The sequence below is a fragment of the Acartia tonsa genome, chromosome 3, assembly GCF_053477335.1.
Source record: "Acartia tonsa isolate MP-2025a chromosome 3, ASM5347733v1, whole genome shotgun sequence".
Lineage (NCBI taxonomy): Eukaryota > Metazoa > Arthropoda > Copepoda > Calanoida > Acartiidae > Acartia > Acartia tonsa.
In genome coordinates, this window is record NC_137262.1 from 787,798 (window position 1) to 848,745 (window position 60,948).

The 60,948-nt window shown below is 32.7% G+C and overlaps 2 protein-coding genes and 1 long non-coding RNA gene across 3 annotated transcripts; all 3 read right to left on the reverse strand.

Moving 5' to 3' along the window:
• Positions 1 to 22,813: 22,813 nt before the first annotated feature.
• Positions 22,814 to 24,574, reverse strand: LOC145312988 (uncharacterized). The gene is made up of 2 exons (XM_080152206.1): positions 24,471 to 24,574; positions 22,814 to 23,839 (listed from the first exon to the last, which is right to left on the reverse strand). The coding sequence occupies exon 2, from the start codon at positions 23,836 to 23,838 to the stop codon at positions 23,050 to 23,052; it is 789 nt and encodes a 262-aa protein (XP_080008332.1). The 5' UTR covers position 23,839; positions 24,471 to 24,574; the 3' UTR covers positions 22,814 to 23,049.
• Positions 24,575 to 26,768: 2,194 nt separating this feature from the next.
• On the reverse strand, positions 26,769 to 31,239 carry LOC145312989 (uncharacterized). Its single transcript, XR_013877187.1, has 5 exons — positions 31,189 to 31,239; positions 29,871 to 29,952; positions 29,019 to 29,066; positions 28,253 to 28,362; positions 26,769 to 26,873 (listed from the first exon to the last, which is right to left on the reverse strand). It is a non-coding gene; the product is annotated as an uncharacterized LOC145312989 (long non-coding RNA).
• A 3,946-nt stretch (positions 31,240 to 35,185) lies between these two features.
• LOC145312990 (uncharacterized) lies at positions 35,186 to 60,602 on the reverse strand. The gene is made up of 6 exons (XM_080152208.1): positions 60,252 to 60,602; positions 59,845 to 60,105; positions 59,207 to 59,407; positions 58,608 to 58,826; positions 40,486 to 40,566; positions 35,186 to 40,160 (listed from the first exon to the last, which is right to left on the reverse strand). The coding sequence occupies exons 2-6, from the start codon at positions 59,917 to 59,919 to the stop codon at positions 37,773 to 37,775; spliced, it is 2,964 nt and encodes a 987-aa protein (XP_080008334.1). The 5' UTR covers positions 59,920 to 60,105; positions 60,252 to 60,602; the 3' UTR covers positions 35,186 to 37,772.
• Between the last annotated feature and the right edge of the window lie 346 nt (positions 60,603 to 60,948).

Below are 60,948 nucleotides of genomic sequence, written 5' to 3' on the forward strand. Positions count from 1 at the left end.
TAAACTTGTTCCATTCACTTCACTTGTATCATGTAGGATAATGTTTCTTGCTTGAGCACCCTGGAATGCCTCTATGTTTGTTACCAATATTCCTTCAGATTTTTCCATGTATGATTTGAAATCTCTGACAACTGATGTAGTTGAGGAAAAGTGTTTGTGTAATAATTCAAATAATCCAGTAAAAAAGAATGCATCCTGTAATATAACAACAGTTTCTTTAGGATTATGTATGAAATAGTTGTTTACAGCAGCAACAGCTAATAAACTAGGATTTATGTCATAAATATTTCTGTAGTAAAAATTATGGGTACCCATGACATTAGTATCAGGAGACATTTGTTGAGTAGAATTCTGATATATATCTTTAGCTAGATTGATTATTTGTTGAGAATTTCTCATATTTTTGGTGAGACTAACATGTACAGAATTATATTTCACTTTCAAAGTTTCTAACCTAAATGCTTTATTCTTGTCAGCTTCTACTTTTAAGTTAACACAAATTGTCTCTTTCTCCATAATATCAAAACATCCTGCAAGTAGCATTTCATCGATGAATAAATGATCACAGTGGTTATCTCTCAAAAAACTGTTTAATGCATAGATTATTTCAAGTTCTCCAGTTTCAATCGGGTTTCTACTATTACGCAAAAATTCCTTTTCATTAGGAATTTCTAAATCTTTCAAAGTAATAACTCTGATATTAGGATAAGAGTCAAAATCTTTTGTAGCTATAATGTGCATAAAAGATTCAGCTTCTTTGATATATCCATTCATTGTTTGTGAAATTGCTGTTAGATCAATGTAAAATATTTGATTTTTACTATTATCTATTGCACATTTTTTAGCTCTTTCCTTTAGTACATATGTTTTACCAGTACCATAGTAACCATCTATGATAAGGAATTTAGCTGTTGAGTGTACTGCTTGCAGCTGTTCATTATTAAGCATGTATACAGGAACATTACTATCTCCTGATATTCCATTATTCTTTTTTGTTAATGCTTTCTCAGTTTCTCTGCTAAGTGTCAATGGATCTGATATTAATTTATCAAATCTGCTTGACTTTTTAATTGAAATATGATATATGAGTTCAGCAACAAGATTTTCATATACTGTCTGATCATGATTATCAGAAGTAACAAGCTTGTGTTCAGATATCTCTTTCAACCAAGGTGTTACATTATCAACATCTTGTAGAATGAAATGCTGACAGTTGACACAGGGAACTGTGGTTTCTTCATCAATAGTCAAATGTGGAACACAAGCAGCCCTAACAAACACCCAATCTTTGGAAAGCATTCCTCCAAACAATTTCTGCATGAAAGAAGAGTGTTGTTTTGTTTGGTCTGAAGCATTTTTTAGTAACTCAAGTTTATCTCCTTTTTCTTTAGGTCCTAGTTTTACCTCTATATTTATAATAGCACTGTGTTTTGGAATAATTATTAGAGTATCCCATTCTGTTTTTGTTTCTTGAAGTCTGTAGATAAAGTATTGATAGGTATAAAATTTCTTTAGATTGCTAGTAGGAAACTTATACAAGAATGTGTTTTCAATTTTGTTTGTCTTATTGCCCATTTGCTGTTTAAGTACCTGTAATATTAAATGTTTTACAATAATAAAAAGAATATCAAAACTATAGATATTTATGAAAAGGTAAATAATATTAATCTCCAACTTTAGATCTATTGATTTATCTATAAAACATTCCTTTTTAAACAGCCAGCTTGTTGAATCTTTTAATTCAAGCTTGTTTTCTTTCCATTTTAAATGTTCCTCTATGCATAAATCTAGTTTTTCCTTGGGAATATCTTCAATGTCCAACAATGCCTTTATTCTAATTTCATGCTCATTAAAATCTGCAATTTGTTCTTTTCCTCTGGTGTCTTTTCCCTTATTGACTAGTTGTTGAATGCAATCACCAGATTGAAATCCATTCATCACAAAATATTCAGTCTTTGATTGTCTGGCAGCATTAACAATGTGATCATGTAAGAGTTCCTCACAATGTTTATCCAAAATTTGATCATCTTGCTGTTGCTTGCCCTCTTTTCCTAACACAGTTGGCTTCTTGGGTGTTACAAAATGATTTGGAATAGCTATAACCTTACACTCTTGATCATAATAATATTCAGCTACTTTTTTCTTTATCTCATTAATCTTTTCTTTAGCTGAAATTCTTTCAATGTTTCCTGCAGGGCCATGAAAGTTTATACTCATTTTACCAAATTCTTCAGCTAAATTTGATGATTGAGAATCTTTTGATGATAAAGGGAAAACTCCAAATCGAAATCCACAAGTACACTTGGTAGAATGAATTGTAGAATCCATCTCAACTTCATTCTAAATATATTCTGTATTTAATCCTTAACATTTCAAAATCTTAAAATCTCATGGGAAGGGGAAGTGGAGAGAATGGGTGTTTCGTTTTCTTTCAAGAATTCCTGACTATAATACAATCATGTCCACTTAAACCCTTAATTTAGCAATCTTAAATTTTATGTCTTTTTTTTCTGAAAGCCAATAACTAACAAATTTTTAATAACTGGTTTAAAATATATTTAGGTAAAATTTAATTCATTATTTTCTATCTAGATATTAATAGAGTGGTTAATGTAATTAGCCAGCAAGCAGCAGAAAAATGGCATTAGATTTTTACTAGATTTAAATGTCACTGAATTAAGTGGGTAAAAAGATTTGATTGATACTTATATGAAATATTCTTTTAGCCTATTTTTAATATGTTGTTAAAGTCATAAGATATATTTGTATAATTTTCATGACTAAACACAGAATACATACCTTTTTAGTATCACTACCAGGACCTGCACAACCTGTGTTTTCATCCATTTCAGTTCCACCGCCTAATTCCTCCATATCTAAATAAAAATTTTAAGATCATATAACTAAATGCAAAAGTAATTTAGGAGCTCTTTTAACAAATTTTTATTGGAATAAAATTTAAATTCTAATTAACACAATTACATCAATGACCATTTTTAACTGTATTTTTTTCTTTCATCCCTCAGCTCTGTTAAATTTGTATTAACAATGATTGTCTTGGCCTATATATTGTCCAATACTGTTGTTTTGCTTCCCCTGTCTCAAAGTAGATAAAAATCTTATCAAGAGGTAATTGCAGTTGTCAATGAGATCTCTTGCTACAGTGAGATTAAGTTAATTTCTCCAAGTGAATTTAAGTTTTAACCCTTTTTGGCAAGACTTACCAATAGACATACCATATCTAGATTATGCTTCTGACCCGATTTTTCATCAAATCTTAAAAGGAACATCATTAGCAGATGATAGTATTGTTTACTTTCGACTCAAGCGGATTCTTAAAGTGGATTCTTTAAAAAAATAGACTCGCTTCTCGATGGTGAGGCAAAATTATTTTGGTGAAAAATCATCCAAAAGCTTATTAAAAATCTACAAAAGTTAAACAAAATCATATGTTAACCCATTAATGACAATAGGGTCTTAAACGACGCACAAATTCAAACCTATGCTATCACTCTATTTTTTTATGCTGTCCTTTTTAAATGTTTGTAAATAACTGAATAGAGCTTCAAGTTTTGTCCTCTACATTGCTTGAGCTCTCACTTAATTCGATGACCAGATGAAATCATATTTTCATGGCAGAAGTGGAAAAAATAGGAAAAAATTTCCACACCAGGCCTAACTTTTTTCTTTTAAAGAATTAAAACATACTTATTTATAATTAGTTATAGCATTTGTTATATATTTTTAGTTTCTGCTAAGTTTTCTTTAATTTTAGTTAGTTTACATACTTTTTTTGATAAATTGTTGTGCGTCGTATTCGACGCATTCGGACTAATCATTTTATCCATTGCGTCCTTTTTGACCTTATAGGACTAATCATTTTAGGATTTTACTGTATAATCTCCTATAATCCGCTAGTTGCTACGCCCCTAACCTCTAGGACGTGTGGGGGATGTCAGGAAAATAGCTTAAAACCATCCCAAGGTATTTATAAAGCTTCCCTGATAAGTAAAACCAATTCAGACATTCAATTTCTGTAATCTTTGGCTTGAGACAAAAAACCTTACTACTTTATAGTATGGAATACAATACAAGCAGCGGCTACGCCCCTAGAGGCATCTAGGGGCCCTTAGGTTGCGGGGGGAGTCAAATCCCCTCTTTCAATTACAATTTTTTAAAGGGATTCATGAAAATAGCGCAGATACTCTACAATTATGGTCTGTCTATTAAAACGTCCGTCTGTATATACACAATTGCATCCAATAAATTAACAACTACACTACAACTAAGAAATGTATTTGTTAGGGATCTAAAGTAATAAGTCAATGGCCGATAAATTGATGTACTTACTCAGGGCTATTATACCATAAAATCTTTCTGTAGATTACATTTAGTGGTTGAAACATTTGGACACTTAACTTAATAAACCAACCAAAATACAAAATACAAATACAATTCCGCAAAGTTTTCAAGACAACAAATAAGAAAAAGTTATTATAAAACTTTGGGGACTAACAGGGGCTGGGAGGGGGGGCGAGGGTTTGTCATGTATTGGGTTGTTCAATATAATTGTCGACAAAATCATATTTCTTAGCTAAAGCATTGTAATAGAGTGAAAGGATATCTCTCTCTGTATCTGCTTAACTGATATGCTTCTTTTTTTACTTTGTAGCTTTTCATAGGTCCTGGGAAGGTTTATAACTAACTATTTTTTGGGAGGTTACCTCCACCCTCCAAAGAGAAATCGCCCCTTAAAAAAAACCCAACACAAGAAAAAATAGAATAAACTACATGAAATTAATTTTTTTAAAATCTAAAATAAAAAAAACATTGTTGTTGAATTCAATGACCTCTCCCCATCTTAAGTGCCCCTAAAGGCCTCTAGAGGCGTAGCCACTGGTACCAAATAATTATATTCTGAATTGTTTTATACAGACGAATGGACGTACAGACAGACACTGATTGTAGAGTATCTGTGTGATGTATCCTTTTAATAAAGTAACAGGATATACATTCTACATGTGTCTGTGTGTACTAAGGGATCTCACTAACCACTTAACCGATATGGTTCTCCTTTACATGGTAGCTTCTCATAGAACCTGGTAAGGTTTATAATTATTTTGTGGGAGAGTACCACCACCCTCCAAAGAGAAAACGCCCCTTAAAAAAGACCCCCCAAAGGGAAATTTCCAACACACAAAAAATAGAATTAACTTAATTAAATTAATTCTTTTTAAATCTAAAACAAAAATATTGTTGTTGAATTCAATGACCTCTCCCCATCTTAAGTGCCCCTAAAGGCCTCTAGGGGCGTAGTTACTAGTACCAAATAATTATATTCTGAATTGTTTTATACAGACGAATGGACGTACAGACAGACACTGATTGTAAAGTATCTGTGTTATGTACATCCTTATAATAAAGTAACAGGATATACATTCTATATATATGTGTCTGTGTGTACAAAGGGATCTCACTAACCACTGAACCGATATGGTTCTCCTTTACATGGTAGCTTCTCATAGAACCTGGTAAGGTTTATAATTATTTTGGGGGAGAGTATCACCACCCTCCAAAGAGAAATCGCCTCTTTAAAAAAAAACCCAAAGAGAAATCGCCAACACAAATAAATAGAATTAACTTGATTAAATTAATTCTTTTTAAATCTAAAACAAAAACATTGTTGTTGAATTCAATGACCTCTCCCCATCTCAAGTGCCCCTAAAGGCCTCTAGGGGCGTAGCTACTAGTACCAAATAATTATATTCTGAATTGTTTTATACAGACGAATGGACGTACAGACAGACACTGATTGTAAAGTATCTGTGTTATGTACATCCTTTTAATAAAGTAACAGGATATACATTCTATATATATGTGTCTGTGTGTACAAAGGGATCTCACTAACCACTGAACCGATATTGTTCTCCTTTACATGGTAGCTTCTCATAGGACCTGGTAAGGTTTATAACTATTTTGGGGGAGAGTACCACAATCGCCCCAGGAGAAATCACCCCATGAAAATAATAAACCCCTCTCAAAATTTTTTATCAATTTTTCTCTAAAAACTGTAATTAAAAGAGGGTGTTTGACTCCCCCCCAACCCAAGGGTCCCTTAATGCCTCTAGGGGCGTAACCGCTGCTAGTATAGTGTTCCATACTATAAAGTAGTAAGGTTTTTGTCTGAAGCTAAAGATTATAGAAATTTCGGGTCTGAATTGGTTTTACAGATCAGGAAAGCTTTATAAATATCTTGGGATGGCTTTATGCTATTTTTCTGACATTCCCCACCCACCCTAGAGGTTAGGGACGAATCAACTAATAGATTATACAGTAAAAGCCTAAGATGATTAGTCCGATATGGTACATAATAGACGCATGGGAAAAATGATTAGACCGAATGCGTCGGAAACGACGCAAAAAAACAACTTCTTTGGTATGCCACAAATCAAAAAATCTAAAAATACAAATGTCTTACAATCCCTTAAGGAAGCTGTGTTTAAAATTTGAAGCGATTCTGACGACAGGGGGGAAGTTCGGCACTAATGGGTTAATAACCATATTTAATTTTGTAGATTTTTTATGAGATTTTTGAGGATTTTTCACAAAAATAATTTTGCCTCACCAGCGAGTAGTGAGCCTAATTTTTTTTAGGAATCCACCTCTGTTTGAAGCTTTCTCATTTATGACGAAATTTTGAGCAAGTAAGTTTGATTCAGAAAAGCTTTGTACCAAGAAATGATATTGTTTACAGCTGACTTTTATCTATGTATAAAAAGAAAAAAGAACATGCGTTTGTAATGAAATGTGTACACAATTTCAACCAATGAGATTTAATGTTGGTTCCGATGGGATTCTCCTATTGGCTCAATCAGACATTACCTATCTTGTCTTACTACCTTTATTGACTTACCTTTACCCAGTATACAGCTATCTCATTGCAAAGAAGTTTGTTTTTTTGCAGCAGAAGAAACAGCACTCCCAGCTGTTGTTAAAGCAACTACTTCTAGTTTCTATATTTGCAACACTGTCACCAGTTTAGTCAACACCACTCTCTATTCAACAGAACTGCCTAAAATAGAGGAAGGTTTAGAAAAAAATAAGTCAACACAAAATTCAGTTATACGTCTTTTTGGAAATCCTATGGTTGAGTGCATCACCTGCTTCATACTAAATGATGATAGTGAAGCTACAGTTTTATTAAAATTTACTTCAATTACTACAATAATTTCATCCAATTATGTAAAGTAGTTGTCTTTGATAGTTATTTTTGTGTTATTTATTGATCAGGTTTATATTTTATTATAAAGATAAAACAAATTAGAAAATATTTAATTGTTAGGAGCAAAGCTACACATTACTTCCAAATAAAAGCAGAAAATATACATTCATTTTGACAGGAGAGATCTAATAGGAAAAAACAATAACCGATAAATTGATGCACATCCTCAATGATGATACACAAATTATCCTTTCTGTTGTAGAAGTAAAAGGATATCTGTGTGTCTGTCTGTCTCTTGCAAAGGAATTTGCTACCCGCTGAAAAAAATATGGGTTTTCCTCACATCTAAGCTTCTTATAGGTCCAGGCAAAGTTTAAAACTATTTTGGAATAGGGTACCTCAGTTAATTTTTCCAATTAAAATTGCCTTTAGAAAAAATTATCCCCAAAATTTTATCTAAAATTAACAGAGGAGGGTATCCTTCCCTCAAGTGTCCCTAGAGGCCTCATGGGGCATGGCCGCACGTATGAAGAGAAAGAGAAACGGATAACGATTAGTTGTGCTACTAAAATTTTTTTTACCTCTTACTTAACTTATATATGTGTGTCCCTAACATTAGACCTTTAGGCTAAAGTTTCTCTTGGTCCTACTGAGGTTTTAAGCTGTTTTCTTAGGTACTGGAATATCCCCAACGCCCCTACCCCCCCCCCCCCAAAAAAAAAAAAGAGAAAGAGCTATTTGTATGAGCGGACAGACATAACCTGGTTGTTGAGTAGCTTTGCTGTTTATGAAAATGTTATCCCTTACATAACTACGGATGATAACACCAATGCCACAGCTATTCTTTGGGAGCAAAGCTTCTCTAAAACTAAAATAAATATATGCAATAGAGCAATAGTTCTTCCATATTTTTAAAAGCGAAGCTTTTCTATAATTAAGGTTGGTCCGTCCGTCCGTATGTCAGGTACTGTTAGCTCTTTTCATTAATTTAAGCTCTCATTAATTAATTTAAGATCTCAGTAACAACTGAACCGATTGGGCTCTACTCTTCAGGGAAAATACATACTGGTCCTGTGATGGTTTTAAGCTACTTTCTTGGGAGGTGGGACACCCCTAACCCTCCCATAAAATGAAAAATATTCCCCCCCCAAAAAAAAAAATTTTTCATTTTAAAACTAAAATTAAAAAAGATGGGTCGACTATTCCCCCCCCAAAAAAATATTTTTTTTACTTTTTCTTTTTAAATCTAATATAAGAAAAATTTGGTGGATCGAACCTCTTGAGGCAAAGCCCCTAGAGGCTAGGGGCGAAGCCACTAGTACATAAATAAAAAGTAACAGCGCTAAAGAAAGAGAAAAAAATGTAATTCAGAGGAAAGGACAGACATGGTGAATGAGTAATGTATGATCTAAACACAAAGATAAGCCGAGTCGTTGAAAGCAAAACTTCTCTACAACTAAATTAATAAAGTTTATGTTATATACATATGTAAATGTGTATGTAATTTATGTATTTGCTATTAGTTAGCACCAATGAAGCACAAAATCTCAAAAACGGTATTTAGGAGAAATATTGATAATCCAACAAGGATGACAACATCCATAAGTAGCGAAGCACAAAAAATAAAATCATAGATGATATTACGTACAAGTTGATTTAAAGTGTATTTATTAATTGATTTATTGGAGAAAATAAACACAAAACCCTGTTTTATTTTGTATAATGATGACAATCAAAGTAAATAACATAAAAGATGCTCATAACAACGGGAAAAATTATTTTGATACTGATATCACAAAAAAGTTTTAAAATTGGACCAAAAACACCAAAGATATGATGAAATATGTAAAACATATAAGATTAGCAAAAACCTGCTAAAAAGCAGTCTATCCGCCATGCTTGTTTTCTTAAAACGACAGGAAATTTAATTTTTAGATCCTTAACTTTAAAAAATTTGGAAAATTGGACTATATACATCAAAGATATGGAAAAATTTATAAATAGCCAAAAACCTGCAAAAAAGAAGCCTGACCGTCATGGTTGTTTTCCTTAAACAACAGGAAATTTAATTTTGATATGTATAACTGAAAAAAATTTCAAAATCGTACCATAAACACCAAAGATATGTAGAAAAATGTGAAAAATAAAAAAATAGCCTAAAACCTGCTAAAAGACAATCTGACCGTCATAGTTGTTTTCTTAAAAGGACAGGAAATTTAATTTTGATATCTATAACTAAAAAAATTTTGGAAATCGGACCATAAACACCAAAGATATGGAGAAAAATGTGAAAAATACAAAAATAGCCTAAAACCTGCTTAAAGGCAGTCTGACCGTCATAGTTGGTATCTTTAAAGGACTGAAAATTTAATTTAATCATAAACACAGATGACGGACGGACGGACTGATGGACGGACGGACAAAGTGAATTATAGAGTAGCTTCGCTACTTAAAAGATATGCAAATAAAAAAAACAATGGAGATATAGATAGATTGTTTTAGCTGCGCTACTTATTACTGTATTTCAGCTAATGTTCTTTTTGAAAAAAAATAAAGGTTATTATTTTGTCCAGGTCTGATTTAGCTTTAGAGGTAGGAGGTACCTTCCACCAAAAGCAAAGCGACATCCTGTTACTTTTAAGATAAGGATAGGTTTTTATTGCTGCGCTGCTTAGAAATAAAATTGTTATTTTGTTTTGTAGATTATACTTGAAATCAAGAACGTCAAAGGGGCCGGGGGGGAGTAACAGGGTGATTACCCCCCCCCCCCCCGTAGGCTTCGCGCGCATTTTTACTACTACATATTTCATTATTAGGTAGGTACCTTATTAATTACCCCCCCCCCCCTTAAAATTTTACCACGGGGTTAAATTTTCGGGGGGTAAATAAGATTTTTTTCTGCCAACAGATTTCATGGAGGGTAATTACTCCCCCCCCCCCCCAAAGCAATTTTTTTTGGTGGGGGGTAAAAAAATGTGCCCCTCCCCCCCCCCCAAACGCAAATTACATCACCTTAAAAAAAAATTTTACCCCCCCCTCCCCCAAATAAAAAAGCTTGGACGCCCCTGCTTGAAATAGGCACATATATATATAGGCGGAAAATATGGGTTAAGGCTCCCCCTCCTCGTTCTCCCCCCGATTTGTCAGCGGGGGGTTATAAATGTTAACAGGATAATGTAAAATTTGAACAATCACTATTTTATGAATGTGGTAATCTATAATACAAAGTAGAACGATGTCTGTCCGTCTTTCTGTCCGTCTGTCCGTCTGTCTGTCCGTCTGAAGCTTAAGATCTCAGTAACCACTGAACCGATTGGGCTCTACTCTTCAGGGAATATACCTACTGGTCCTGTGATGGTTTTAAGCTATTTTCTTGGGGGGTGGGACACCCCCAACCCCCCCAAAAAAATGAAAATACCCCCCCCCAAACAAAATTTTTTTTTTTACGTTTTCTTTTTAAATCTAAAATACGAAAAATTAAGTTGATCAAACCTAGCAAAGCCCCTAGAGGCTAGGGGCGAAGCCGCTAGTCTATAATACAAAGTAGAACGATTTCTGTCTGTCTGTTTGTTTGTAGCGAAGGATTTCCCTATCTGCTGAACTGATCAGGATCTCGTTTTCAGGGTAGCTTCTCAAAGGTCCCAGGAAGGTTTATAACTATTTTCTTGGGGGGTGGGACACCCCCAACATTCCCAAAAAATGAAAAATCCCTCCCCCAAATTTTTTTTTTCTTTTTAAAACTAAAATTAAAATAGTGGGGTCGACAACCCCCCCCCCCCCTCCAAAGAAATTTTTTATTTTTTCATTTCCTTTTAAATCTAAAATACGAAAAATAGGTTTGATCAAACCTCTTGGGGCAAAGCCCCCAGAGGCTAGGGGCGAAGCTTCTAGAACTTAATATATTCTTAATTATTTTCAAACTTATGTAAACATTTTAATATCTACCTTTTAAAACAAAACAAAAAATAAACTATAGATTATCACGCCGCCAATAAAGAAACAACTAAAATATGTATATTATAATCCTTCCTTATCTTTCAGTTCAATATTTTAACAGGACGTGGCAGATGCCAGGGATCTAAAGGAATAAGACAATGACCCAAACATTGATGTTCATCCCCAATGCTGATACACAAAATTACCCCTACTGTAGATTACATTTAGAGGTTGAAACGTTTGGACTATCAACTTGATTAATGGACCAACCAATCAAAATACAATGAAGGTCCCCAGTGTTGTTAATCATACGAATTATTAAACTTTATTATGAAACTTTGTGGACTAGTGTAATAAACAGCCCAATGTTTTCTACCTCCTTGGGCAGATTCAGCCGCATGGCAACGGAAGCGTACAAGAAAAACTAAGCCGCTCATTGTCTCTGTGCCAGAAAAAGGTGACAGCCGTTGGCATCTACATCTGATATGGGTTAAGATCAACAAAAAGAGAAAATGAAAAGAGAGAAAAAGATATAGCAAGTGAGAGAGAGAGAGATAACCCTGCGCAACTATGTAACCTAACCTAACCTGCCTTAAAGTAAGAAAGCACCAATATTATCGTTCCCCAACTAGCCAAAACTGTATATCTCATAGGAACCGGTTCTCATCCATACGAAAAAACTATGTCCAGCATCGTATTATATCCAACTTCGGCAGCTCGGGGCTAAAAAAACGGGTTTTAATCTTATAATTGTACATTCTATATCCGCGGAAAGCTGTTTATAATACGATGCGAGAAATTATTCTTTTACTTTTAACCCTCCTTGTTGGTTATTTTATAAACAACATCCATAAAAGCAAAGCTCTGAAACGTAGGATAGACAAGCCTTAACACTTGTCTGAATAGGCAGAGAATAAATTTATAAGTCTAAACAAAAGTGTAAGTAAATTTGTAGCAAAACTAATCTTTTTAGGACATTTCTATAACTTTATCATAAAGATGCTTCGCTTATAACATTCTACTTTGTTGTCCTAGGAATCATTTTTCAAAAAGTTAAATGAATAGGATAATCATATCATACAAAAAGGAATTGTAAAAATAGTAAAATCTAATTCTGGTAATGATTATAGAGTTACTAAATCATACCTACCTACTACAGGAGTCACAATGTTTAAGTTTAAAATTCATAGGACAATTTTATTATGCCTAAATTACCGATAGGAGCTATCCGGACGGACAGGCAGACTGACCCTACTTATAGAAAAGTTTCTCTTTTAAAAATGTACTCTCCATTTACATGTACATATCCAATAGAGATTTATTATATATCTATCCATCTATCTATCCATCTATTTATCCATCTTTTTATCTATCTATCTATCCATCTATCTATACTTCTAACTATCTCTCTATCTATCCATCTCTCTATCTATTCATCTATCAATCCATCTATCTCTCCATCCATCCATTTATCTAGAATATGGTGAGGTACAAAAATTCTACAGTGGAGGGGAAGGGTAGTGTGGTATTCAACCCCGACGACATAAGACCCCGACGCAAGAAGAAGAATAATAAGAAGGCTATAGCTGAAGAGGAGCTGTGATCTATTATAATAGATATATTATTACTTAGATGTTACATCAGATTTATTATATTGGATATATATTATTACTTGTATGTTACACCAGATTTTCATATACGAAATAACAATACTTCCACCCCCATTGCCTTATCCCCTCTTCTCCTGCTGGATGACCGAAAAATGAGTTCCATGTTAGCTACCTAAAATTTTTATATCAATTTTCAAAAGCAGAATTAAACAATAAGGTTTTTAATCTTAATCTTGTTTTACTACTCAAACATAATAATTACTTATCGCATCGTATCATAGACAGCTTTCCGCGGATATTAAAAGGAAAAAAATAAGTTTTGCTAGCTTTGAGGAGCCGAACGCCCGGTCTAACAAAACTGGTATTAATCCTAAAATTTTTATTTTAATATTCGTGGAAAATTGTCTGTAATATATTGTTACACATGATTTTTCAGTATGGCTGACAAACGGTTTTAAGCCAAAGGATATTAATCGGTTTCGAAGCCATACTGAAATATCTATTCTCCTGTGATATATGTATTTTTATTATTTACATAGATAGTAACTTTTTATCGCTGATTATCTTGAATTTTAAAAAGTAAATTATCTGCTATGAAACTATCCTGTATATAATTCATCCTAAATAATGTGTTATTTTAAGTATATGATACCACCTTAAAAAAGCTATTGAATAGATATTTTATTGTTTACCAGCGGCTACGCCCCTACCGCCCCTTCCACTTACAATTCAGTTTTAAAAGGAAAATGAAAAAATATGGCTCTGCAGCCATGCGTCAGTCTCATATAAGCAATAGGTAAATCCACCTTTAAAGATCCCGCTTTAAACATAATCAAAGCAGGTTTAAATCATATGCGGCCGATCACTGAAAAAAAACTCCACAAATGATTTTTACCGCAGTTTACATTCCAACACAAAGATAGTTTTATTTGTAATGAGTCTTCTATATCATTATTACCGAGATCTTAAGCTGCAAACAGTCATTGAGATTGACACTTAGATTTGAAGGATTCTGGCCTGTTTTTTTTTAACTTATTAGGCGATTTCTAAACTTGGGGTTAGGGCAGTTATGGCTTTAAGTTGCGGCCAATTTCTTGAGTCCCCGAAGCTCCCCTTGTTTATATTTTTGAGGGAAAAAAGACTAATTACACCACCACTTTACCTTTACATACCCAAAACTTAGCCTAGAATAAGCATAAAAATACAGTTTATTCGTATCAATTGCAGTTTACGGTAAAATATAATATTCCTGGTAAGCATTATTTCCGAAAATCTATGAATTTTAAAGGCTGCTAGCTGCCAAACGGCTGAACGAAAAAGATCATGTCCGCACACTGTTTTAGGCGGCATAAGAAGGCCTACAAATAATCTGGAATATCCATAAATCAATAATGCATAATTATCTCGCAGTGCAGAGAAATGCGCAAAAAAGGCCTATTTTACGCGATATGCTTTGCCCCAAGAGGTGATCCAAAAAAATTAAGGTGAAATTCGTAAAAGGACCAAGGAAATCTTCTGCAAAAAAAAATAAAGGGGGGATTTTTTTGTTTTTTTTTTGGGGGGGGGGGTGTCCCACCCCCCAAGAAAAAAGCCTAAAACCACCATAGGACAAGTAGGTATATACCCTGAAGAGTAGAATCCAATCGGTTAAGTGGTTACCGAGATCTTAAGCTTCAGACGGATGGACAGACGGACAGACATCATTCTACTTTGTATTATAGATATAACCAAAGTTTTTTTAACATCGCTCTAATTTCCTAGAAAAAAATATAAGCATATAATATTAGAAAAACTTTTTTATCAAGCAAAATGTTTTCTATAAGGCTTAGAATTCCTTGCCTTTTTGTAACACATGTTGCATATTCAAATGTTTCATGAGTAAATTTTAAGTTCCAACATATTAATTTTAGCAACAAAAGTGCATATTAGAATGGATGTATAGTATATGTGTTGATATTATGACAGGGGAAAGATTGTCGTAAATTTAACTTGCTAAAATGAAACTAAGTTTTGGTCAGTATGTTCATCCAGTAGGAGGTGAAGGGATAAGGTAAATGGGGTAGAAGGGGGGTGTCGTTATTTTATCCCGCTTCGAGTTCACTTTAATAGAAAACATGCAAATTTGGTGTAATATCCAAGTTATAATTTATCCATTTATATTACCAATATTTTGGTAACTTGATGTTAAAGGTTTACAACCTTTCAAACTGTAAAATAAGTCTTTTCTGTCAGTAATTCATTACATATTGAATTTAGCAGCGATGTTTGTACCCTATCAAAACAGTAATTCCAAGGATCTATACTCTATACTGACTTAAACTTAAAGTGGTCGTAGCTGACATTATGTCGTCTTGTTATTTGTTAGGATTCGCTTTGTGGTGTGGATGTAGTCATAATTCCTTCCTTTTCATATTTGCATGTAATATATGCAAAAGTTCTAATCTTTATTTATTTATTCTGCATATTTTGGTAATTGAAAGGTTTTTTAATAAACAATTCATAAGCAAGATCTATTTAATTCTATATTTTTAAAAGCGAAGCTTTCCTATAATTAGGGTCGGTCTGTACGTCCGTCCGTCTGGAACAGGTAGGTTTTAGGCATGTTAGAATTGTCCTAAAGATTTCAAACTTTGCAAGGTGATTCCTGTAGTAGTAAGGTACGATTTAGAAAGCGTAGCAACTCTATAATCGTTACCAGAATGTCCATACGTTTTAAACTTGATTTTAAACTATTTTAACAACTAATTTTTATGTAATAAAATAATCCGATTGACCTGATTTTTTGGAATACTGATTCTTAGGATAACAAAGTACAATGTTATAAGCAATGCATCTCTATAATCTATTCCCATTAGTCATCTAAGCGCGCATTTATCCACAAATCCGTGCATTCGTTTCTTTTTTTGTAATTCAGACTATTTATTAGTACATATTCTTTAATTCAAAATGTCCTTCTGTCGTAAGTCTATCAGTTATGCTCTGAAATACATTGCTATTTAGAGGTATTTTTTTCAGGTGTTATTAAAAATAGTCTGCTATAATTTTGTTTAAAGATTCGTATGAACTCTTTATAAGTCATTGCATTTAACTGTCTGTATCTGTTATGCTTAGTTTCTTTGGCATGTTGGTATTGTTTGTATATTTTAGAGCTTCACTTCTTTTGGATGTTATCATCCTTTCTTTACTGAGCACGTTGAATTTGGACACCTACATTTGTACAACACAATACTTATTAAGAATAAAAAAATAAAAATTGCATATAAAATATTTTTAAAAGCTAAGCTTTTCTTTAATTAGGGTCGGTCCGTCGTACGTCTGGAACGGATAGCTTTTTTCGTTAATTTAGGCATGTTAGAACTGTACTATCGATTTCAAACTTTGCATGGTGATTCCTATAGTAGTTAGGTACGATTTAGAAAGCGTACTAACTCTATATCGTTACCAGAATGTCCGTACGTCCATTTTAAACCTGTTGATTTTTAACTTTTTTAACAACAAATTTGTATGTGATAAAATTATCCGATTGATTTGATTTTGGAATACTGATTCCTAGGACAACAAAGTACAATGTTATAAGCGAAGCATCTCTATAATCGAGTCTAAAAAACGTAAGTATGTCCTTAAACATTCACCTGTATTTAAGCAGTTTTTCAAAAAATCTGATTAAAATTTTGATTCGACATTTATACATTTATGTTCTGAATTTTCAGTTCTGACACACTACAAGTATTAATGTTCCTTTGTCCTACCATTTCAGAGATTCGCTTTTATAGATGTTGTCATCCTTGTTATTTAGTAAATGGATCTTAAGTGCAGCTCACTGTTTTGTTCCAATGTATTTCGATCTTATAAAAATCAGTAAGTATTTAATTTCAAATTAAACACAGAATTTAGTGAATTAAAATTAAAAGCACAGATAGTTTTAGGTATCTATATATAGGTAAATAAATATTTACATCTTAAAAGAAGTTAATCTATACATTTAAAATATTAAAAGACTTTCTCGTATTCATTCGAATCCGGTGGATAAGAACCGGTTCTCATCCCTCGGGTCTAAAAAACTGGTTTTAATCGTATAATTGTACATTCTATATCCGCGGAAAGCTGTTTATAATACGTTGCGAGAAATAACTATTAAACAGTTTTTGAAGCATTTTTAAAGGAGTATCAAAAATACACTCTAACACAAAACACTCTAAAAGCTGAAAAATTTATCCAAAAAGGAAAGATGCATAAAAATGTAGCCAAATGTACCCATGAATATAATAAACCAAAATCTAAAACCCTAACAAGGATGACAACGTCCATAAAAGTGAAGCTCTGAAACGCTAGGACAAACAAACATAAACACTTGTATAGTGTCAGAACAGAATAATAAAAATTGAACGAAACAAAATTTTAAATAAATATGATGAAAAACTACTTAAATACAGGATATTGATTAAGGACATACTTACATTTTTAGGACTTGATTATAGAGATGATTCGCTTATAACAATGTACTTCGTTGTCCTAAGAATCAGTATTCCAAAAATCAGACCAATCGGATAATTTTATCACATAAAAATTTGATGTTAAAAAAGTTAAAAATCAACATGTTTAAAATGGACGTACGGACTTTCTGGTAACGATTATAGAGTTGCTTAGCTTTTTAACTAGTTCCTAACTCCTATAGGATTTATCATGCAAAGTTTGAATTCAATAGGACAATTCTAACAGAACCTAGTAATAGTGTCTGACTGATTATGACGTAAGAAAAAAAATTAGCCAATGAGAGGTCATTATTGACTAATGGTAAAATTTATAGTGGCCTCTAATTGGCTAATTTTTTTTCTTACGTCATAATCAGTCAGACACTATTACGAGGTTCATTCTAACATGCCTATAAATTAACAAAAAGAGCTATCCGTTACGTATGGACGGATGTAAGGACCGACCCTAATTATAGAAAAGCTTTGCTTTTAATAAATAAAAATTTAAAATCCTAATAAAATTAATGTGGATTACTTTTCTTATTTTTAACTATGTGCAGTATGAGTATAATTTTGATACCCCTTACAAAAAGGGTTAAAAAGCAGTTTAATCAAAAAACCACGTACATCTTAATTTTGATACATTTATTTTCTCTTAAAAGCATAGAATAGTTAATATTATAGGTTTTTTTGTACTTATTTTTTGTGTAGAAATTTTATTGAGAGTTCTACTTCAAATATAAAAAAATCTTACAAAATTTGCCTGTTCAGGCGACTGTAGGTATGTTTTTTTTGCTGATGAATAAAAATCTACTTGCTAGGGTTGAAACCTCTATAGTAGTTGGTATTTGGTAGGCTAACTTCAAGAAGTTAAAATTAAATAGGCCACAGAAGTAGGTTGTTTATTCATTAGATGTTAAGTAAAACACTAGAGGGAGAAAGGATTAAATTACTGTATCTCCCCATTGCAACCGCCTTGTGCAACCTTTCTATTGGGTCATTGAAAATCAACCAATGGTGTCGCTTATATTAAGACAGCCAAGTAGCAAGAAACAATTAAGAAGCAGACAAAAGAGGTCTTTGAAAATGGAAAGGAGGTAGTTGTCTGTAAATATGTACAGTACATCTATGCTATAGATCTTTTATTGATTTACAATATCAAAGATTTGCTCTAATTATCCAAGAAAAGCTGAAATTTTGAAATTAAATTTCTTATATTTTTGGAGATAATCGATTCCAAGAACATTTTACTGTATTTTTCCAGACCCCAATATGCTTCCTTAAAAATCAAATTTAATAAAGTGAAACACGCAGCGGGCTAATTTAATGATTTCCCCTTCCACTCCCTTCACCGCAACCCCTACCTCATACTAAAAGGAAGGAACTAACCAAAAATGACAGCTGAAATAGCAACCTTTATGGAAGAAAATTTTTACCCTGTCATAATATCCACGTATATTCAACAAAATAACTTTAGAGATCTTTCATTTATTAAGACCTTTTTACTTTTTGTGTTTTTTTAAGACGACGACATTTAACTTAAACTTAAACTTAAACATAATTTCTCCAGTCTTATTTTACTTTTGAAATTTAATGTAGCTTAATTTTAATAGACATCAAACAACCAAAAATACTCCATACTATAAAAATTGGTGCCAGCTGCGAGGATTGCAAGTGCAACCGCCAACAGCTGCAAGAAGTCCGAACTGTCAGCAGATAACTGTTGGACGGATAAATTGGGAAGAAAATCGAACCAGGGCAGTGGCTTACTGCCAAATTGGAGCAACTGTCAAACCTGGGTTGCTGGCCGCAGCGGATGTATGTCAAGGAACCGCAGCCGCAGTTGTGAAAGTTAATATAGTGAGAGGTTGCGTGATAACTGGATTTTATTTATGTATAATTTTTTTGAGATGTTGCTTCATAATTGAGATTATTTAACCGCATAGGCGGGCGCGGACCTCTTTTTAGGGACTCAACAACTGTGAATTAGCCCTAGGGTTACAGTGCTAATTCCTGACTAGAAGGCGAGGTGTTGAGATGATTATTCTACCACATTGGCGGGCACGGGTCCCTGTTTAGATATAACTAACTGCGTTGTGTGTGTGCCGCCCTGGGATTGTAGTGATTAACCCTGGTCCTAGCTGGCGGCGAAGGTCCACAACTGTTAATGCACTTTTGTCCTACCGTTTCAGAGCTTCACTTTTATGGATGTTGTCATCCTTGTTTATTATGTTAATATCTATTCATTTGAGTAAAGACTTAGATGAATTAATTTTTTACATACATTTTTTAATGTGCCCTTTGTAGAAAGGCATATAGTTTACTTTTTTAACCCAATTCAAAAAGGCATTAGTTTTCATAAAAACCAATCCTGTTTATGGTATTTTGAAGAAGTATACGTCAAAAGGTAAAAAGGAAAATTTGGTTGATACATTGGATAGACAAGAGCTGATTTGTTTGACATGTTTTATGGAAGTTTCACATAGGTCCTGGGATGGTTTTATGTCATTTTATGGTATTAGGCTATTTTTGTGTAACCTCCTGATTCATTTTAATACAGTGTACTTAGATGCTAGGGGTGCAACCGCAAGTATATTCATATTGAAAGATCTTGTGGAAAACTCCTACCTATAAAAAAATGTACATAAATGTGAATTAAGACTATTTAGCAGGGAGTAAGGGAGGGGACAATGGGCAATTAATTCAATTTAAATGTATTTGCTGAAAGACCTTTAAATCCAGATTAATCCAGAAAATATGGAGGATATTGTAAAGGGAGAGTTAATACAATACAGAAAACTATAAAATAAGAAATATAGCTTTTATTTTAAGAAAGACAAAGGGCAACGCCCACTAGAAGCCTCTAGGTGTTCTTAAGGTGGGAGGGGGATAAGTCAACCGCCCTTCTACTTTTTAATTTGAGTTTTAATAAGGAATATTAAAAAAAATTGGGGGGGGGGGAGGATTTTAAATTGGGAGGGTGGAGATACGCTCTCCCAAAATAGTTAAAAACCTTTCCTGTACCTAGAAAAAAGCTTAATCGCACTGGAAAACCAAAATTTATAAATTATAAAAACACCTATTCTACAAGAATTACGCAAAGAAAGGGGGAAGGAAAAAGAGAGGGGGAGAACAGGTTTTAAGAATTCCAAGATATTTAATAACTCCAACTTCTGTCATCGAATTTTCAATCAGAGTGAGAGGAAAGGATAAGAGTTTTTATATACCAGGTGAGAACACGAAAGTATTTCTGTGTATTGATGAGGTAATATAGATTTTAGAGGTCAATGTTTCTTAAATAAATGTACAGCCCAAACAACTATTGGATCCTGTGGTGGGGACCTTTATCGTTTGCTAGCCACACCCCACCCAAAGGCGTGTTAGGTTAGAAAAAAAAACCGCAGAAACGGTTTACACAGGATGTACTGGGACCTTATGGTGAGTTTAGAACATGCTTTCCCTAAATTAAGTTAGTACCTTCCCATAGTAGAAAATTTTAAAATTACTTTTGGTGATAAAATTTTACTTTTCTTTTTAGACTACCTTCACCTAACCTCCTTTATTAGCTTATTTTGATTTTCATGTTTATCATGCAAATACGCTCACATTACAGTTGAAATGACAGATATTGGAGCTTTCTAAAAAGGTCTCTAATGTAATGTGAGCGAATTTGCATGATAAACATGAAAGACAAAATAAGCTAATAAAGGAGGTTATGGCTGATTTTCAAAGACACAAATAAAAATAGGCAAAGGGTCCCCTCCCAGTGAACATACAGTTATTTAACCCCTGCCAACTCTATTTTTTTACTTTAATGTTTCTAAGTTATTTAACAAGCTGAAAACTTTTCATAGCTGTATAGAGAGAAACAAGGATGACATCATCCATAAGTAGCGAAGCTCAGAAATTATGAATGTATATTATGAATATATTTACAATATACCAGTGTCATCCTATATATTTGATGAAATAGGGAAATGACGAAAACTTCAAAATCACGCAACCTTTAAATCACGGAAAATTAAAAATCTAGGAATCGATCTAGCACCACAATATATAAACAAATCTTAATGAAACTTGATGGAAATATGTAGACTATTAGCATATTCAATCCCTGATAATTTCAGCTGTAAATTTTGAATAGGAATTGAGAAAACAATAGAAAACCGAAAAATCTAGGAATCGATCTAGCACCCCTATTAATAAAAAAATCATAATAAAACTTAAGGAAAATATGTAAAATGTAAATTTAAGCAATCCCTGAAAATTTCAGCTCATTATCTTAAAAAGGAGTTGAGAAAATCAGAAAAATATGAAAATGTAGGAATTGATCTAGCACCCCAAATGGCAGACGGTTGGACAAAACAATGTATAGATTAGATGGGCATATGTTATAAGAATCTTCACTAATTTCAGCTGTCTATCTTTTATAGGAGCCGAGAAAATCACGTTTCCCCCACTTTGTCTCAGACGGACGGACGGACATTTCGAATTATAGAGTAGCTTCGCTACTAAAAAGGAATATTTGTTTATAGAGTTAAAGAAAAGAAAGATTTTAATAAGCGCATTATAAGAAACCTTTTTCTAAAAGGCAGTGATCCATTCGTTTACCTTACCCTAATAAATATGGGAGGAGTTTAAGAGAGGACTTAATTATGCAAGGGTGGGGTGGCTGATAATCTCGCCTGACTGTCTAAATAGTCAGGGAGTAAGGGAGGGGACAATGGGCAATTAATTCAATTTAAGAGTATTTAAAAGACCTTTAAATCCAGATTAATCCAGAAAATATGGAGGATATTGTAAAGGGAGAGTTAATACAATACAGAAAACTATGAAATAAGAAGAAAGTTGTCTGTCTGTCCGTCCGTCCGTCTGAAGCTTAAGATCTTGGTAACCACTGAACCGATTGAATTCTACTTTTCAGGGAATATACCTACTGGTCCTGTGGTGGTTTTAGGCTATTTCCTTGGGGTATGGGCTCTTACCCTGCGGGGCCAATTGCCTAACCCTGTGGGGCAATCACCTAACCCAATATAACCTAACCTAACCTAAAATAACCTATCAAAAGCCATTTTAAAAATGCGACGAATCGCCCCTTAAGGGGCGTTGCCACGAAAGAGACTATTACATAAAAATTGTACCAGATTTAAAGATATTCCATTTATATTTAAATTTGTGACCTATCTTAATATGACGAGTTGCAGAATAAACTTTAATTTACCTTCAATTAACACATGGCGTTAATACGAATATAAGGGAAAATGCTTTGGCCTATAAACAGCTGCAACTCACAACACAGTTAGAATGGATGTATTTAGAATGTTGGAATTGATATATAATTATTTGGATGTTGCACCAGATTTCCATGTACTGTAATAAAGTGTTACTTCTAGTTGGCTAAAATAACGATAACCCAATCAACCTCCTTTAACCCATCCTTTCCTATCCAACTGGATGAACTAACTGACCAATAAATGAGGTCCATAATAGCAACCTAAATTGACAATAAATTTCCCCTGTCAATATATCCACATATTCTATTCGCACAGCCGCTAGTATTAAATAAAAAAATATCAAAATTAATTTATTTATTGGATATATACAATACACATAGATGAATTTATAAAGTTATAAACTTTTTAAATATAAGTAATAATGAAAAGTGAAAAAAATTAGGTTGATTTTAAATTTAAGATAAATTAAAGAGGATAAATATAGCAGTTTTTATATAGTTTAACATTATGAATCGTATAATAAATTTTCCTTTTTATAAAATATATAACTTTTTTATTTTTATTTTACATAACATTTAATTTTCTAATTCATCAATAGTTATGAAACCATCATTGTTGACATCAAGCTTGCCAAACTGCTCGTACAAATCCAGCTCTGGAAAGGTCCAGTAGAACTCATTCCTATCCACCATCCCATCCTCGTTGACATCAAGTTTGGCGCCATTTTCAATGGCTTCATTGACAACAGTGTCAATGACCTCATCAAGACGTTCCTCGCCGGAAAATTCAATAGCTCTGCCAATAAGATCGTTAACATTTCTGGCCTCAATAGCATCTTCAAGCAGAGCGTCAATTTCTTCAGGTTCAAAATGAGCATCTGATGCATCAATTTCAAGTTGTCTGGCGGCTTCATTGGCTTGTTCTACTTCTGTTTCATAAGCCTCCACAGCGTCATAATAGGCAGCTTGATCAGTTAAGGCACTTTCAACAAGGGCAGATCTTTCTTGCTCACTAAGTTCTTCAAGGTCAAGCTCCAGCTGTCTGCCAAGATTGCCTGACCGATCAAGCAAGCTTCCCAGGAGTCCAATTCCTAGAAGTGAGGAGAGCAGGGAGGTTGTAGTTGGACGGGGGCGTAGGACAGCAGTAGGCCGTCTGACAGCAATTGGCCGGGCATATGGTAACACAGCTGGGTGGTGGGGTGCATATAGGGGGCGACGATGGTAGCGACGTGGATAAAATGGGTAGGCTACAGGGAGTGCCGACCTTTCTTGATACTCAATTGGCTCGTTGGAGAAGAAATTTTGTGGTGCTGGCCCACAGAATACGGAGGATATTACAGCCAACACAAACACCAATTTCAACATTCTAGATAAGGATAAATATTTTTAGAAAAACAAGAATTGAAAATGATCAAAATAGTTTAGGAAGTACAAGCGACTGCGATCCTTGAATCCCATAGATAATCTTATACTCAAATAGCTCCAAACCATCCACGGACCTATGTAAAGCTTTTGTAAAATGTAGAATTCTACATATTAATGGTTATCACAGACAAAAACCTTTCTACTTTACATAATAATATATCTTGGTTATATTGTTTTGTCGAATTTAAGTTTAAATCACCAAGGATGACAACATCCATAAAAGCGAAGCACTGAAACGGTAGGACAAACGGAATAATCAGAATATAAAAGTATAAGAGTCGAAGCAAAATTGTAAGTAAATTTGTTGCAAACTGCTTGATACAGGATAAAGTTAATGGACATACTTACATTTTTAGGAATTGATTATAGAGTTGTTTCGTTTACAAAATTGTACTTTGTTATCCTAAGAATCAGTATACCAAAAATCAGATCAATCGGATAATAAGATCACATAAAAATTTGTTGTTATAAAAGTACAGAACTTCGGACATTTATAGTTTTGTAGAAGCTACGCTACTTACAATAAACATTGCAAGCGAAAAGTAATAATTTATTTTATAACAAAATATTACCTGATTATTAATGTAACTAAGACCTGAATTAACTAACAAACAAACTAAAAAAATGTTCATTTTATAGTCCAAGCAAAGAGGTAAAAGGGGCGTTTCAATTTATCAGTCTCCACCTACTAAATATGGTAGACGCTAACATTTTTATTGGGATTTTGGAAAATTGCCCTAGAATTTAACATGAAAGGATACTACAGTTTTTTAAAATTTATAACAAGATTTTTAAAAAAAGCAAATGAGCCATACGTATAAAAAATGGCGTTCATCTATATTACAAAGTAGCTTGATGTCTGTCCGTCCGTCCCTTAAGATTTTGGTAACCACTGAACCGATCGGATTCTACTCTTCAGGGTATATACCTATTGGTCCTGTGGTGGTTTTAAGCTATTTTCTTGGGGAGATGGGACACCCCCAACCCCCTCAAAGACAAAAAAAATCCCCCCCATTTTGGGGCGCATCCGCTAGTAGGCATATTATATATAGCTAGAGGCAATAAAAAGAGGGCAAGGTTGGCCTTTATGGGGTGTTAACGCAATTTTCTTGGAAACTAGAAAACGTTTCACGCCATACAAGCAATTTAAATATCTTAAGACAAATGGCGGTGGAGTCACATAAAAGTTATTCATACTTTTAACTAAAAGAGAGAGAGGTGTACCTATGCGTAAGATATGTTTACATAATACATTAGTTTAAGCTTTCACTTACAAAAGTTATTGTAACCAACATATGAAACATTCGATAGCCATTTTAGAAGTTTCATCTTTTAAAAACATTCCGTATTAAAATTTTATTTTAATCATAATTAATTGTTTGAACAAAAATATAAAGTTGTGTAGTGTCCTTTCATATAGTAGTAATAAGGAGGTAAATATTTTGTATAACTCGTAAAGTTAACTCGATATTACCATAATCCAGGTGAATTTAACAAGAAACAAGGATGACAATATCCATAAGTAGCGAAGCCCAGCAATATTCTATTATATATTAACAAAACAAACGGCACAACAAAGCAGTACATGAGTAGATGCTTATTTTTATATTGTCTTTAAGAATTTAAGAAGCAAATACCTTTCAGCAATAAACCTACCTGTACTTTTATATGCTGCGCCCCTAGCGTCTAGGGGCTCTGTATTTGAAAATTGAAAAAAAAACCTAAAACTATCACAAGACTAAATACAAAAAAATAGCCAAAAACTAACCCGAGACTTATGTGAAGCTTCTCTAGAATTGTGAACTCAACCGGTTCAGTAGTTATTGAATTCTTAAGATACAAACAAAAAATCTTAATACTTTATATTATAAGTAGATAGATTTTTGACATTTTTATACTTTCCTATGCTTTGCAACTTATGGATGTTGTCATCTTTGTTTTTCTTTTTTATATAAATCAAGAATCAGGGCTTACTCACATATCATAAATCTGAAATTGTGAAAGTCCCTAAGATTGCATTTAGTAAACGATTTTAAGATTTTGAAACTCCTCCCCAATTTAAAAAAAATCCTGTTAAATCCTTTCAGAAAATCTCCACCCATTTCTTATTAATTTTAGTGAACCATTTAGTAAATTCATAATTCATCGGAAATTTTAGTATAGAATGGTAAAATGTATGATATAAGTTATATGTATATGAAAACTTTTTTCCTGGTGGTTCATTTTTAGTCCTTCCAGGCAAAATATAAGACCGTCTCAGCGCTTAATGTACCAAACAAGGATGACACCACCCATAAAAGCGAAGCTCTGAAACGGTAGGACAAACAAACATTAACACTTGTAGAGTGTCAGAACTGAATAAACTGAATATTAATGCATATGTCTATACAAAATTGTAAGTAAATTTGTTACAAAACTGTTTAAATACATGTTACTGTTTAAAGACATACTGACGTTTTTAGGACTTGATTGTAGAGATGCTTCGCTTATAACGTTATACTTTGTTGTAATAGGAATCATTATTCAAAAAATCAGATGAATAGGATAATTTGAACATTCAAAAATTTGTTGTTAAAAAAGTAAAAAATCAGCTTGTTTTCAATGGACGTAGAGACTTTCTAGTAACAATTATAGAGTTGCTGCGCTTTCTAAGTCGTACCTTACTGTTATAGATATCAGCATGCAATGTTTGAAATCGATAGGTTCTGTTAAAATTAACGAAAAGAGCTAACTATAACGGACGTACGAAAAATAAATGCTGTAAAACCATTCGAAAGAGACTGCGTAGAGATAACTTTCATACGCAGACAGAAAGAACAACGGACAAACAATATTTAAAGAGTACTTGCGCAATAAAAAAACACATCATGTAAGCCAAAGAAATATATTTTTAAAAATTAAATATTAATGAAAATAATTTTAGAAGAATGTCTTCTTCCATTGATAAACTTCTTAACTCTAAGTTCACCAAATTCCTAAATGACAAAAATTAGCTTGTAAAAATGTAAAAAATGTTTTAAAAGTACATAATAGAATAGTTATTTCTCGTATCGTATTATAAACGGCTTTCCGCGGATATAGAATGTACAATTATAAAAAAAAACTAGTTTTAATCTTATGATTGTAAATTTTTATTTTCGTAAAAAGCTGGATATAGTACGATGCTAGACATGGTTTTTTCGTATGGATGAGAACCGGTTCCTATCCAACGGATTCGAATGAATACGAAAATAACCATTAATATACAACTTTTAAAAGTTGAATTAATAATAATTCTTTAAAATGTCTCTGTGCTTTGCAAATTTTAGTCAATAAATCTACTAACAAATATTTCTATAAAACCCTATATGAACTGTAAATTTGCCATTTGCTTAAAATTATTAAAGACGGATAGCTTTTTTCGCTAATTTAGGCATGTTAGAATTGTCCTATCGATTTCAAACTTTGCATGGTGATTTCTGTAGTAGTTAGGTACTATTTAAAAAGCTAAGCAACTCTATAATCATTACCAGAATGTCCGTACGTCCATTAAAAATATGTTGATTTTTCTACTTTTTTAACAACAAATTTTTATGTGAACTAATTATCCGATTTATCTGATTTTTGGTATATTGATTCCTGGGACAACAAAGTACAATATCATAAGCGAAGCAACTCTATAATCAAGTCCTAAAAATGTAAGTATGTCCATAAACATTATCCTGTATCACGCAGTTTTTCAACAAATTTACTTTTGCTTCGACTCTTTTACATTTATATTCTGATTATTCAGTTCTGACACTATACAAGTGTTAATGTCCGTTTGTGCTATTGTTTGCAGTGCTTCGCTTTTATGAATGTTGTCATCCTTGTATTAATTATAATTTAAAGCAACAATTAAACCTTTCAAATTTTTTTTACCACACCCTTTCTCTATCTTAAACCATTTTCTACTTTTTCATGTTCCAGATTTCAAATATTGGATAAATATTAAGACGTTTAAAATATCTAAAACAGCTAGATAATTTATTTAATTTTCAGTTACATTTCTTTTCGAAGTCGATTAATATTTGATGATCTAACAAAACTGGTTTTAATCTAATAATTTTCTTTTCTCGTATTCATTCGAATCCGGTGGATAGGAACCGGTTCTCATCCATACGAAAAAACTATGTTTAGCATCGTATTATATCCAGCTTTCTACAAATATAACAATATACCTCGGCACCTTGGGGCTAAAAAAACTGGTTTTAATCATATAATTGTACATTTTATATCCACGGAAAGATGTTTATAATACGATGCGATATATAGCTATTACTTTATCTAGATCTTGCTCCGCCATCAAAGAACAGTATATTCCTTGTGGACACACCTTTATCTGCCGAGGCCAGCAAAGAGACCGGCCAGAGGAAAGATTTGGTTACAAGGACGTGCAGTTCCACAGATGGTGCAGGTGGTTGTAGCGGCAAAGTTGGCAGCAGACTAGATAGATTGATAGATTAATGGATTTATAGATTGATAGATTAATAGAATGATAATAGATAGTTAAAAAAATTAATAGATAGATGAATTTGGTTACTAAGATATTCAGGTACATAGAAAGATATATAGATTGATAGATAGATTGATAAATAGATAGATAGATAGATTGATATACATATAGATAGATTGATATACATATAGATAGATTTAAAAATATATTGATAGATTAATAGTTAGGTCGATTGATAGATTGGCAGGTAGAAAGATAGTTAGATTATTAGTTAGATTTATTGATAGATTGATAGGTAGATTAATAAATTGATAGATTAATAGTTAGGTTGATTGATAGATAGAAAGATAGATTGTTAGATAGATTGATAGCCAAATTTATAGATTAATATTAATTTGATAATTGGAAAAACTAATAGAATGATAAAATGAAAAATGGATAGTTTTTAGATATATAAGAAACATTCCTGTGCTACGTATAGTTTATGAGCTACGTGGTAAAATGTTCCAGTTTACCTAAAACTTTCAACCTTTTTCTCACATTTTTGATAGATAGATAGTTGAATGGATTGATAGATAGAGTAGTAGATAAATATGAAGAAAGATAGATAGAAAGAAAAACATATAAGTTAATATATAATACTTACACAAGTAGCAAAGCAATTCAGTCTTCCAAAAAAGAATCTTGACTCAACCTAAGATTAAACAATTAATAATTTTAATAACCATTTCTTTCAAATTGTTGTATTTTTTAACAAAACTGGTTTTAATCTAAAATTTTTTTAATACGATGCAATAAATAACTATTATTAAACTGGAAAAGTTTTTTAACAGTTAAAAATGTTGTGGTTTCAAAAAGAGAAAAATCAGGGACAAGGGAATGATTTTCTGACAAACGATTCTAATGGAAAATTTCCCCACAACCCCCTTCCCCCTTTCCTCCCTTCTTTCCCACCCCTCTTCAGTTAAATGAAACACTTTAAAAGGTTTCGTGATTTGTTGTAGAAAACTTTAAAAGGCTTTGTGATTTTTGTAGAGAAAATTGTTAGAAAATCTATCCCTGGAGAAAAAAAAAAGAAAACTTTAATACTAAATTTAAAGAACTCTTCACTTCTGCATGAATTATCATTTAAATGAAAAAACTTAAAATCATAACCAATATTGTGAATGTACACTGGCTTGAAGAAAAACAATCCATTTTGTTTATATCATGATTAGTTTAGAGGCCTCTAGTGGCACTTTAAATGTTTTTTTTCTATGTTGTGTTCAAGTCTCTAAGTAAATTTTTTTATATTCTTTTGTGATTTCTCTTGGGAGGTTTGTGGTACTCTCCCCTGCAATAGTTATACACCTTCCCGGGACCTATGAGAAGCTATCCTGTTAGGGAAAACCTTATCGGTTCAGCGGTTAGCGAGATCCTTTGGTACAAACATATACACAAACACACAGACAAACAGACATCCTGTTACTTTATTATAAGGGTAAAATTTAAAATTGACCTCTTCTTTAGTTTCCATAGCCTGAGCATAGCAGACAACCATGGCAAGGATGGCAAAACACAGAGCAATATTCTTCAACATTCTAAATAAAATAAAATGTTATTGGTATACAAAGTAAAAGAATAGAGCGGACACAAGCTATATGCAACTATATCAGCTAATAGCGTCGGAAATATAAACACAGCCATGTATCTACAAAAGAGCAAAATAATTGCTTACAGACAAAAAAGGTCTCACTTGGGGCAGGTAGTTGTTTGGGTTATTCATCTATACTTGTACATTTATAAGTAGTATATTATAACACTAGCGGTTTTGTCCCTAGGGTCTTTGTATTCTAAGGAGTAGATATGGGCTGAAAAATAGCCTAAAACCACCCTAACTCTTCAATCGAAAAATGGAATAGCCTAAAACCACCCTGAGACCTATTTGAAGACAAAATACATTTCTACTTTGTCTTTATACAGTTAGGGAGTTGAATCAATTTTTATAAAAGCAGAATTATAATCTATGATTATGGTTTGAACCCTCTAAAACTGTAATCTACCCTTCCACTTTCCCCTCTCTTGGTGAAGATATCTTCAACGCCGATACGATTTTTGAAATATAAGATTCCACTTTTGTCTCTCTTGTTAAAGATATCTTCACCAAGAGAGGCAAAAGTGGAATCTTAAATTTCAAAAATCATATCGGCGTTGAAGATATCTTCACCAAGAGAGGGGAAAGTGGAATCTTACATTTCAAAAATCGTATCGGCGTTGAAGATATCTTCACCAAGAGAGGGGAAAGTAGAATCTTACATTTCAAAAATCGTATCGGCGTTGAAGATATCTTCACCAAGAGAGGGGAAAGTGGAAGGGTAGATTATAGTTTTAGAGGGTCCAAACCATAATCATAGATTATATTTCTGCTTCTATAAAAATGGATTCAACTCCCTAACTGTTATATATTAGAAAGGACAAATGTTTATTCTTCAATAAGTAGGGCAGCAATAAATGTAAACAACTGATTAGATATCCTTATACTAAAGTAACATGATGTCTCTTTGTAGCGTAGTCGCTAATAAAAAAATAAACTAATCAAAAGTTATATACATAGTAGTGTAAAATTTACCAGAAGAATATCAAATGCTATCAATCCAATGTATTTTAATTGAAATCAGCTAATAAACAAAGAACTTTCTTGACATACAGGGACTGGTTTAAAAAACTACTTTGTGCTTTTTTACATTTCCTAGTAATGTTTTATTTTTGATCTTGCAAAAAGTGGGGAAAAAAATTAGATAAAATTTTTCTCTAAAAAGTTTAAATCAGTTTCTTACCTGACTTTTTGGCGTAGGGATAATTTCAACTACAAAGTCAAAACATTTTTTGACAGCTTTTATACTCAAAGAGAAAAACAGTTGTTTTTATCCTGGTTCATTAGTATTAGTTTCATAATAATAAAGGATAATGATAGTAGCGGAACTGCTTTGAAATCTATAATCCTACCATAAAAGTAACAGTATGTCTGTCTGTTTGTTTGTCGCAAAGGATCTCGCTAACCGCTGAATCGCAAACCTTTTCATTGAAGCTTAATAGGTTCAGAGCAGATTTATTACAATCTTATACATACACTAGTTGCATAGTTGCAATTTACTTTTCAAGATCTTTAACTTAAAACAAAAATCCTTAGGTTTTTCTTTGTATATAAGGAAAATAAGGGTCAATCCATGAGTCTATAACGGATAGCTCTTATAATTAATTAATGCATGTTAGAATTGTTCTATCAATTACGTACACTTTAGAAAGCGAAGCACAAGCACAAAATATGTGATAGGGTGCAAATCTTGATGAACCAACTCTACAAGAAGTAAAACTAATAAATAACCTGGAATTCTGTGATATGTAAATAAAAATCGCACCCAACTACTATAGAAATTATCATGCCACAGACGAACAGTTTGATGGACAGACGGACCTATCCTAATTATAGAGTAGCCTTGCTTTTAACAAGATTACAAAACGCCCATAGTTGCGTAAATTTAAAGTATTATCGAAGTCATATATTCTAAATTAAAAATGACAGAATAGTTATTTCTCGCATCGTATTATGAACTGCTTTCCGCGGATATAGAATGCACAATTATAAGATTAAAACTAGTTTTTTTAGCCCCGAGGTGCCGAAGGCACCGGCTAAAAAAACTGGTTTTAATCTTATGATTGTACATTTTTATATTCGTAGAAAGCTGGATATAATACGATGCTAGACATAGTTTTTTCGTATGGATGAGAACCGGTTCCTAACCACCGGATTCGAATGAATACAAGAAAGTTTATTCCGACGCCACTGATTTCATGCGGGCAGAGTTGCATATAGCTCATGCCTCCTCTATTCTATTACTTTAATGTTCAGATTGAAGTTGAATAAAATAACCCAAACTTTGAGTGATTGAAACATGAATTATTAAAACGCCACGCATTGAAAAATACACGAATCTTCTTTTTATTTTCTATAGATCTATCCATGGCAGAAATAATAGTTATTTCTTTCATCGTATTATAAACGGCTTTCCGCGGATATAGAATGTACAATTATAAGATTAAAACTAGTTTTTTTAGCCCCGAGGTGCCGAAGGCACGGGCTAAAAAAACTGGTTTTAATTTTATGATTGTACATTTTTATATTCGTGGAAAGCTGGATATAATACGATGCTAGACATAGTTTTTTTCCAATGGATGAGAACCGGTTCTTATCCACCGGATTCGAATGAATACGAGAAATAATAATTATTATTGTCTATTTGTTTGCACAAATGTATTTTTTTTTCAAAGAAAATCCACGTAAATAATATTTTTTTTCATAACCTTTTACGTAATAAACAAACAATAAAGGATTCTTCATTCAAAAGTGTAGCATCTTAAAGTTTGTAATCAAGTTTAGATGAAGTTTAGGTTTGATTCCTATTATAGTAGAGAAACAATGGATTTATTATCACTTACATATATCTTACTTTAGATTTCCATGTTCTCTTGTAAAGTGAAACTTGCAGCGGTCTAAAATTATAATTTTCCCCTTAGACCGCCTTTTCCCTATTCCCTCCCCTCCTATTGGATGAACATTCTAACCAATAAGCGAGTTTCACGTTAGCAAGCTAAATTGGGCGACAATCTTTGCAATGTCAAAATATCTACGTATATTCTACATCTATTGAAAAACATCTAGTAGAAAATTAGGTAATTTTCTTAGCCTTACAAACATAGATATAAAGAAATAAGTAAGACTTAAGAAAATCTAACTCATTGACCGAAGACATCTTATACGATTTGACTTCATAGAAAAAAGGAAATGGCTTATCTATTTCGTTGAAAATAACTCAGCAAATGAAGAAAGTTTTTTTCTATGATTTTCCAAAACAGAATCATGTCATTCAGTGTGGTAACCTCTTGCTGATATATTTGTTTTTTGTCGCTTATTTTCTTAGACATATTTATTGAGATAACACATTGTAGAAGTGTTTTTTTTGAAAAGTTATCAAAATGATTCACCGATTATAGAAGTTTCTTCTGTATATATATATGGTTTAGATTTATTATTAATAAGTTTAATATTTATATTTTACAAAATCATTTAATTAGGTTGTGGCCTTTTGTTATATTACTAACTAAGTTATCCTATAAAACTTTTTAGCAAACTCTTCGGTCCTAAGGTCCAGCAAAACTGGAATTAGTCAGCTTTACTTTTTCATCTTCTTTTCTAAAAGAAACAAGAATGACAACATCCATAAAAGCGAAGCGCAGAAACGATAGGACAAACGGACATTAACACTTGTATAGTGTCAGAACTGAATAATCAGAATATAAATGTATAAGAGTCGATGCAAAATTGTAAGTAAATTTGTTGAAAAATTGCTTGATACAGAATAATGTTTATGGACATAGATTAATTATAGAGTTGCTTCGCTTGTAATATTGTACTTTGTTGTCCCAGGAATCAGTATAAAAAATCAGATCAATCGGATAATTAGATCATATAAAAATTTGTTGTTAAAAAAGTAAAAAAAATCAACATGTTTAAAATGGACGCACAGACATTTTGGTAATGATTATAGAGTTGCTATGCTTTCTAAATCGTACCTAACTACTGCAGGAATCACCATGCAAAGTTTAAAATCGATAGGACAATTCTAACATGCCTAAATTAACGAAAAAAGCTATCTGTTACGGACGGAACGACCCTAATTATAGAAAGGCTTTTAAAAATTTATAAAAAGATATTAATAGTATCTTTTTAAAAATCACGGAACCTTTTAGCACAATTCTAATAGTTATTTTTCGCATCGTATTATAAACAGCTTTCCGCAGATATAGAATGTACAATAATAAGATTAAAACCAGTTTTTTAGCCCCGAGGTGCCGAAGACACGGGCAAAAAACTGCTTTTAATCTTATGTTTGTACATTTTCATATTCGTAGAAAACTGTGTATAATACGATGCTAGACATAGTTTTTTCGTATGGATGAGAACCGGTTCCTATCCACCGGATTCGAATGAATACGAGAAAAAGTTTTAAAGCGAAACTGTAGTACATAAAACCCATGTCCCCATATTCACGAAACCTTTACGAATATTTTTTATAAAAATAATTCAGTTGTTGGTTATAGCTGTCTCCCTTCTTCCCTTTCAAATATATAGTTTCAAGATGCTTAGGGAGCAGCCAATAATCTTTAATATCTAATTTCTCTACTAAAAATCCGATTAAGCTCTCCATATCAGAGAAGCTTTGTTTTTGTCAAGAGCAGATTACGTTTTTTTGAGAAAGACTAAACTACATAACTTTTGTGTCACTTTTAAGGAAGACCATTCCCTTTTCTCCCATCTCTTTTGAAGAGATTTTCTTCCTCCCTTCCCTTTTTCTTTTCCCATTACGTCACAAGAATCGTCTTCCTCAAAAGTGACACAAAAGTTATGTAGTTTAGTCTTTCTCCGTTTTTTAGATTCCCTTGAACATATTCAGTTTAATGTCTTATTTGTTAGGCTTCGCTTTTTTGGATATTGATGTAAAAATTAAGGGTATAGTCCCTTTCGTGGCAACGCTCCTTAAGGGGCCATTCTTCGTTTTTTTCACAGTAGCTTTTCGCCTAATTCTAACCACTGTGGGGGCTCTAACCCTTCGGGGCCAATTGCGGGGCAATCACCTAACCAAATATAACCCAACCTAACCTAAAATAACTTATCAAAAACCATTTTAAAAATACTACTAATCGCCCCTTTGCCACGATAGGGACTATTCCCAAAATAAACTGTTCCACGAAAATAATAAAAAAAAAAACATTATTTGATGTATTTAAAGGTTTATTTTTTGGTTAAAAAATCCGCAACAAATAATTAATTATAATAATAATGTAAGAAAGAGTGAAAATCACTAGAATACAATAAAAATAATAATAATATATTAATGCCAAAAATTGGTACATAGGTTTTTTCTTAAATCTACATGATGATATAAATATAATAAAAAATGACAATTACAGTAAAGGATCAAAACTAGAGTTGGGCCGGATACCGGATACTTTGCCAACGCCGGATATCCGGCAAATTATCGGATATCCGGCCTGATAAGCGAATATCCGGCATTCTAAATCAGCCGGATATCAGGTATCCAGATAGTTTCATTATCCGATATCCGGCCGGATATCCGGCCCAACCCAAATCAAAACACAAGTTATTTCATTTGTTTTACCAATTATTTGAAAATAAGTAAAATGTTGAAATTGTCCAAATGCATTAAAAATAAAGGTTATTTCATAGTCTTTGAAAATATAGTTAAAAAATATATTTAAATAATTGTTTGAGCTGCATTATAGTTGCTCCTGGGCGGCAAGAGGACGGTCTAGCTTTAGCAGTTTTATAGTTTCACAAACAACATTTAATACAAGGCAGAGGGCGCGAAGCGCCAAATTTTTTAAAAAAAATACTTATATTAAATACTATTATAAATGGATGGATTGGTTTTTTTAATATCACAATCTTATTTCTAAACAGAAAGGATAGTAAAACTTCAGAATGAACTAAAAGTCTAGAAAATTTTAATTTCTAATAGATTAGTTGGTTTCTATGTAAATTTTCAATCTTGATTTTCATTAATATTCACATATTTCATAATTTTTTACATATAAATGTATATTTACAAATATCAATTCAGATCATTTTAAATTATTAAGAATAACTAATTTTACATATTTTAAAATTACACAGAGCAAAGCTCCTCTATAATTAAATATATCTTGGACGGATATAACTGGCAAGGCTAAGTTTTTCTGCGTAGATTCATGCAAAAATCTACCCAGAAAAAGCTCAGAAATTTGTGCATTTTTTTTCAAGTTTTTAAAAACTTTGTGCTTCACAAAAATTCACAACGTTTTTTTTGGACGGTTTTAGTTTTTTCAAATATTTCCTAAAATTCAGAAAAATAAAAATGTAAACATTTAAAAATTTCACAGGTTTCAAAGACGTCTCTATTAGTTATTTTACTACTCTAGTTTTAATAATTCAGTATTTACAAAATTTTAAAGAGAGAAAATAACATACAATCATAAATTAAAAACAACATAATTAGGCTTTTTTATGACTTGAAGAAAGCATTTGTTTGTGCTTTTAGAGAGTAATGCGAGGCCTTAATTACAATCAAGGTAAAGGGGGGGAGGGGGGATATTATTTATGTGCAATCAGAATCATAATACATAAATCTTAATACTAAAACAAAAAGGCCAAATTTTAATTTACTTACAAATAAGACTAGAAAACTATAAAAAAATATGCATTTTTTATAGAGGAAAACTTAAATTAACAATATTGCTTAAAAATACTAATAATAATATTGCTTGAATTAAAATATTTACATATGATCAAGCTCTTATTTTACTACAGGACTAGCTAACTCACTTTGTGCTCAGTTACATTTTTAATGGGGTTGGGCCGGATACTTTTTTGGCCGGATACCGGATATCCGGATAGTTTCAATATCCGGTATCCGGCCGGATATCTGGCAAACGCTCGATATCCGGCAATTTACCGGATATCCGGCAATTTACCGGATATCCGGCAGTAAAAATCAGCCGGATATCCCTTGTCCGGATAGTTTCAATATCCGGTAGCCGGCAGGAAATCGAAATGGTCGAATATCCGGCCCAACCCTAATTTTTAAATAAACTAGAGATAAAGAAATAGATAGATACAGATTAAAGAAAGAATAATACAATATCTAAAATGACACTTTGGTTTGAATTAAGTTCGATAAGAGAAATAGAGAAAACTAAAAAAGATTATTTGAGTCTTTTTATAACTTTGGTATGAAATAATAAGCTTAAAGAAAAAGGTACTTAAATGTTCTATGCATTGAGAATTTTTTTTATATTTTTTTTATGACACAAAAAGGTTTAATTTGAGACTAGTAATTTAAGCTAATACAATTTACAACCAATTAAAAAAATTTTAAGGTCAATTAGGTTCAATAGACTATGTTTGATAAAAACTAGGGTTGGACCGGATATCCGGCAATTTAAAATATCCAATCGGATACCGGATATTGAAACTTTCCGGATACCGGATATCCGGCTCATTTCATATGTCGGATATCCGGTAATATCCTAGATATCCGATGTAGGCAAGATATCCGGCATTATAAATCAGCCGGATATCCGGTATCCGGCCAAAAAGTATCCGGCCCAACCCTAGTAAAAACCAATTTCAAGAAATTTCAAGTATAGACTAGTTTATTCCTATTTATGGCCAAATTAATGTATGTTTAACAACAACAAAACATTTGATTCACATTCACTAAATATTTTAACTAATAATAAGTTCTTTTTTATAGAATTTTCATTTCAAAATTCATTAATCACTTTTTTAAAAATGTTTTTATTTTTAATTTGAAGCCTGCAATGTGTGTGTGATATTGGCAGGACTGGATATGCTGATGTCCTGCAGGGGCTTGGCATTGTTTGCTTCGGCCATCACACTTTGCAGAGATTCCAGCGGCTCCGGCTTCAGGTTGGCAATCAAGGCTTGAGCAATTGAGTTGGCGTCCAGCGCTGAACTTGTTGTTGTTGTTGTATAACTGCCGCCGCCAGGTTGGCTGCTGCAAATGGCTCCCGGCGGTAGGGTGGAGATTTTTAAGGTAGTTGGTTGGATGGTATCATCAAGGATTGGCAGGTATTCGGGATTAATCGGCGGGTTTCTCAATCCCGCCGTTCGCGTCTCCCGATTGATGATATTGTTTTGCATAAAATTTTGTATTTCCTCCTTGCTACGGAAGGACAATCCCTGCGGGGAGTAGTAGGTAATTTCTGAGATAAGGCCACCTTGGCGGGTTTTTCTTGACACCCACCAGTTGCTGGGAAGCGTGTTTATCCTGTAAACTTCTTCTTCATAATCTCCAGCGCCCTGATAGTTCTCATCAGCAAGGAGAGCATTCACAAGCTCCGCTTGAATCTCAGGGCTGTGCTCGTCAAGATTCTCTATGACAACCTTGCTGTTGCCTGTCCCTGTAGCATTGCCTGACAGGGTTGTGTACAGGATATTGGAGCCAGGTAGGTGTTGCGACAGAGTTGCTGTCAAACTGGGTAAATTGTTGTTGCTCAAGGATAAATTAGAAATTGTTGTTGTGTCAACAAGTTTGGAAATTTGGTGCACTTTGCCGCGACGGTTGGTTGTCTGGGGCGTTGTGGTTTGCAGATATTTTATGTTTTGTTCTAAAGTTGGGACACTGTTGACAGTATGAAGGATGTCCTGTACAGTGCTGGTGTCATCATCCTCCTGGTGGTGGCCAGGATGCACCAGAACATTAATACCTGGCTGCTGGCCGCCGAGCACTCCGCTGACAGGCACGAGATGGCTGGAGCTGGCTACGTCCACCAGGCTGCTGTTTCCCCCGCTGCTTCCTGGCACGACCTGCTGTAATTTCATTTTATTATCATTATTTAATTGGTTAAGGTGACCGGCATGCGTTAGGTCATTCACTAAACTACTGTTACCACCACCACCACCACGTAGGGCTGAGCTGGGGTTGGGCGTTGTTGAGGTGACCCCGTCATGACCAACAAACTCCTTACCCTGCTCCATGCTCCCCTGAGAATCATACAGACCTGTGTCACTGTCGGCCTCCCGGTCCTCGCACTCGGGGCTGGGGTAGCTGCGGCCTGCCGCTTTCAGCGGACACACACGCTTGGCGGATGGGTTGTCGCCGTTGGGCACATACATGTCGTCTTCCTCGTCCTCCATCATCTCACCCTCGCTGTCCGACTTCTTCTTGATAGCAGAATCCATCCTGCTGCCGCCCATACGTCCACCTCCACGCTTACGACGGCGTCCGCTGCCCTTTGCCGGGGGGTTGCGGTAGAAACTCTTTGTATGAATGCCATGGGTTGTCTCGTGTCTTTGCAGATGCGCCTTTTGTCTGAATGTTTGATCGCATAGTGTGCATGCAAATGGTCGGATATCTTCATGCATGCGCATGTGAACAACAAGATTGTAAGATTTTGAGAATGTTTTACCACAAACTTGCCCGTTTTCAAAGACCCAATTGCATGTTTTGCTGCTGGGAATAACGGTTCCCGCCACAGTTTTGGTTGGGTAGCTTTTCATAAACCCGGCCGTTTTAGTTTTACCGCCGGAGCTGTTGGTTGAGACAATCTCCATCTGCTGCGGTGATACAGGCGAGCTGGTTGGTTCAGAATCCAGGTACGAAAGCTGATGCATAGTGCTGTCAATATCCATCCCCGACACCGGCCCTGGTGATCCGTCCGACGGAGATCCGGTGCGGATTGTCGTACCGGTCAGGTTGCCATAGCCGCCAACGTTAACGCCATGCATGCCAGCCAACTGATGGATAAGTTGGTCATCATCATGCTGTTCAATTGTACCATCCTCGTTCTGGTGGATGACAACAACGTTTTTCAACCGCTTGGGATCACTAGCATAGCTGTCAATAGCATAGGATGCATGATGGGGTAGAGTTACAGCTACATCATGAAGATTACCACTGCCACCGCCCACTGTACTGCTAATTATACTGCTGTTTACCGCCGACGCAATACTGCTGGCTGACACCATGACCCTCTTCAAGCCACGGCCATTGTTGGACGGGGTCACAAGATTGAGGGGTGTCTCTTCTGGGGAGTGAACCGTGTAGTCCAGCGGGGAGATAGAGGCGGGGTCTTCTTCCTTCATGGTCTGCAGGATGTTAACAATACTGTCGGCGCTGTTGTCATGTTTCACCTCCTGGAAAACCAATCTGCTTACTTCGGGTAACTCCTAAATGATTAAATGATTCATAAGACAATTTTAAATTAATGTAGAAAAATAATTTGTTTTATTAATTAAGTGAAACTTGTAGCTGGCTAAAATAACCACCCCCCCCCCCCCCATACACCATGTGTCCATCCCCCTCCTACTACTGGATGAACCAACTAACCAATAAATCATGTCCATGTTAGCAACCTAAATATGTATATTTTTTATGCATTTACAAAAAAAAATTATTGTAAAACAGGAAGGACAAAGTTTAAGTCAACAAAAAATAGCCTTTTTGATATTTAAGAGGTTAAATAAATTTGCAAAAAATAAAAGTTATGTTCACCTGTACTACAGACAGCTGTCCCGCCAGTTTAGTTGTATCAATTGTTGGAATAGTCAACATACCAGCATTACTTGACTTCAACTGAAATACGAATATTAATTTTTATCATATTTATTACAGGGTAGTGTCAGGAATATAAAGAGATTAGACATTGACCGATAAGTCGATGTGCATCCCCAATGATGATACACAAAAATGCCCTTCTGTAGAAATGTTTAGACACTCAACTGTATAAAAAAAGTCCCCAATTTCTTCATTATCAACTTAAAATTCTGTTTATCCTGTTCTAGTACAAGTTTTATTTTCTGTTATAATTTTAAACTAAAAGTTTGATAAAATTATGAACAAAGCAAAAGCAAGAAAATAATCCTTAGAAACTTAAATTTTTATAAATAAAACATAACAATTTATTAAAATAGAGAAAAATCTAAAGTATAATTTCAATTTAAAAAGCAGCTATAAAGCTAGGTATATAATTTTTTCATATAAATTATTGCATATATTATTGTTATTTTATGCGGGTCTTTCTATCAAGATAAACATTTATGTGTAGGTTTAATGTACTAGGTAGGGTGTAAAAAATATTATTTCAATCCTTACTTAATTTATGTATATACTAGCAGTTGTACCCCTAGCATCTAGGGCCTATATATTTGAAGAGATATGGAAGGGCCGAAAATAGCCTTAAACCATACCAAGACTTATTTATAGAAAATAAAATAGCCTAAAACCAAAACAGGACCTCTAAGAAGCTTCACTGTAAAGAAGAACTTGATCGGTTCAGTGGTTAGCAAGATAATTACTACTTTATATAATAGGATACCATTTTACGATTTTTAAGCTTTTCAAAAAAAAACGCAAAATAATTTTTTTTTTTCCAACGAAATGTTTATTTTGATTTTGATATACAAATATTTAGAAACATCCTGTTATAGTTATGATTATTTCCTGAAATACAGACAGGTGCAGGTGTCTCATTCATGCCATTATACATAGATAGATAGATACGAGATATATGGATAGATAGATAGATAGATATATGATTATTATCAAATCATGCTCAAATATATATTTAAAGGGGAAAAGGCCATATGGAAAATGTTTTATACTTTATATGGAAAATCACGAAACCTAGACATTCAAATTTGTTATCTAACTTTTCTTCCAATTAAAATGAACACTTTCTAATGTATACTTTTCTTGGTTGATGACAATTAAAGCATGATATTTATCAAGTTAAAAAATTAAATTTAGTTGACTTTATTAATAAATTATCTCCAAAATTCAAATTGATTAAAGCAGGCTCCAAATATTTTGAAACGGCAATCTTTTTTTGACAAATGACCTTTAACGAATCTTAAATTTGTGTTGACATTTTTGCCAACAGATTTTTGCACTTTTTTGGCGGATTTGTTTTGCTGATGCAAACAAAATTAGAATTTTAGGGATTCTGTAAAATTTTTGGTAAAAAAATAAATGAAATAATATATTAAAATTTTCTAAAAGTTGTATAAAATTTATGATGTTATATAATAAAAGCAAAGATTAAATCTTACATAAAAGAGCACACCACACAAGCAAACAATTTTACCTGGAATTTCATTGGGTTTTTAAACACAAAAAAATAACACTGTAAAAAGTTTAAATTTTGCCAGATTTTTAACAAATAAAAGAAAAGTAGAAAATATAAAAAAAATTTTAATTGATTAGTTTTTATAAAATTAAGTTTTTTTTGTATAAAAACTGAAACCTATGTACAGTAAGAGAAAGAGGCCACGTCACGCAATCTTAATATTTTACAAGTTATACATATGAATTTTTAATTTTTGTATTATCAGATTTTTTCATGTAAAATCCTACAATCTTCAAAGTCCTTGGGAAATATATTTGAAACATAGCTTATATAAGAATTTATGTAATGCTATAAGAAATTTTAATCATTTGAGTTGAAGAGATTTTTAAAAATCAGAAATAGAGAAAAGGGAGATAAACAGTAAGAGAGAGAGAGTGAGAGAGAGAGAGAGAGAGAGAGAGAAAGAGAGGGGAGGAGAGAGAAAGAAAATTTAAAAAAAGAAGGCAGAAAAGGAGAAAATAGGGAGAATAAGGAATTTACTCTGAAATTTGTTGGCATCGCTCCAACTGAAAATGCGCGACTCTAAACCTAAACAGCTCCGCTAAATTAATATACAAACAGCGTGGCTTCTCTATAATTAGCTACAATCAAATGTAATAAAATTTATGTAATTATTCTAGAGAAATTGTAATTAAATCTATGCAACATTAGTTTCAGTTTTACATATACTGAAAATGTATTTTAAATCTTTCCTTTTTTTGCGTTTTTAGGTGCATAAAAAGAGGAGATAATAGTTTTCTTATTCATTTCAATTTCTTGCCCTTTTATGCTTTAACAAAAACAACTATTCTAGCACAATGAAACACAAAAAGGTACAATTATTATATTTTATGTCTTAATTTCATGAAAATTAAATTTAAATGAAATAAAACTTTAATGAACAAATAATAACCCCATAATAAAAGAAAATTGTATGTACTTTAATGTTAATAAATATTAATAATACAAATACATGCTTTAATTTGGTCCAACACACACACACACTCAAATATCAATAATTAATGCCACACACATACACACACATTGTGTGTGTGTGTAAAATTAAAAAAGGGGGAAGAAGGTAGACATGTGTGTTGAGAAGGGTAAACAATAATAATAATGCCTTTTAATATTAAATGAGAACTAGGTAGAAATAAAACAAGGACAAGTAAGGCCAAAAGAAGGGAAGAAGTTTTTGTTTAGAAACACAAAAATGGCTTTAAACCATACCAGGATCTGTGTGAAGCCTCCCAGAATTGGAGGACTCAATTTGTAATTGTTTTACTACTTTATACTTTAAAAGTAATATGTTAAGGCTTATAGAAAATAGTCAATATTTATCCCTAAAAGGTTTTCTGTAGTTGCCATTTTTATGTCCGTGACTTACAAACAGACATACAGACAGAGTAAATTTGGGAGGAGCTACGCTTCAAAAAAGGCAGAGGATGGTTTAAATGGCAAAGCATTGCCAGTGGAAAAAATCAATAAGAAATACATTAATAATATAAATTAATCGATTTTTTAAATACAAATGGCCTACATATAAATACAAATTAAGAAATAATGAAAAATGAATTGTCGATAATTGTTCTTTAGATAATACTAATGGCTTCTCCTCTTGCATCTAGGGGAGGGCTGGGCAGGTAAGTAATATGGCCATTAGAATACAAACACTAGAGGGGAAAAGGGTTAAATAATTGTATCTCCTCATCGCAACCACCTTGTGCAACCTTTCTATTGGGTCATTGAAAATCAACCAATGGTGTCGCTTATATTAACACAGCCAAGTAGCAGAAAATAATTTAGAAGCGGACGAAAGAGGTCTTTGAAAACGAAGGTAGGTAGTTGTCTGTATATTATACATTTTTACTATAGGTCTGTTATATAGTCTAGAATCACCACAAGACATTTATAAAACTTCCCAAGAAAGGAAACCCTTTTAGGATAGTAATTGACAATAGCTTTAGTTAAAAATCTTTCTACTCTGTTTTAGAGCATAGGGTAGCTTTTTTATAAATATAGAGGGTGAAGTTTTCATATTTGTAATTATTCTTTATTCATAGTACCTATTGTAATATTTTTATCAAAATACAATGTTTATTAGAAAGAAATGAGTATGTGTGCTGTATACAAGTATGTAAAAATCGATAATAATTGTTGAAATAGGCACACACACTAGTTGGTTTTACTTGCTTACTTTACTTGGAAAGAGAAAAATTATATTAAAAATTATTTCTTTCTAGAAAATCATTATTAGACTAGCGTTTTAAAGTACATACAGTAATGCTTGAAGTAGAATTATGATTAGCCAATAGTGTAAGAAATCTTGACGTATTTTATTTGAATAGTTTGTGATTTTAAAGTTTTTATTATTTCTATATCAGTCTTATTTTTTACCATCTAAGGATTTTTACATATTGTATGCATTTTTTTATATTTGAGGGTATTTCTGTAGAAAAAAGTAAGTATGTATAAACTGTAAAAAGCAACTTGATAAATTATCCTTCCTTTTTTGTTTGACTTACTCATAAGTATGGACTTTTTTACCTTTATTTTTAGCTATAACCTTATATTATGCTTTTTTAGAAATAAAATTACACATTAAACTATTTGTAGGCACTTTAATCGCTTAAAATTTATCACTAAGTATCAAATCAAAGTAGAATTATAACTCTAATCCTAAATCTGTATTATCTGAACTTATTAAAAATTAATTTCCCCCCTCCTAACTATTTCTCACAAACTGTTAATTGATTTGATGAAAACTAATAATATTTAATATTATGTATGTTTATTCTAATAAAATTATTATTATTATTTTAAATGAGGGATTTGTAATAGTTATAAGAGCAGGGATCTTAAGGGATAAGACAATGGGAAATAAATTGATGTACACTACATCCCCAATTATCATAAACAAGTTACAAATTCTGTAGATTAAAAAATTGTTTTTAAAAAAATGGGTGCCAGAGTAATTAACGGCCCAATGTCCCCTCCTTCCCTGGAGAGAAGGGAATTAAATATCAAATTAACATTTGGTATTTTGAATGCTAAGTGAAGTAAAAGTAAATAAAAAGAGTTTTAATCTTGGGGCTACCATATGGATAAGTAAAAGATCTTAACAGGTTTATAAACAAATAAAATATGTTAGCTTGTAGAGAAATTTTTGACAGGTTTAGCCGTTATTCTTAAAAAGATATCATATAAAATTAGGTCTATCTATCTCCTATTTTAAGGTGTACTATATTTGATATTGGTATACCTATTTTGACAATTAAATCATTTAATTAATTTTAATGATATATTTTTATTAATTAACTTAAATTACTCTTATAGTACATTTTTTCTAATAAATATATTCTTTTTCTACTTACTATGAATCAAGTAATAACATAAATTCATAACCTAATCTATTATCTTTATTAAATAATAAATATGTCCTTTCCAATGTATATTATTGTTATATTTACTAAAAGTAAACATGTCTGTATGTCTGTAACGCAGCAGGATATCAACGTAGAGCATGAGAACATGCATATTGTACCTTATAAGATCAATGCACTTTATCTAAAGTGTCAGGTAGCAAATTTTGCACTGGCTAGCATAAGAAAAACTATTCTCGTGTTCATTCGGAACCGGTGGATTAGAACCGGTTGTCATCAATACGAAAAAATTATGTCTAGCATCGTATTATATCCAGTTTTCTACGAATACAAAAATGTACAATCATAAGATTTAAACCAGTTTTTTTTAGTTTTAATCTTGAAATTGTACATTTTATATCCGCGGAAAGCTCTACGATGATAATACGATGCGAAAAATAACTATTAAAATTGATATTTTTAACTCGTACTATTAAGATAAATTAAAATGACATTTATTAATGAAACCCAAGTAGGAGCCTTTTTTTAAAATAAGCTTTTAGATTTATTATCATAAAACTATTTTGAAGGGACCTACAGTTAGGTTTAATAGATAAGATAAACCCTACTCTCTCGTGGGGGTAGCAAGATAATAAATTAGGTTTTTTAAGGAGGGGGGGGGGGGAGTTAACCTCTTTTCCTGCCCTCATACTTCTGATCATGTAAATAATACGACCTCCCTTGGTAAAGATTTGGAATTCCATCTTTAATGACCCCTTAAAGTCCCTTGCTAAGGTTAAATATTAGGGTAGATTTATAAGATATGCGCAATGCTAAAAAAAACGAAATAATCTACTTAATATTAATGCTTTGTACTGACATGAAATAATTGCATGGCCATTAATGACAACTATTTCTATTATTTTTTTGCCTAATATTTACGTCGACGTTATAATATTTACCAAAAGTAGATAAAACACTTAATTTTTCTACCTCTATTTTTAAGAACATTTTGAGATGCCCCCCCGGGCCCCCCCCCCCCCTCTAAAACACATGTTGATTGTATGTCTATTAAATCTGCTATAAGAAGTCTGAAATTGATGTAAGTTGATACCTCTAGCATTTAGAAATATACCTTCTTATTTCATATCATATCAAACGGAGGGTTATTAAATTTTCAATTTTGTGTATTTCTTGTTTATACATCAAGAATTATAGTGTACAGTGATAGGACAATGAGAAATAAATCAACCTTCCAACTGTTTCTTTTGATACATTATAAAGAATGTAGCTTTAACTGCCATTTCCCTGACAAAAAGAATAGATTTTTCCCCCATAAAAAAAGTAAAATTTCATCAACCCTTTCTAAGATCATTCTAATGGGTTGCACCAGGAGGGAGGATAGGGGGTGTATTTTACACCTGGTACCTAAAAATCTTCAACTACACATACAGACACCCACACACACACACACACACACACATACACTGATTATCTTTATGAGGGCAGTAAATCTTGCTCATATTAAATTTAATGCTTTTTTTCAATTTTGGTGTGGGGGCTTTTTTAGTAGCGAAGCTACTCTATAATTAATAACTAACACCATTTTAATGAAAGTTATTTCTTAGTCTAGATGTTCAAATATTCCAAAAATTATGCTCTGCTATTTCTAAAAGTTATCCTCCTTGTTAATTTAATCTGCAGTTCTTTTTATTGGAAATGCAATATGTTTGAATTTAAGTTCCATGAAATTATTTCATTTCTTACGTATTATTTGAAAAAACTTTAAATTTAACAAGAACATCTATGTCTATACGTAGCACAGCATAAATATAATCTAATCATTTTTCTTTTAAATTTGGTAAAATAACTTAATGCTAATGTAGAAAGAAAATTTAGAATATTCCATTTAATTATCTAAGTTCATTTACTGATGAAATTCGATGATTTATTTTCTAAATTTAACCCTTTGACTTATCTATCTATCTATTTATTTCCCCCTTCCTTCATATGTTTACATGCGGTATTTATTTGTGGATGAAGGTATTTCCGATGACTCACTGCCTTAATTGTAGAGAATCTTTCAGAGGACATTCCCAGATTTCAATTTATTTGCTGGGCATTAAAAAAAACAGTAACACTTATTTAAATAGTCATAATAACGTTAATAATAATTTTAATATTTAGATTAAAATTACGTAAAGTTTAACATATAACGTATCGAAAGTAAGTCAGAAATGTCCAAAAACTTAGTTTGAGAAATTTTAAAAAAAATGTAGATTCCCTTTGAACCATTAATAAATTTATAATTAATGAATAATGAATATAGATGGAGGGAAAAATAAAATAAGCAATTTTAAATTAATTATTAATGAATTTTGATGCAAATAAACATATAATTTTGAGCGAAGCAATTCTATATAATTTATATTTTTATACACATTAAAAACATTTTTATTTTATTTATTTTAATAGAACAATGTTAAAAATAAACAAAATCTCCTTCAAAATTGTTTATAATCTATTGTTTAGATTCAAATTCTGGATAGATAGATAGATATTAAATGTTTATACGTCAAAATGTTTGGTTTCAGGGCTAAAAATGTCAGGGATAGGGACAAGGCACCCACAGAAAAACTATATTTCCTCCAACTCAAGTAAAAATATCATTGCATTCGAAATACTTAGTGTTTATTTTTTATTTCAGAAATTTAAGCCAAGATAAATGAATTGAAAATGGAAAAAACTGGCTAAATTATTTTCTTCGAGTGCCTTTTCCCTGGGCGAGGGGTTATTGAAAAAATAAACTGAGTGTCAGAACATCATCTGTGTTTAAAAGTAAACCTTTTACTAGAACATAATCAAATAAATTACACAAGAACGATTATGTTCAAAAAGAAGCATAGCTTCGGTAAAAGTGTAATTTTATGTATTCCCAAACATTTGTTTGGTGATTGTTAAAGTGAGATAACACTAATCTGGTTCAAAATGTTTGAAAATGCAGAGAAAAAAGTAAGACTTCAAGGGTAGCTTTGCTACTAAAATTATTATATTTATATTTTATCAAAAATACCTCTTTAAAATATTAATATTTGGAAAATATTATCTACTTAAAAATAATTCCAATATAATGATAAAATTGAAAATCAATAACAACGTAATATTATTTAATAAATATTTATTATTAAGCATTATTTGTTGTTATAGCGGGTCGGTTAGTCTGTACACCTATCAAAATCAAATTGCTGAATAGAAAAGTGAAAGAATCATCCAATGGAAAAAAAATATTTTTCCTATGAAAAATATAATAATTAATTAAGTAACACTACTTTTAAGTTATAGTGCAAAATTGACTATAAAACTTATCATCTATAAATATCAGAGAAACAGAACAATATAACATGCTCTGAAAATCATTTCATTTCCAGATTAAAGAACATTTATCTATCGTTTTGAAATAGATTCTTTATTCATTTACATCATGTAATCACAGTCTTAAAAAAGAATATGTGTTTCGGGGTTTCATGCCTTAAAAAGTGGGATTAGGGATTAGAAAAAAGGGGAAATAGACACACATAATACATAATTAAAATTGCTTTGTATGTGTCCCTTAAAATGACTTGAGACTTGTTTTCTTAACCAGATCATTATTCACTCTTCTTCCTTCCTACCCCACCCATTTATCAAGGTTATCTATCAACAGGATAGCAGTTAAAATTTGCGCTTACGATTCCTATTAGATAAAGTATCTATAATACAAAGTAGAATGATATCTGTCTATCTGTCCGTCTGAAGCTCAGTAACCGCTGATCTAATTGAGCTTTACCTTTCAGGCAATATAAAGTAGAAATATCTTTTGTCTGAATCTAAGGGTAACTGAAGATACTGAACCCAATACTATTCAAATGTTGTTGGGTGGTTTTAGGCTATTTTTCTAATGTTTCTTATCCTAAGAGGCTAGGGGCGAAACAACTAGTAAATTAAAAATCACTGCATAAACATACTATTCCACTCATTTAATTCAACAAGAGTTTCAACATTAAACATTACGGATCATGGAAAGAAAACGAAGTAGCGGGTTTCGTCGTATTTTTACAGTAGCTTTTCTCCTATTTCTAGCCCCTGTGGGGGGGGGTCTAACCCTGCGGGGCAAACATTAACATTTACCTTACCTAACCTAACCTAAAAGCAACCTATCAAAAGCTACTGTTAAAATAAGACGAACCCCGTTTCTTCGTTTTCTTTCCATGATCTAACATTACTACTGAAAACCAATAGCTAAAAATATTCTTAATATGTCTACTTTAATTGCACAGCCTTGATTCTGCCGGAGCCTGGGATAATCTTGGGTCTACCCTCCCCTATACTTGCAATACCGGAGGTAGTCTGACAACACTGTGAAGGAATACCCAAAGTAAATTAAAACCCGTTTCCTGTTGAGTTTAAGTTTAGGGGGAGATGGAATAATTTTGCTGATAAACAAATAGAAGAGTAGGACATACATACCTACTTCAAGTAGCTGATGATTTAAAAGATATTTAGCAAAATCCTATAAATTTTCTATGAGTAAAAGTTACCTTAGCCTTGCATAGAAATAAAGTAATGTGTAAGACTTAGGAACCCCTAACTTCCAGGCTAGCATAAGAAACTTAGGAATTTAGCCATTAACGTTGACTTTATTACCAACTTTTAACAAATTATAGGTCATAATTAACAACATAATTTGAATTTAAAACAAATTAAATTTAAGAAAAATTGTCTTTTTAAGGTGTACTTGTTCCCTTTAAATAATGTAAGATAACAAAAATATTTAAATAACAATAGGATGCTCCAAATATGGACTATCATTCTCTTAAATTTTAAAGTAGTAAGGAATTTTGTTTGTTTGTTAAGTTCTCGCTAACAACTATAATTTTCTATTTTAAGAAAAAATACAGATAGGCCTTTTTAAATATAAGTTTTGGGATGGTTTAAGTAATTTAAATAGTAAAACAGAACAGACAAAATATATCAAAATGGTTAAAATCCATTGGATGTAATAATGAGCTTGCATCATATATACTTTTTGTATATGTTTCTTGGAATAAATATCCGTCTCTTATGGGGGAAAAAGGATGTTATAAATGTTTTTGTTGACTTTAATTGTGTAACTTGTTAGGTGACAAAGTCAAGAAGGTGCACAGTCACACACACCCACGTTCAATTTGAAGATAATAGGAGCATGCTTATTGTTTAAAAGGGATCTTAAATGACAAACTGTACCTTATTGTATTTTTTTTATTGATATAGAATTTCAATGAAATGGTCTTTTAAATCTCATAAAAAAACGCTAAAAAACTTTTTGAAGACCATTGTATTAAAGGTCCCAAGAGCTATAAAAATGACGAGAAAGCATTAAATAAAATTTTAAGTTTTTTAATAAAAGCTTTTAGTTGGTTGAATTTTTAGAAATTTGTAAAGGGGAAAATAAAAAAAAACATTTGTTTGGGCTTTAAAAAATCTTCCAAATTTATTGAAATGATGATCTTGATAGAAAGATCGTATTAAGATTACCCTTTGCCCTCTGTATAAATGAATTGAAGCGTATCACTCAACATATGCTATGCTAGATGCTTAATATACCAAGGGGATGCACACGTAAAGCACACAGTAGCGAGCTTCTCTATATATAACTATAAGACATTGAGTTCTTTGCCCGACAAAAATATACCGATTTAGCACTTAAATTGATTTAGCTATCGAACGAAAATGTCAATTTTATTTTGTGTTTTTTATATGAAAATGCCAAAATTTATTGTAATAAAAATAAAATATGTTTATGTACCTGGTATAGTAGGTTTAAAGGTATAAGGGGATTATAGGAGTTAGGTAGGGGAAAAATACAAGAGTCCGATACATGAAAATTTTCTAATCCTTAAAAAAAGTAATTTTTAAATATTTCAAAATCGTTTCCATGTTTTATTGGTTACTTTAAATGTTTTTTGTTATGCTGAATAAAATGTGTTAAAATTTTAGGATTTATAAAAATTTAAGTATCGGGCCCCCAAGGGAAAAATTTTATGTTTAAAAGGATGCATGACATGAAAAAGGGGGCGAAAAAGGATGTAAATAAATCAGATCTAAAAAGGGGGAGATAAAAAAATCAGGTGTTCTATTTTTTAAAAGGATGTCGCTTTTTAACAAGCTTTTTCAATAATAAATATTTTAATTATATTTATTTTGTAAAATCGATGAAAATATACTTAAATTGTAATCCATGTACTAAAAACAATTATGATGTCGATAAAAATTAAGTCTATTAATCTTATTTTATATGCTGTTTTAATAATGTTTAAACAAGGACAATTATGATCATTGGTAGAAAAAATGCAATTATTTTAGAAATAGAACAATAAACTTGGGTACAGGAAAATCGTACATTGAGTTTAGCTTTTTTAAAGTACAAATTTCAAATATAAGAATGGACTGACATATGAAAGATCCAAGTTATATAGTAGTTGCGCTATTAAAAATAAAAAGGTGAATCACCTTTGGGAATAGCATCTACCCTCTTTAGCACACACACACGCACACACACACACACACACACATACACGCACATAAACTTTAGCAGAGGTATTTTAAACAAGTCAAAACATAAGAGGGGCACACTTTAGTTTTGCTTTAGCATAGAACCCAGCATTTAAATGGAGTAACTACAAAATAACTAGAAACCCCAATAGCTAATGGTAGGATATAGAATTTGTGGTAACCTAATTTTGGTTTAAAGGCCAAGAAATAAAAAAATAATTTAAAAGTTTGTTAAATTTTAATTCAATATTTGGCTATTTTTATAAATTTTTGAAATGCAAGATAGATAAATATAAATAGGGGGTGTCTTATGGGGGATTAAAGCATAAGATATAGAGGTTAAAAGCGGTTTTTAGTGTATTTTAATACCTTAAAAGGACACTAGAATTAAAGCATATTTCAGCCTGCAAAAGTGATGTTATACAAGTAACTCTAGAGGTCTTTAGAATTTAATTTTGAGGGAACTGCCTAAAATTTGTAATGTTAAGAAACTTTTATCCAATTTAAATCTAAATTTTTGTCATTCACCATACCATAATATTTTTGTAAACTAATGAGATAGAAAGAGTAACAGTCAAACGGACGTACTTACATACAAGTTCTAATTAAAAAGTAGGTACGCTGATATAAAAATAAGTATTGTTCTAAATTACTGACAGAGTAATCTATCTTTAATTGTTTGAATGTCCATATGTCTGGAATTATAAAAACAAGGATGACAACATCCATTTGAAAAACTGCTTAAATACAGGATATTGTTAAGGGCATACTTACATGTTTAGTACTTGATTATAGAGATGCTTCGCTAATAACATTATACTTTGTTTTCCTACGAATCAGCATTTAAAAAATCAGATCAATCGGCTAATTTTATCACATAAAAATTTGTTGTTAAAAAAGTTAAAAAGCAGCATGTTAGAAATGGACGCACGGACATTCTGGTAACGATTATAGAGTTGTTATGCTTTCTAAATCGTACCTAACTACTACAGGAATCATCATGCAAAGTTTGAAATCTATAGAACAATTCTAACATGCCTAAATTAACGAAAAAGCTATTTGGACGGACGGACTGACCTACCCTAATTATAGAAAAGCAATTAAAAAATGATTATTGAACCTGCATATTTTGATGTTAATTATCATTGTATTGCAATAAATAATGATAAAATAAAGGGATAAGTGTGGGGGGGGGGGAGAATTGGTCTTTATAGATTAAACTAACATTATGCCTTGGTGGTCGCACAAAAATACCCCAAAAAATTATGTTATTAATTGTAAGGCATAATTGCAATGACATAATTTAGTTTTTCAGTTATAAAATGTCGAAATATTAACTTGTTTCGACATAAGAAATTCATAAGACATATTGAGTAAAACTTTTTTGCCTCCTAAGCAAAGCAAAAGTTTTAATTTTTTATTATTTACTTAATTTATAAATAATACCTGGCATTTAATCTAGTATAAGATTACTTTCTGATATTACAAAAGCTTGCATAAAAAAAAACAGATATTATATCTAATTCATGACTATTACATTAAGCGGCACTTAAAATACAATAGAGTAGTGCAGCTATTAGATATTGTTGACTTTTTTTGTTGTAATATATGAACAACTATGCATACCTAAATAACATCTCCTAGATGGAGGAAGTAGAATCAGATAAGACAAACCCCTGGCCATAATTTCTACAACAGGGATACAGGGAGGGGGGGGGGGGGAAGTCGGCAAAAATATAGGGTTGGTGTCCAAACATAACCGAAAAAAAACATATATTATATTACTATTTTATTATTTGTTAAAGACTAAAGGTGCTTTTACTCAGGCCTATTTAGTGACAATTGGAACCCCCCTCTTTATTAAATTCTTAAAGAAATATATGAGAAAGTCCCTTTCGTGGCAACACCCCTTAAGGAGTGATTCGTCATATTTTTTAATTGGCTTTTTATAGGTTACTTTAGGTTAGGTAAGGTTATATTTGGTTAGGTAATTGCCCCACAGGGTTAGAGACCCCCTCAGGAGCTAGAAATATGAGAAAAGCTTCTGTGAAAAATACGAAGAATAGCCCCTTAAGGTGCGTTGCCACGAAAGGGACTATACCTAAAAATATTTTTTCAAGCCCATGCAGGGGATTCTAACCCTGCGGGGGAACATTCCCTGTAGGGCACTCTAACCTAATATGAAATAAGCATAAAAATTATTTTTCATCAAAAAGTTTGATTGCTATCCGGATATAGAAAACAGCTAAATCTAATTTTGAATTTATTGCAAAAATTGCTGGAAAATTGAAACACCCCTATTAGGGCAGATGGTTTATATCCAAACTTTTACTCTCAAACTCAAACAGATTAAAAAGCATGCCAGCGATCATAATAATAAAAATTATAAAATTATACCTTAATCTTTATCCATAAATATTTACCCATATGCTTAATAAAATACATATGTTCCTTTTTTATTAACTTAATGAACCATAAATAATCATAATTTTAACAAACAATAAAAAAAAATTTTAGGGAAATTTTTTTTTGACGTATTGACTTATTTTTGAGAAGCTTCGCTTCTAAATGTAATATGAATAAAGAACTTAAAGGACAAAAATCAACGTAAAGATCGCAGATACCCAATACTTTTATTTGAAGATACCGCTAGTTTAGAATGTGTTAATTAAAAACAAGCTCATCCTTTACATGAGAAAATTGAAATCTATCATTCTTATTTCCAAATCAAATTATTATTTCAACTTCTAAAAGTTATAGAGGCATGATAATCTTTCTAGTATGGCTTTGAAACCACATATTATCCGCTGGATTAAAACCGGTTCTCAGCCATACTGAAAAGTCATATATAGCATAGTATTTCAGACAATTTTCCACGAATAATAATATAAAATCTTAATATTAATAAAAGTTAGTTAGCCCGGCCCTTCGGCTACTCGGGGTTAACAAAACTGGTTTAAATTTTATGATTTTTTATTTTGATATACGTGAAAAATGATAAATTACTATTATTCTGATAAATAATTCCAACACAAAAAAATTTAATATCAAAACAACTGGAAAAAAAAATACATTTTGATTTAAAGTTTAAATAAAATCAATAGTTTAAAATTAAAACATAGCATTAAAATATTACAATCTTGCATATATCATGAAATAGTAAATGTACACTCTATTTTTAAGTTTTGTGATATTAGTTTTCAAAAAATAATTGTTCACAGAAAAATTTAAACCTTCGTTTACGTTTAAATGGTCACAATTGACATATGGACGATATTGTGTTTAAAACGCTTATTCTTGATAATGTTATTTTAACACTATTCTAATAATGACACCATGATTAGATTCTTTTTTGAAATAATAACAGAACTAAAAGAGTAAAAAAAAGTTGTAGTTAAAATTGGCCGAAAAATTGTGTTTTATATAATGGCGTGCAGAGGGTTTTGCCAGGGGTTATGAAGAAGGTATGGGGGGGGGGAGGCATCCTAAATTCCAACCTTATAAGAAAGGGGCATTTACAACCCCCTTCCTTACGCCTATTATTTGTTTATATGTATAATTTAGACTATTGAAATGCATATGATAAGATTAAAAACGTATTGTATTCTTTTTATCTATAAATATGATATTTTAAAAACTAAGCAATAATTTTCAAGAACTCTAAATCAAAACTATCTTATCTGAGCTTAAAGTACAAAAAGCTATGATTTCAATGTTTTTTTTTAATTACTTATTATCTTATAAGGTTTGATTAAAAAGATAGTTTTGTTTTTCAAATTGCTTATTTTGCACCTAAAATACATAGAAATTAAATTAATTTCTATCAAACGATATGCTTTAAAGCCTGTTTTCTATGCATTCGTTGCGTAATTTCAAACCTGAAACCTACAGAAAATCCCACGTGACAGGGGGAAAACAAATATTGCAAAAAGAATTAAAAGGTAATAAAGACTAAATTCCCATATTTCTATATTTTTCCCATACCATTATACAAAGTAGATAAATCTTTACATGGTACTAGCAAGAATAAATGTATTCTTAAGTAGCGCAAAAACAATCAGCTAATGTTTGTTTTTGATGAATAAATTCTTAAACATTTATGTATATTGTAATGGATTTATAATTACTTGGATGTTATACCAGATTACCATAAACCATAATAATTTAATGCTTGTAGCACGCTAAAATAACGACCTCCCCCCCCTAGATATACCACACTTTTCTGGGATCTTGCTGAGTCAAGTATCAACTGTTGGGAATATCAAAGGATGACTCCATGCAAAATTTGAGCCGGATCCGGCCAAAACCGGCCGTGAATTTTATGAAAAACCGGTTTTTTCCGGTTTTTAGCGGGTATCTGTAAATCGATTCAGCTGGAGCAAAACCGGTTAGAGGTACAAAAAATTTTACTTCACATGAAATTTAGCCAATGCAATTGCCTACAAAAATGTACTTCATCATCAACTTGATTGGACAACTCTTTCCCCTCCTAAATGTCCATTAAAACCTCGGAAACGGCAAAAATCGCCAAAAATCACGCCTTCGGCGGCAAATAACGGCTAAACGGTAAGCCGGAGGCGAATGAAACATAAATAAAGAAATGTCTGCCTCAAAAAGTTGTTCAACATCAAAGAGATGCTTGAAGTCTCTAAAACGACTCCTTCCCCTCCTTTAAGGGGAAAAACTGAAAAAACGTGATTTTCAAAAGTATGCCCACTTCGTGGGTGTGGGGGGCACTGAACCCGTCACCCCAGGGTCACCAAATATAAAGTCTAGGCGGCCCACAATGCTGAATTTTCACCAAGTGAAAGTCTTGTGTCATTATCTCTTATAAGAAAAAAGTTATCAATTAATTAAAATTTCAAATTGTGATATTTTGATGGATTTCTTTGATGAAATGACATGCCGGTCAATTTTTAGGCCATTTTTTGCGGTTTTTGGGCCGTCACGCCCAAACGGTTTGAGATAATCTCACGGGACCTTTTGCCCAACCTAAGTCTGGTTATTTGTGAGGTCTAGGAAAAAAAAACAGACTTACGCAAAAGATTATAATTATAATCTTTACACAGAAAAATGGCACGAGGTGAGGGTTTGAGGGGGCAAAATGAGCCGACCAGCGATTTTTGACGGCACGCAGCGACGTCGTGCTTCATCCAATCCGGGATTTTTTTTTCTTAGACCTTACAAATAACCAGACTTAGGTTGGGAAAAAGGTCCCGTGGGATTATCTCAAACCGTTTGGGCGTGACGGCCCAAAAACCGCAAAAAATGGCCTAAAAATTGACCGGCCTGTCATTTCATCAAAGAAATCCATCAAAAAATCACAATTTGAAATTTTAATTAATTAATAACTTTTTTCTTATAAGAGATAATGACACAAGACTTTCACTTGGTGAAAATTCAGCATTATGGGCCGCCTAGACTTTATATTTGGTGACCCTGGGGTGACGGGTTCAGTGCCCCCCACACCCACGAAGTGGGCATACTTTTGAAAATCACGTTTTTTCAGTTTTTCCCCTTAAAGGAGGGGAAGGAGTCGTTTTAGAGACTTCAAGCATCTCTTTGATGTTGAACAACTTTTTAAGGCAGACATTTCTTTATTTATGTTTCATTCGCCTCCGGCTTACCGTTTAGCCGTTATTTGCCGCCGAAGGCGTGATTTTTGGCGATTTTTGCCGTTTCCGAGGTTTTAATGGACATTTAGGAGGGGAAAGAGTTGTCCAATCAAGTTGATGATGAAGTACATTTTTGTAGGCAATTGCATTGGCTAAATTTCATGTGAAGTAAAATTTTTTGTACCTCTAACCGGTCTTGCTCCAGCTGAATCGATTTACAGATACCCCCTAAAAACCGGAAAAAACCGGTTTTTCATAAAATTCACGGCCGGTTTTGGCCGGATCCGGCTCAAATTTTGCATGGAGTCATCCTTTGATATTCCCAACAGTTGATACTTGACTCAGCAAGATCCCAGAAAAGTGTGGTATATCTACCCCCCCCCCCTGCAACACTGGATGAACGAACTGACCAATAAATAGCAACCTATTTTTACCCTGTCATAATATCCACTTATATTCTACATCCATTGATCTGGTATTTTTAATCATTTAAATAATTTTAACAATTTTTTAGTGGCAGAACAACGGACTAACGTACATACTACTCAAATTATAGCATAGCTACGCTACTACAAGTATATTACATATTATCATGAAAGGATACTATATACTAATACTCTTATAATCATCAAAAGATCAATATTTTATACTTAAGCTTTGTTATAGATATCAAAAATATAATGCAAATTGTTTAATTTTGAACAATTTAGAGGACTTTTATATTCTGTTAATTTAAATTTTTATTTTATTTATACAGGTAGAACGAGAAGCTTTACAAAGTGTCTCAAAAAATCAGCCATGTGACGTCGTAAAAATGATTGATGAGATGTGAAGTGGGAAAGAAACCCTTCAAAAAGAGATGGATAATCCCTCATTTTTGTGACGTCACATGGCTGATTTTTAAAGACCTATGGACAAAGTAAACTAAAAACTAGCCGCGAAACTATGTGAAAGAAATTGTACCTGTACGGTGAAAGATTGGCCAATTCCACCCTTTTCGCCGGGAATCGAAATTGTCATTGACTTGCTGCCGTCAGTGTCGATGGGCTGGTGGTGATGGTGGACACCCATGTCGCTGCTCGTTGTCGACACAGTCGAGCTGTCGGCTGTCATGTCGAAGTTGAAGTTTTCAGGGATATAGCGGGACAGCTCGTCAAGGTTGTAATACAGCACAGGAGAATCCTGAAAGAAATTAGACATGGAAGTTAAAACAATTTGTATTTTTAAATGAATTCTTCAATCTTATACTTCGTCCCTAGCCTAAAACCACCCCAAGACTTTTCAAAACTTTCCAAAAAAGTGCAATCAATTTAGTTGACCACTATTATCCGAGATCTTAAGCTTCAGACGAAAAAACCTTACTACTTTATATGATAGGACAAGGAAAAAAATATATGGAACATATTTTGAAAAAGTATAAAAAAGAACTGCAATGAAAACGTTTTTGGTAAATTTCGAATTAAATGATATAGTAAATAATATGTTTTTAACACAAAAAAAATATTACATCTTTGGGGTAAATTTTGTATTTTGATTGTTAAGAATTAGACAATTTTGTGTACCTGGTGCTGATTTGTCTGATGATCACCGGTTGAAATAGTAGGTATCGTCGTGGTTGTGTAGGTCAGGGACGGTAGAGACGCCGAGCCCGTCGTTCTGGCCGCCGACGACGTTATACAATAGGACAAGTTACCGCCCTGAATGCCGGAGCTTTCCTTCTTTATAAACTCCTCGCCGATCATGTCGATGGTCGACTTGGCGTCCTGGTTCAATTAAAACAAAATTTTAAGACAAATTTAATAACATAAAAGAGGAGGGAAGTGGACATTTGACTGTAAATAATGCTGGTACCCAAAGTTTTAAAACAAATTCTTTGACTAAAACTTTGGATACCTTAATCAAATATTGATTAGTTGGTTAAAATTACTTAACTTACAACCAATAATTTCAAGAAGGGGTAATTTGTTAACCATCATTGGGGTTATACATCACTTTATCGTCCAGTGTCTTATACCTTTAGATCCATGATGGTTATTAGGAAACAAGACTTAAATAGGTTTTAGTCTACTTTATTTCGCCTTTTTGAACCCAGCTCCCGTTATTTTTGCTCCAAAGCAATTTTTTACTTCAAAATTTCAAACAAATTCAAATTGACCTGTTCTCAAACCTTTGTCTGCAAGTCTTAAAATTAAGTTTATGCCTGTTGATAGTTATCTGGATGGTATGTGGTCGTGTAGTCCAGAGTCTCTGCGGCCTCTGTTAAATAGGACGTCATTTTGGGGCAGGTTTGGTGCTAGTTTTTGTATCAACTATCTTCTAGCCATCAAGGGATACTTCTAAAATACTCCTTTTTCAATTTTTATCTTGTGATGGTTGTTGTGGTCACGTGACTCAGCACAGCTGTGGACCCAGCTAACCCGGGCAGGTCAGCACGTCCTCCTGGCACAACCAGCTACACAGCCTAAAGTCACAATAATTTGATATTACACATTTCATGCGGAAATTACTTTTTGGATGGTAACTTAATTCATTAAACTTTTTATGATAATTATTTAGATTAATTATAAGATGTTTCATGATTGAACTGTAAGAAAGAAAAGTACTTACTGATTTTAAAGGAAAAAACATGCAAGAGTTAAGAGACAGCTTTCTCTCCTTTAATATACCAACATTATATTTACATCACTTTAGAGGGCCTTTAGCTTTCAAAAGTAATTCAGGACTTTCCTTTTTCTTTCAAAGTCGACCCTTATTAGGCACAGACACACACCGCAAAACGCACACACATCAGATAAGTGTAGGAAAAAAAAGTCAGCTTTCACAATTTTTAGCCAAGCAACCAAGATAGCGACGCGTGTGTGTGTGTGTGTGTGTTGGTGTCCAAGAGAAAGAGAGCTTTCGTTTCTTATGGTGCTCTTGAGTCGACTGGAAAGCACTTGCCCAGAGAAGTACAGAGACAACGCACACAACAGAGTAGAATGAATGCTTCAGGAAGGAGAAGGGGGGAAGGGCGCACTCTTGGCGGCTTGCCCTGTCCCTTGCCTCCCTCCTGGCTAGGTGCAGTCATGTGTGTGTGTGTGTGTGTGGCCCGGCTCCGGTGAGAGTGTCAGGTGAGAGAGAGGGAGGGCCGGATAAAAATGTGCACAGCACACTCACACACACAGAGTTAGTGTGCAGTGTGTGAGATAGTTGCACAGAGAACCTACAGATACACTTCCACAGGGACATGTGTGTGTGTGTGTGTGTGTGTGTGTGTGTGTGTGTGTGTGTGTGTGTGTGTGTGTGTGGACAGTTGTCTAGTAAC

What these genes read in the sequence shown, in the direction of transcription:
- LOC145312988 (XM_080152206.1), bottom strand. Translation starts at nt 23,838, where the DNA reads ATGTTGAAATTGGTGTTTGTGTTGGCTGTAATATCCTCCGTATTCTGT.
- LOC145312990 (XM_080152208.1), bottom strand. Translation starts at nt 59,919, where the DNA reads ATGACGTCCTATTTAACAGAGGCCGCAGAGACTCTGGACTACACGACC. An exon ending in ATCAGACAAATCAGCACCAG is followed by an intron (nt 58,827 to 59,206) that starts GTACACAAAATT and finishes AATTTCTTTCAG; the next exon opens with GATTCTCCTGTGCTGTATTA. An exon ending in GCCAATCTTTCACCGTACAG is followed by an intron (nt 40,567 to 58,607) that starts GTACAATTTCTT and finishes TTCGTATTTCAG; the next exon opens with TTGAAGTCAAGTAATGCTGG.